The sequence below is a fragment of the Gobius niger genome, assembly GCF_951799975.1.
Source record: "Gobius niger genome assembly, contig: SCAFFOLD_108, whole genome shotgun sequence".
NCBI lineage: Eukaryota > Metazoa > Chordata > Actinopteri > Gobiiformes > Gobiidae > Gobius > Gobius niger.
Window position 1 is genome coordinate 9,966 of NW_027639093.1, and position 72,089 is coordinate 82,054.

The following is a 72,089-nucleotide window of genomic DNA, read 5'->3' on the forward strand; positions in this document are numbered from 1 at the left end:
CGCATTTAGTATTTTGTAAAAAAAAAAAAAAAAAAAGACCGTTATTTGTAACACGTCTCCTCTGATTGTAACGCATTTACAAAACTGTTTCTGGAATAAAATGTTTGCAGACGTCAGCACAGACGGCTCGGTTTCTCAGGAGCTTTGTGTCCCTGGTCGCCCACGGCAACTCGGGAGGTGAAATGATTAGTTTAAAAGGTTTGGGTTAAAATCACAGGAGGAAAAGAGTCTTCAGGCACCCCGACCTCATCTGAAGGCAGGCCCCTGGTGTCACCACTTTAACCCCTTAACTCCCACCTGAACCGAGCACATGTTCTCCAGTTTGGCTTTACCCCAGTCCAAAAGCTTCTGGAAAAAAGCTGTGAGAATAGTAACAAAACTGAGACGAAAACAATGATGGAAATGTGACGAAAGAGTGAGAAAACATTGACAAAAAAGTGACGAAAAAAAGACAAAAATTTGACAAAAAATTTATTAAAAATTGACAAAAAATTACAAAAATGCAACAAAAAAACAACAAAAATTTGATAAAAAATGTACGAAAAAGTGAAAAAAATGGACAAAAAATGACAAAAATTTTACAAAAAATGACAAAAATGTGACAAAAATTTGACAAAAAAATTACAAAAAAGTCCAGATTCAGGACTTGAGCAGTTTGGATTTAAGGCCTGGATTAGATTTGGTCCTGTTCAGTGGTGTAGTCTTCAATTTTCTAGTGGGTATACTGTATTTTTTAGCAGGCGTGGGGGAGAGCCAATTATATGCGCTGAAAAAAATAGCCCGTCACATACTATTACTAATATCAAATGTATCAGAGAATTAAATAGATTATAAACCAAACTGTGAATATAAATGTTATTGAAATAAGAAGCAATAGACCTATAGGAATGTTCTAGGAATTCAAAGGCTGTAGCTATAGGCTATAAGGCTGTGGGACTGAGGCCAAAATGAAAACTTCAATGAATAAAGCCCAGTCTGCTTTTACCAACTCCACCAGTCAACCACCGGGCTCTCGCACCTGCAAACTCCCCCACACACAAAACCATGCGCGCTGCTTCTGGAGAACGACTCTTCAAGGACATTTTTTTTTTTATGAACAGGAGCGCGCGTGGCTCGGTCAGGGGGGCGGGGCACATCCACTTTTCAGTCTCTGTCAAGGGACAGCTTCAGTGTCTGAGAGTAAAACGCACACTTGGAACACTCTACGCGGTCTTTCCCGTGGACTTCAGCGCTTTGTAATACAGATTGTTTCCCGCCTGCACCTGTCACTGCCTTTGCCCAAAACCGCTCTCACGCGCTGCTGCGGGGGGGGGGGGACAAAAAAGTGACGAAAAATTGATGAAAAAGTGGCAAAAATGTCACAAAAAATTGACAAAAAATTGACAAAAAAAAGCCAAAAATGTGACAAAAATGTGATATAAATTTGACAAAAAAATTACAAAAATGCAACAAAAAAACAACAAAAATTTGATAAAGAATTGACGAAAAAATTGAAAAAAATGTGACAAAAAAGGACAAAAAATTACAAAAAAAAATGTGACAAAAAAGTGACGAAAAATTGATTAAAAAGTGGCAAAAATGTGACAAAAAATGACAAAAAAATGACAAAAATGTGACAAAAAATGACAAAAAATGACAAAAAAGTTACAAAAATTAGTTCAATACCCGACAATAAAATGATGACGTGAGGAAAAAGATCCTCTCGGTTCAGGTTAAGAGGTTAAAGCAGAACTAAGTACCTCCTGCCCCTAGAGGCCATCAGCGCCACTGCAGGTGTCGTAGCATGTTGTGTTTTTTACTCATTAATTGTCCGTGAGAGTAAATCCCACACTGACAGAAAAGACAAAGGGACAGAGGGATATTGTTCATCCAATTACACGATGGAGATCATTTTTTTCACTCAGACTTGGCTGTAAATACTGTTTAAGTGGTGCTAGCCCGCAGTTAGCTCTGCCCGTTAGCGACATTTTTTTTCTAGGATGGGAAAGGCCACATTTGAGAACAACACTAGTTTAAACGGATCCAAACTACCCGTAGACCTAAACCTTAAAAACACTAAAATCAATGGAAAAAGCCCTTTCTCATCCTAAGAAAAAAAAAAAATAGCTGCCCGTTAGCCTGTTAGCTTCTTCGTTTTATTTATTTTTTATTAAATGTATTTATTTTAAAATAATCAGGTGACGTAAGGCAAGAGGTTTTTCAACTCAAACATGTTCAGTACAATACTGTAGCAAACAAAACTCCCTTTGCTTTGAGACCGTATTGATTTGGAATAAAGTCTTTAACTCTTGGGCTGAATCCAACTCTGTGGTTCTAAAGCGACCGCAAAGTCAGACGCAGGAGTAAAAAGCACGTCTGAGATCCATCTAGTTTAACTGCGAGCCTTCGTCCTAGAACTACATTACCCAGGATGCTCGGGAGTCCCATGATCTACTACGAGGCTTTTGATTGGTGGAGTGTTTATTTATTGTAATGTAGAAAACATATTATAAACAATGTATTCAAACATAATGCAGGCAGAGAGTGGACGTTTTATCCAGATCTAACACTGAGAGTAAGAAAAACGTCAGAAAAATGTTCCCAACGATCTAATTAAACGAACCACCATCATTTTTATTCACATTAGCAGGATTCAGATTGTTTAATAGTGAAATAATATAGAACTTTTGTCTGCAAAGTAGAAGAAACAGGCCTTGTTTGCTGAAAACCTGGTTGCCTTGACCAGCGGGCGCGATGTCGCAATGGTTCTTGGGATACGGAGTTTCTACAGTCAGGAAGTGAAGCTGATTAGCTTTTGCGCTGACGTTAAACTCTTAATATTTTAATTTTTGGAAAATCGACGGTCGTGTGGACGGGGATTTTTTGCTTCCGGAGCAACAGGACTGCAAGGGGCGGGACAGTGGAGCTTTATTCACCTTATTCCGCCCACTTTTGCCATTTTTGCGTTGTCTCGGTACTTCCGTTGTCCAGACACTTCCGGTCGAGCGCGAAGCCCGTTCATTTTAACGGAGGACGAGGGAAAATGTTCTCTCTGATGTTTAGTCGATTGATATGTGTAAAATGTCTGATGTTCATTTGCACCGACATGTCGACACTGCAGCGTTTCTCAGCGCGGCCTGAAAACGGCTTTGTTTTCGTGGAGTGACTGATTTTAAGTGGACTTCTCCAACCCCATGTTAACACATAGGAGAAAAGGGGCGGGCACTGTTCATGGCGGCGCCCACGCGAGCCTTCGGAATAAGGTGAATAGAGCGCGCCCACTCCCGGTCACGTGTCGGGCCCAACATAAAAAATCCCATGTATTTTTAGCATTTACTTTTCAAAAAAGTCAACTATTAAGACCTTAACATCACGGCGATGGCTAATCAGCTCTGTGCTAACTCACGGACATGAAACATACAAGGTCAAAGCGAAGATTTGTCTAAAACGTTATTAACTGCAAAATTCTAGAAGTAATTTTGTCGTATTTTTAAGTATTCTTTGCTTCTTTCTTGTAAAATACCCACGCAAGTGTCGGCAGTTAGCACATAGCTGAGTGGTGACGTCACAGCTCTACTTCACAGATGTGCGAGAAACGACAAAAAACTCTTTAATCCCACAATCAATATTTGTGAAACTCCACAGAGAGTTACTGAACAGACTTATTTATCAGAACCATGAGCCAAACATGAACGCCTGGTTTCAATTTTTTCAACACTAGACTAGGCTGATCTTCCTCCTGAGATAACGCTGGGTTAATCACAATTTAAGAAACCAGGCTGGTTTTCGTAAGAAGAATTTTAGAAATCTCGAACTTAAAGGGACTATAAGGAGTTTAAAAATGTTAAAATTAAGTATTTTCCTCCCCCTACATGTTCCTCCATGTCCTAATGTGTAGAATGAGCTCAGACCTGTTCACCACAACTGTCTCTGAAATCCTGTACGGTCACTCAAAAATGTGTCACTTCGGCCCGAATTGCCGTCATGCACGAGCTTAATATAGAAGGTGCAGTTACACATATGGCCTGAGGTGGCAGTAGTGAGTATAAAATGGCGAACTTGCATCCAGCCCCTTTAATGAGGCTCGGACTGTTAGCATTGGAGCAGCGCGAGCTACACGTCACACAAGGGCGGAGTCTACGGTGAAGATCCCGCCCTTATGCCCTTTTTAGGAACATGCTTCGTCAGAGCTGGGGAGGAGGAGCCTGTGAATCCGCCATGACTTCCCCCTCGACCGCGGTCATTATGGTAAACGGGGAGGAGTGAGCAGAAGACGTCCATTATTTTTTACAGTCTATGGCACCGACTTTAGTAAATATGACTTTTTTAGCAGTAGGTTCAGCATTTTTGGCTCATGAGTCTGAGAAATAAGTCGGTTCAATAACTCTCCGCTGAGTTTCACAAATATTGATGGATGTTTTTAAGAGGTTTTTTTTATGTTTTTCACTTCGCTTGTCACTTTCTCTTCAGTGTTTTTTTGTTGTTGTTTTTTTTGTACTTTCATTGCTCTTTTGTGACTTTTTCATCCTTGACTGTGTAGTATCTTCATTGATCCGGTTTGGTCTAAAAACAGTAAGTTCTTAAAAAGAGCAGATCTTCATTTCAGATGATCAGGATAAAAGTCTAAATATAAACGAGTCAGATCAGAGCAAACTAAAGATAAAAAAAAACACATCACTTAAAGACCGAGACTGTGGCGCCCTCTGCCGGAGCACAGAGACACTACACTCATAGGTCAAAAGGGAAGGAGTTTTTTTTTTTTTTTTTACTCCTTCCGTATAAATTGAAAGTAGTTTAGACCTGGTTTAATCCGGTTTGCTCCTCGTTGGATCATGGCTTATTCTTAGTCTAGTCCTGGTTTAAACCCACTTTAGGCTTTGCTTAGACCGAGTTTAGTCTTTTGGACCTGGTTTAGTCCTGGTTAAGGCCGATCTACACCTGGTTTGGATTGATCCTGATTTGAAAAGGGCGCTGCCTGGGGGAGCGCGGGGTAAGTTGAACTTTTATCTGTAAGAGAATAGATAAACGTGCAAGTTTGGCAAGTGAGTGAGTGAGTGTGTGAAGGTAGTGAGTAACTTTCCATGGCTTATAGTTCTTATGGTAATTCAAGGCATACAAAGTTGACTTCTGTTGTGATATTGGGCTATACAAAACCATTAAACTTGAAACTTGACATGTGATGCAATATTTATAGCTATATGCCTTTATGTTATTACCAATAGCAACATGTTCACATTTCAAATGTCAAATCAGTGTCATTTTCTTCATCATCACAATATCTCTGAAAACGGTCAATGATTTTTCTTTTTTCTCCTTAATAGTAATAATAATAATATTAAAAATAATAATAATAATAATAAAAATAATGATAATAATAATAATAATAATAAAAATAATAATAAAAACAATAATAATAATAAAATAATAATAAAAATAATAATAATAATAATAATAAAAATAATGATAATAATAATAATAATAATAATAATAATAATAAAAAATAATAATAAAAATAATAATAATAAAAATAATAATAAAAACAATAATAATAATAAAATAATAATAATAATAATAATAATAATAATAAATGATTATAAAAATAATTATAAATGAAAAAGAAAAAAAATATATATATATATATTTTTTTAATAACCACTTTGAGCCCCAGGCTACAATTCGGTGTGGCTTGATCATTAACATGCACTGTCCCTACCAAATAAATCAAATAAACATCTGTTCAGATTGTGAAAAGTTAGAGGGGTATATTCTGGCCCAGGGGGGTATAGTCTAGCCTGGGCTATTTTAAACCCCCGGGTATAGTTTGGCCTAGGCCAAACTATACCCGGGGGTTTAATATGGGCGGGGGTTAATTAGGCCTGTTACACCGGCTGCTCATGGGACACATGGAAAACTCACTTCTTCTCAAAGAGCGCACTCTTTTACACACACTCACAGCGCCCCCTGGTAGCATAACAGGTAAACAACACAACACGTAATACACAGCTATCACAATATAATAAGACTTTTCATTTGACAATAGTACAAAGTAAAAAAGGAACTAAAGAAGCAAATAAAGAAACAACCGCAACGTTTATCTTATCTTAACATGGTTTATATGCACAATCTCATAGTAAAATTATCAAGATTGCATCTACATTAAGGAAGATTAATGACTGAAACTCATATAGGGGAGGCCGGGTATGGTTGTGACACTTTTTGCTTCAGCGCCTGTTACTCACTGAATTTTTGAAATAGAATAGAATTTTTCTTAAACTATACAAAGAATTTTGTATAGTTTAAATGTTACGCAGTTACGACCGACCCCACGACCGGGGTAAATTGTAACAGATAAACAAAAGAAGCAAAAACAGAGGCCACGTCATGTGATCTGCTTCAAATTAAAGAACAATGCAGAACAATCTCTCTCTCTCTTACCTGCTGTGTTTTACAGGATCTGCTCAGTTTTACACAGCAGATCCCATGAGCCTTTGCAACGAGGAGTATCTGTCTGCAGCCTGCAAGACAAAGGCGTGTCGTGAAGTGATGTCACTGCACCAATTTCTCTTATGGATTATTCGAGCCTTAACCTGTCCTTGGCCCTAATATTAAAATACTTTGATTTCTAAAGCCTAATGATCACAGTTTCCAGCCTCATTGTCTGAGGGGACATTTTGAGCATAAACCTCTTGTAGACAGCAGTTACTCGTGGCGCGTGCGTTGCTTTGCGGTGTCGGGTAACGCGACGTCACGCGACTCACGCCTACAACTTAATGACAGGCCTCTGTCTTGCAGGCTGCAGCAATAATGTTTAGCTGCAGACCCGGAGCCGAGACAGATCTACCGTGAAAAGCGAATCCACCGTGATAGTGCGCCCTCTGCTGGTAAAGACAGATATACGAGGGTATTTAGCTCATGTTTTACAGTTGTATCGTTAGGATTATTTTGTGTAATTTAGAATGTGTTGACATGTAGCTTAGTTTAGGCAACATGTACTATTGTTTGGGTTATTTTATGAAATTAAAACTGTATGTTTTACTCCTTGTATTTTGTAGGATAGAGCCTTCGTTTGTTCAATAAGGGACAGAGACAATATTTTGGAACAAAATCAAATTTTTATTGTGGTAACGGCCATTGCTGTAATCAGTAAAGAAAGGAGAGAAATCATAGGTTAATAATGTTAGTTTGCAGATGCAAAAACAAAGTAAATTCAGTTTCAGTTTCAGTTTCAGTTTATTCGGTCAAAATTATGACAAAAGATTTACATTCAGTTAAGTATACTTCTTCATAACATAACATACAAAAATGACCGAAAAGGTATAGGCTGAAGCTAATGCTTATTTTGCCTACCCTTGTCTTTTTAAACTTACAGCACGTGTTTTTGTTAACTTTCCAACATAACATCAAACATTCAAAAGGATTTTATTATATATATACATATATATATGTATATATATACACATACACACATACATACATATATACATATACACATTTTAAAGTAAGTTGACAGTCTTAAACAGACTAGTAAACAGAATTAAGGTATTTTTCAAGTATAATACTTTTATACATTCTCTTTAGGTGGAAGAGAGAGGGACATGATTTGAGATCCTCTGTACAGTTATTCCAGAGATCGACCCCTTTAATGGAAACACAAAATCTCATGGTGTTTGTTTGAAATGTTTTCTTTACAAACATCTCCTCTGAGCTCATACCGGCTCTGTCTGACGGTGAACATATTTTGTAGTGTTTGTGACACAAGTTTATTTTTTACTTTGAACATCATTTTTATTGTATACAAATCTACTAAATCATAGAATTTCAATGTTTGCAGGTTTATGAATAGGGGATGGGTTGGTTGATTGTAGGTTGAGAATGTGATGGGGCGACAGTGGCACAGATGGTAGAGAGGGTCGTCTCGTGATCGGAAGGTCAGGGGTTCGAATCCCACCTCCTGAAAGTGCACATTGTTGTTGTCTCCTTGGGCAAGACACTTCACCCACATTGCCCCCAGTGTCTGCGTACATTGGTGTATGAATGAGAGTATGAATGGGTGAGTGGATCCTTGCTGTAAAGCGCTTTGAGTGCCTAATGTAGGTGGAAAAGCGCTATATAAGTTGAGACCATTTACCATTTATTGCCTTTTTTTGTAGGGTGAAAATTTTTTTTGTGTTTGATTTATAGGTATTTCCCCAAATTTCTAAACAGTAAGTGATATATGGCATGATTAATGAGTTATATATAAGAATTAAGCTTTCTTTGTTTAAAATATATCTGGATTTATATAATATCGCTATTGCTTTTGATAATTTCATTCTGATATTATTAATCTGTGACTTCCAATTTAGATCATGATCTATTATAACTCCAAGAAATGTGTTTTCATAAACTCGTTCTAAAGGCAGATTGTTGAGCATTAGGTTTACTTGGCTGTCAATTTTTCGGTTCGAGAAAATCATAAATTTTGTTTTCTTTATATTTAGAGACAATTTATTAATATCAAACCAGACTTTGAGGTTGTGTAACTCTCTCTCCACCATTTCTAGGAGCTGGTTTAGATCGTCACCAGAACTGTACAAGGTGGTGTCATCAGCAAACAAAACAGATCTTATCCTTTTTGAGACATTACATAGATCATTTATATAGAGAATAAATAATTTAGGTCCAAGAATGGATCCCTGTGGAATTCCACAGCTTACTTTCAACATTTTAGATTGTATATCATTTATTTGAACATATTGATACCGATTTTCTAAATAACTGTGCAACCATGTATAAGCTGATCCTCGAAATCCATATTTCTCTAATTTTTGTAAAAGGATATCATGATCTAAGGTATCGAAAGCCTTCTTCAGATCAATAAAAATACCTACAGTGTATTGTTTTGCATCAATTGCAGCGGATATATTCTCTATTAAGTCCATTACAGCCATTGAGGTGGAACGATTTTTTCTGAATCCATATTGATGGTCACTCAGAAGTTTATTTTTTTCTATATATTTATCTAGTCTCAGAACAAACACTTTTTCAATTATTTTGGAGAATTGGGGAAGTATTGAAATGGGTCTATAGTTTGCAAATGAGTGCTTGTCACCGTTTTTGAATATTGGAATAACTCTTGCAATTTTCATGCCATCTGGAAATATCCCAGTTTTAAATGACTGATTACATATAAATGCTAAAGGCTGTGCTATAGATGCAATTGTATTTTTGATTAATTTCATGTCTATTTCATTTACATCTTTGGATGTTTTCGATGTAAATTTACTAGCCAGTTTTACAATTTCTTCTTCGTCTGTAGGATTCAGATAAAACGAGTTCATATTTCTGTAAACAGCACTACCTGGATTTATATTGTCCCCGTGTTGGTCAATGGCTTTTGCCAGGTTATAACCCACATTCACAAAGTATTTATTAAACCCATTAACAATTTCGTGGATGGTTTCAAGTTTGGTGTTCTCATTTACAAAATATTTTGAAATTTCAGATTTTTTATGCCCTTCTTTTATGATTGTATTAATCACCGTCCATGTCCCTTTTATGTTTTGCTTTTGTTGTTCTAATAATTGATGAAAGTACTCTTTTTTTCTGTTCCTCATAATACTTACTAATTTATTTTTATACTTTTTATATTTGTTCTCTGCTTCTTCTGTTCTGACATTTATAAACTTTTTATACAGTTTTTTTTTGTCTTACAGGCATTTTCTAATCCTTTCGTTATCCATGGATTCTTCTTATGTTTATTACTTAATTTTGCTCTTTGCATGGGACAATTTTGGTTAAATAAATCAATGTATCTGCGCAAAAACATTTCATATGCCTGATTGGGATCAGACATAGAGTAAACGAGGTTCCAGTCTTCTTTGCTGAGGTCCCGTTTAAAATTTTGCAATGATTGTGGTGTCATATTTCGTTATATATTTCATATTTTGGCTCAGTTTCATTTCTTGAATTCAATTGGTTATGGAAGACAGCAAAAACAGGAAGATGATCACTTATGTGGCTTATCAGTAGACCTCCAACTATTTTACCCTCAATTTTATTTGAGAAAATATTATCTATCAAAGTAGTGGTGTCTATGGTAATCCTGCTAGGTTTACTGATAATTGGAAACAGAAACAGCATGTTACTATACATCATGTCAATGAAATCTGTGGTTTTGCTGTGAATTGAGGCATTGAGTAAATTTATATTAAAGTCCCCACACACTATTTGATCTTTTGCTGTAGTTGAATTGACCAGTTCATTAATTTTTTCATTGAAGATGTCAATAGAGGATCCTGGAGTTCTATATACACACGTGACTTGTACATTTTTAGATTTTTTTTTCACAATTTCCACCGTTATACATTCAAATGTGTTATCCAATGCTATTGATTTGTTTTCAACACATCGACATTGTAAAGCTGAGTCAACATATAAGGCAACTCCACCACCCCTCTTGCCCTTCCTATTTGTTGTAAATAATTCATAGCCATCTATTTGCACCTCAGTCATTTTATCATCGTCCAACCACGTTTCTGATACTGCTATGATGCTAAATTTGGAAAATAATTGCAGTAATTCTTTTATTTTATCTATATTTTTCCAAATACTCCTACTATTAAAATGAATAATGGAAAGATGTCCATCCATGTCCACTCCTTGGAACTGTTCCTCTGTATAATAATCACAGCTCGTATCTAGATCATTATAAAATTGTATTTCAGGGTCCAAGTCATGTTCCATGCGACTCATTTTATATGTTGTTTCGTCAAAGGTGTTTTAATGTAGTTTATACTGTTCGTGTGTTCACCTGTTCTCTTCTCCGCGGTGCGTAATCTGTGCGTCACAGGCGTTTTTCTCCCGTTGCACTCTCTGTTTAAAGTTACAGTGTTCATTTTCATCTGTCGGTCGTATCCAGAAAATAAATCCAAACGAAATTTCCCAAAACGAGTAAGAAATCCGATGGGTATCTCCACTGTCGTCCATATAATCCAACTCGAATGCGTTTTCTTGGCCTCGCACAGTTCAAACGTTAAGGTCCTTGATATTATCCGAAACATCCAAACAAAATCTTCATTTTTCATCCACATAAAGTCTTGGGTCATTTTCCACATGTAAGAATTGTTCATTTATACGGGTCCAAGTCTTTCAGATCTCTTATAGTAACGACTTTTGAGTCGAGTTGAGTGAAATTAAAGCCGCAAGCGGCATCGAACGGCCCTCGCGGGCCGTGCCTCCTTTAGCGCCTCCATTTTTAGCCTCTCCATGTGAACAATGGCTCCAGCCTGCAGAGGGCGTTAGCGCGCTCGTAATCTTTTTAATTTCACAAGCAGCATCAGACGGCCCTAACGGGCCGTACTTCCATGACCACTGTCCACAAGCTCCTGACAGGGGGCGCTAACGCGCTGTAATGTTGTATAACGTGAAATGTATGTGTCAGCCCCATTAGGATTACATGGGGGGCCCCGGGCGTCACCATGGCAACACCGTAAAAAAATACGGTATGGGTCCCATTGGCTTTTTGGATCGGGACGCCATTACCTACTTTTGTACAGAATTTCATCCATTTCCGACAAACACATTTTTTTCCCATAATGCAATTTTTATTCTGCACCTGAAGGGGGCGCTATCGTGCCCAATGTCACTTTTTCACATTTGTTGTGTCCAGGGGTGAAAGGTTAATAAAATGTATATTTCCGATTTTTAATCGGAGTTTGTTTGTGCAAATGGGAGCAATTTTTAGTTTACGATGAATTGCAAAATTCTACGCAAAGATAAAACCATAAAACATGGCAAAAAAATGTGGGTACCTTTTGATGCCCCACATCTCGAGATGAGCTGGAGCGATTTTGAGCTCATTTGGTCAAACGTCCTAGGAGAGTTCGTTAAAATGCGACGTCAGCGAAAACGCTGACTCAGCATTTTCCAGACTTCCTGTCAAAAGTGCGGACTTCCGGTTTGTCAGGGGGCGTGGCCACAATAATATTTTTTTTGTTTGTCGTCACATGAGGAATGTCTGTACCGAATCTCGTCGCTCTACAACAAAGTTGACGTTGGCCCCTCCCCCATTGGCGCAATGTATTTGGACTTTTGTAGGTGGCGCTGTTGCGCCATTCCCCCAATATGAAACATGCATTTAAATAAATTTTTCACCGGACCTGAATTTTGGGCAAAGTTTGGTGAGTTTTCAACAATGTTCAAGGGGTCAAACTCCTGCTCAAAGAGCAGAAGAAGAAGAAAGAAAGAAAAATAATAATATTTTTTACAAAAACAATATCGTCGCAAAAGCAACGATATCATATTATACATTTTTGGAAAGCTCTCAACGATCCGCACGCAACCGTGGGGCTCTGAGGTGGATGATGAGTGCGAAGCTCACTATACAGTATACCCCCATTCACACTATAAACCCCCATTCATTTTAATGCAATAGTATAGTATAAAGGGCCCACACCTCCGGTGTGGACTGTCACTCTTTTACACGGTGGACATTAATGTGTAAAATGTGTAAAAATCAAATGTTGTAATTCTGGGCTAAAAATGATAATAATAATAAAAATGATAATAATAATAACTAGAAATGCAATGGCTGCGCCATTGCGATTGACTGCGGAAATGCGGGAAGCGAATGCAGAAATTGCATAATCAAATTTGCATAAACTGTATAAACTGCATAAAGTGGTAAAATACATGAATGGGTTAATTTGCATAAATCCTAAATGGCATAAACTCTTTAAAATGCATAAATCCTAAATGGCATAAACTCTTAAGTTGCAAAAACGCTTTAAAATGCATAAAGTGGTTAAATCCCACAAAGTGGTTAATTTGCATAAATTATTAATATTGCATAAACTTTTTATATTCCATAAACTGGTCAAACTGTTGAAATGGCCTCAGTGCTTGATTGGCAGAAGCACAAATGGCTGAAAGGCCTGGAGTCGCCCCATTGGCTGGATTCCCACATACACACTAATGCAAAAATTTCAAACCCCCGTATAAAAAAACTGGAAAACTGCAGAAGGCCAATTTTTTCTCAAAACCCACAAGTTGCAGAAGCTGAACATGCACAAAGTGCAGAAATTGCATAAAATGCAGAAAAAAGTGCAGAAAAGCATGGATTTGCGGCAGCCCCATTATAAGTCAATGGGAAAAATCTCCGACATTTCGGCCGATTGCGGAAAAACCGTAAGTTGCAGAAGTCCCGAAAGTAATAGCACCTTCTCCTCAACATGCGGAACATTTTGATGCATAACTTGCATAAATTGCACAAAGCATGAAGGTGCTGAAAGCTCTAGAAAATCGGGAAAAAGATGGAAGAGGAATAATAACTAGAAATGCAATGGTAGCGCCATTGCGATTGACTGCGGAATTGCAGGAAGCGAATGCAGAAATTGCATAAACTGTTCAAATTGCATAAAATGTCATGTTGCATAAACTGCATAAAGTGGTAAAATGCATGAATGGGTTATTTTGCATAAATTATGTAAATTGCATAAACTCTTTAAAATTCATAAATCCTAAATGGCATAAACTCTTAAGTTGCATAAACGGTTTAAAATGCATTAACTGGTTAAATCCCATAAAGTGGTTAATTTGCATAAATTGTTAATATTGCATACACTTTTATATTCCATAAACTGGTCAAACTGTTGAAATGGCCTCAGTGCTTGATTGGCAGAAGCACAAATGGCTGAAAGGCCTGGAGTCACCCCATTGGCTGGATTCCCCCATACACACCAATGCAAAAATTTCAAACTCTCATATAAAAAAACTGGAAAACTGCAGAAGGACAATTTTTTCTCAAAACCCACAAGTTGCAGAAGCTGAACATGCACAAAGTGCAGAAATTGCATAAAATGCAGAAAAAAGTGCAGAAAAGCATGGATTTGCGGCAGCCCCATTATAAGTCGATGGGAAAAATCTCCGACATTTTGGTCGATTGCGGAAAAACCATAAGTTGCAGAAGTCCCAAAAGTAATAGCACCTTCTCCTCAACATGCGGAACGTTTTGATGCATAACTTGCATAAATTGCACAAAGCATGAAGGTGCTGAAAGCTCTAGAAAATCGGGAAAAAGATGGAAGAGGAATAATAATAAAGAACATGAAAACCAATAATTGACTGCGGAAGAATTCCGCAGTCAATCAATAAAGAACATGAAAACCAATAATTGACTGCGGAAGAATTCCGCAGTCAATCAATAATAATAATAATACGGTCAAAACTAGTCTGGAATGACATATACATGTAACAATGTGCCATTAATAATGGTGCCATAACTTTTTGTCCAGGCCAAGATTCTTTAAAATTAAAATATGCAATAATTTGCCACAGAAAGTAAAAGGAACCCGTAATACATCATTATGAATAAATTATATATTTACTTTACAGCCTGCAATTGCATTTTTGGGTAGCATGTGATTGGGATTATTTATTGTTTTTACTCATTTACAACTAGCATAAACGCCATCTTAAGCAGAAAATGAATGTGTCATGTTATCTTTATCAAACAACATTAATGTGTCATGTTAGCTTTAAAACAACATTAATGTGTCATGTTAGCTTTATCAAACAACATTAATGTGTCATGTTAGCTTTAAAACAACATTAATGTGTCATGTTAGCTTCAAAACAACATTAATGTGTCATGTTAGCTTTAAAACAACATTAATGTGTCATGTTAGCTTTATCAAACAACATTAATGTGTCATGTTAGCTTTAAAACAACATTAATGTGTCATGTTAGCTTTATCAAACAACATTAATGTGTCATGTTAGCTTTAAAACAACATTAATGTGTCATGTTAGCTTTAAAACAACATTAATGTGTCATGTTAGCTTTAAAACAACATTAATGTGTCATGTTATCTTTATCAAACAACATTAATGTGTCATGTTAGCTTAAAACAACATTAATGTGTCATGTTAGCTTTAAAACAACATTAATGTGTCATGTTATCTTTAAAACAACATTAATGTGTCATGTTAGCTTTAAAACAACATTAATGTGTCATGTTAGCTTTAAAACAACATTAATGTGTCATGTTATCTTTATCAAACAACATTAATGTGTCATGTTAGCTTAAAACAACATTAATGTGTCATGTTAGCTTTAAAACAACATTAATGTGTCATGTTATCTTTAAAACAACATTAATGTGTCATGTTAGCTTCAAAACAACATTAATGTGTCATGTTAGCTTAAAACAACATTAATGTGTCATGTTAGCTTTAAAACAACATTAATGTGTCATGTTAGCTTTAAAACAACATTAATGTGTCATGTTAGCTTTAAAACAACATTAATGTGTCATGTTAGCTTTAAAACAACATTAATGTGTCATGTTAGCTTTAAAACAACATTAATGTGTCATGTTAGCTTTAAAACAACATTAATGTGTCATGTTATCTTTAAAACAACATTAATGTGTCATGTTAGCTTCAAAACAACATTAATGTGTCATGTTAGCTTTAAAACAACATTAATGTGTCATGTTAGCTTTAAAACAACATTAATGTGTCATGTTAGCTTTAAAACAACATTAATGTGTCATGTTAGCTTTAAAACAACATTAATGTGTCATGTTATCTTTAAAACAACATTAATGTGTCATGTTAGCTTTAAAACAACATTAATGTGTCATGTTAGCTTTAAAACAACATTAATGTGTCATGTTATCTTTAAAACAACATTAATGTGTCATGTTAGCTTTAAAACAACATTAATGTGTCATGTTAGCTTTAAAACAACATTAATGTGTCATGTTATCTTCATCAAACAACATTAATGTGTCATGTTAGCTTTAAAACAACATTAATGTGTCATGTTAGCTTTAAAACAACATTAATGTGTCATGTTAGCTTTAAAACAACATTAATGTGTCATGTTATCTTCATCAAACAACATTAATGTGTCATGTTAGCTTTAAAACAACATTAATGTGTCATGTTAGCTTTATCAAACAACATTAATGTGTCATGTTAGCTTTAAAACAACATTAATGTGTCATGTTAGCTTTATCAAACAACATTAATGTGTCATGTTAGCTTTAAAACAACATTAATGTGTCATGTTAGCTTTAAAACAACATTAATGTGTCATGTTAGCTTTAAAACAACATTAATGTGTCATGTTATCTTTATCAAACAACATTAATGTGTCATGTTAGCTTAAAACAACATTAATGTGTCATGTTAGCTTTAAAACAACATTAATGTGTCATGTTATCTTTAAAACAACATTAATGTGTCATGTTAGCTTTAAAACAACATTAATGTGTCATGTTAGCTTTAAAACAACATTAATGTGTCATGTTATCTTTATCAAACAACATTAATGTGTCATGTTAGCTTAAAACAACATTAATGTGTCATGTTAGCTTTAAAACAACATTAATGTGTCATGTTATCTTTAAAACAACATTAATGTGTCATGTTAGCTTCAAAACAACATTAATGTGTCATGTTAGCTTAAAACAACATTAATGTGTCATGTTAGCTTTAAAACAACATTAATGTGTCATGTTAGCTTTAAAACAACATTAATGTGTCATGTTAGCTTTAAAACAACATTAATGTGTCATGTTAGCTTTAAAACAACATTAATGTGTCATGTTAGCTTTAAAACAACATTAATGTGTCATGTTAGCTTTAAAACAACATTAATGTGTCATGTTATCTTTAAAACAACATTAATGTGTCATGTTAGCTTCAAAACAACATTAATGTGTCATGTTAGCTTTAAAACAACATTAATGTGTCATGTTAGCTTTAAAACAACATTAATGTGTCATGTTAGCTTTAAAACAACATTAATGTGTCATGTTAGCTTTAAAACAACATTAATGTGTCATGTTATCTTTAAAACAACATTAATGTGTCATGTTAGCTTTAAAACAACATTAATGTGTCATGTTAGCTTTAAAACAACATTAATGTGTCATGTTATCTTTAAAACAACATTAATGTGTCATGTTAGCTTTAAAACAACATTAATGTGTCATGTTAGCTTTAAAACAACATTAATGTGTCATGTTATCTTCATCAAACAACATTAATGTGTCATGTTAGCTTTAAAACAACATTAATGTGTCATGTTAGCTTTAAAACAACATTAATGTGTCATGTTAGCTTTAAAACAACATTAATGTGTCATGTTATCTTCATCAAACAACATTAATGTGTCATGTTAGCTTTAAAACAACATTAATGTGTCATGTTAGCTTTATCAAACAACAGAAGCATCTACGATTTCAAAATTGGTTCATAAGAAATCAAAAAATGAAATAACTCGGTTAAAGTCTCACATTCTCACATAATGTTTTGAGATTATCAGGGGAAATATGCATCACATTTTACTGGATGCACTTCTAACAGCACTGATTCCTAACAGCTACAACATGGACCCACGTGGACCTGGCCCTGGGTCTAAACCCAGACCTGAACCTGCTCCCAGCTCTGTGTCTCTGAGAAGTGACCGCTCTATAGAAAACCCTCCTGTCTTCAGAGAACTTCCTCCTGAAGACCAGAGGTAAGTCACATTGATAAGACATTGTTGGGCTGTTTCTGTTGTTGATCGATGCGTTTACTTTATGACTCCTCTATAATCATGCTCTCTCACCTTGATTGTTTGTAATGGTCATGTGCACCAAAGACACGTACATGAGCTTTACCAGTTTCACTCCTCTCATTGATCCTGGCCTGTTTGGGGAAAAATACTGCTCTCAAATTGTTCAGACACACCTTTATTGTGAGTTTCTGGACTGTTTACCCTCTTTGTTATCAGTCCATTGATCTGTGCTGGGCTGAACCGAGCCTAAGTCAAGAAGCAAGAAACCTCTAACTTTACACAATTATTATACAAGCAAAAGTGTCTGAATTTGTTATACCAAAATTGAAATCAAACAGCAATAAGAGAACATTGACATACAGAGCAATGGAACATACGACATGAAGGAATAACTCTGGAGGAAAAAACAAACAAATAAAATGAATTAGCAGTGACACTATTTTTATCAACGACTCAAATACACTGAAGTGAAAAAGTCTGGAGGTATTGTGAAGGTTGTAGATACAGTGCCTCTCGTAGGTATTCATACACCTTGAACTTTTGCACATTTTGTCATGTTTACAACCCTAAACATAAAGATTTTATTTTGATTTTTTTACTGAACGTTCACACACAAGTAACAGACAACTGTGAAGTGAAAGCAAAATGATACATGATTCTGTTAATTTTCAAAAAATAGAAAAGTGAAAAGTGGGGAGTGCATAAGTATTCATACAGCATTTTCTGAGTGCATTAAATTGCCTTTAAAACATTCCTCATGACTCCAGAATGTTCACACCCTGTGTGTAATCTACTCTCAGTGTAATTTCAGTTGTTCTTTTAGGCCCTCAGAGCTGTGGTCGGAGTGTGTTGGTCACTGAACAGCATAATGAAGGTCCAGGAGCACCAGAGAGGTCAGGGATAAAGCTGTGGAGAAGTTTAAAGCAGCCTTAAGTTATACAAAGATTTCCCAAGATTTAAACATCTCCCGGAGCAACTGTTTAATCCATCATTCAGAAATGGAAAGAGTAAAGCACCACTGCCAACTTACCAAGGCGTGGTCCTCCACCTAAAATATCAGAGCAAACAAGGAGAGCACTGGTCAGAAAGGCAACCAAGTGCCCCATGATAACTCTGGAGGAGCTGTGAAGTCCTGCCGCTGAGCTGGGGGAATCTGGACATGGGACAACTATAAGTCGTATCTACACAAATCTGGCCTTCATGGACGAGTGGAAGAAGAAAGCCATTATTGAAAGGAGGCCATAAAAAAATCCAGTTTGAAGTTTGCTAGAAGTCATATGGAGGACACAGCTCCATGTGGAAGAAGGAGCTTTGGTCAGATGAGACAAACGTTATGTATGGAGCAAATCTGACACTGCTCATGGTCCTGAGTGCACCATCCCCAGTGTCAAATATACGGGGGGGAGCATCATGCTGTGGGGCTGCTTTTCCTCAGCGGGGACTGGGGAGATTGTAAGAATAGTTTGGAAGATGGATGGAGCCAAATACAGAGACATTTTGGAGGAAAACCTGCTGGAGTCAGCAAGAGAACTGAGGCTGGGGCGGAGATTCACCTTCAGCAGGACAATGACCCTAAACACAAAGATAAATCTACAAAAAAAAAACATATTAATGTGTTAGAATGGCCCAGTCAAAGTCCTGACCTAAATCCTATTGAAAATCTGTGGAATAATCTGAAAACTGCTGTTCACAAACGCTCTCCTTCTAATCTGACAGAGCTGGAGTTGTTTTGTAAATAGAAATGGGCTAAAATGTCAGTCTCTACATGTGCAAATCTTGTAGAGTCAAACCTCAAGAGACTTGCTGCTGTTATTACAGCAAAAGGGGGTTCCACAAAGTACTCATTCATGCTGTATGAATACTTATGCACGCCCCACTTTTCACTTTTCTATTTTTTGAAAAATAACAGAATTATGTATCATTTTGCTTTCACTTCACAGTTGTCTGTTACTTGTGTGTGAACGTTCAGTAAAAAAAAATCAAAATAAAATCTTTATGTTTAGGGTTGTAAACATGAAAAATGTGCAAAAGTTCAAGGTGTATGAATACTTTCGAGAGGCTCTGTATTTACTATTTAATTGTGTTTTGTTTGTTTTATAGACTGTTCTCCTTTTTCTTTTCTCAACAGCTTCACCATGGACCCACGTGGACCTGGCCCCGGGTCTAAACCCAGACCTGAACCTGCTCCCAGCTCTGTGTCTCTGAAAAGTGACCGCTCTATAGAAAACCCTCCTGTCTTTAAAGAACCTCCTCCTGAAGACCAGAGGTGAGTCACATTGAGAAGACGTTTTTGGGCTGTTTCTGTCGTTGGTCGATGTGTTTACTTCTGGTCAGGTGCTCCAAAGAAATATACATGAGCTTTACCAGGTTCTCTCCTCTCATTGATCCTGGCCTGTTGAACATTTTTAGTGATTTGGGAATAAAAGTAAAAACTGCTTTCAAATTACCTTTACTGTGAGTTTCAGTATCAACAACCCTGTTTACCCTCCTTTTTGTTCCACCATAAGTAAAATCAAACAGCATTAAGAGAACAAGAGCAATGTGTGCATGGAACACACTACATGAAGGAATAACTCTGGAGGAAACAACAAACAAATAAATGATAAATGTATCTTATTGTGTTTTCTAATAAATGGGTTTTTATCAGAGCCAAACTGTAGAATAACTACAGCTCGGCTGTCAATAGAATCCCTGTAATGAAGCATGTCCATAAACGAGGAATGAAAGGTGATTTCAAATGCTTTAAAAGGGCCTATTTACAGTTATTAAAACCTTCCTATATTGTCTCTGATATTGTTCCAGTAACAACAGCTTAAGTATATGACTAGCTCAGCATCAAAGCCCCTCATTCAGCTGCTGTAAAGTTCACTTCTGAAGAGCAGAGCCAATCAGTCAACAACACAGTCTGTTCTGCTCAAAGTGACTTTTGATTCCCAGAACCTACAAAATGGACCCACATGGACCTGGATCTAAATCCAGACCTAAACCTGCTCCCAGCGGTGACTCTCTGAAAAGTGACCGCTCCAAAAGCTTGATTATGCACTTCAAAGGAGCTCCTGATGATCAGAGGTGAGTCACATAGATGAGATAGACTAAAATGGATAGGACTGGTTGTATCATTGGATGATCCAGTAGATATATGATTGCCTCCTCAATCACTGTGTTACAGTATCTCACCTTGATTATTGACCCCTCTTTGGTTTGTAGTCTGCAGTGAACTGGGCATTTACACTGAAAGAAACAAGTTAAACTCAATGAGCAGACTGTGAGTTTGTCAGAACAACCACAGTCCAACCTCTCACTTTGTACAAGAGCTGTCGCTCTATTTTACCTCAGGGCTCAAGCAAGAACACCAGGTGACATCACCCTCACCCCTTTCTTATAGAGCGCAATTTATCACCGACTTCAACTCACAACAAGAAAGAAACATAAAAATAATAATGAGGTCAGCGAACTCAAACCACACATTTAGGGCTTGTTTCACTGTGCCAGGTTTTAAACTGTGAGAAGTTCAAACGTTTCGTAGATCAGGCCCCACAAACCAAATATATCTTTATAAAGTTACACACACTTCAGTTTTTTAAAATATGATAGTTTAATATTGCTTTGATCTGTGCGTTTCGTCACACCTTCATATGCTTTGATTGCACTTCGCCACATACTCAGACAATAGATTGATTGTGGAAAGTATTTCATGCATCAGTGGAAACTAATCAAATGCAACGTGAAGCTTCACAAAGAGAAAAATCTGTTTAGTAAAACATGACCTTCTGTTCAAATGGACTCTTCTTCTCGTTCTATATGGACCCACCTTCTCCCAACTCCGAAAGTGATCACTCCAAAGACTGGTATCCTGACTTTAGAGAGCCTCTTCCTGATGAACAGAGGTAAGACCTGGTTTAGTCCTGGTTCAGAGTCAGACCTGGTTTAATAATAATAATAATACATTTTATTTATAATGCACTTTACATTTGACACCAAATCTCAAAGTGCTACAATGGACAGCATAGTTAAAAACAAAACATTCTAAAATACAACACAACATATATTAAAAGACAGGACTAAAAAACGAAAGCATTAGCTGTTAAAATAAGCTTTAGTAAAAAGGTGGGTTTTTAGTCCTTTTTTAAATGTGTCCACTGTCTGTGGGGCCCTGAGGTGATCTGGGAGGGCGTTCCACAGGCAGGGAGCAGCGGCTTCAAAGGCCCTGTCGCCCATGGTTTTGAGCCGTGTCCTGGGCATGACCAGACGGTGCTGTTGGCCTGACCGGGTCCTGGTTGAGGTGTGTGGTGTGAGCAGTTCGGTGAGGTAAGTGGGGGCCACACCGTGCAGACAGTGATGGGTGTGCAGGAGGACCTTGTATTGTATGCGGGACTGAATGGGGAGCCAGTGCAGTGTACGGAGGATGGGGGTGATGTGCTCGTGTTTTCGCACCCTCATCAGGATCCTGGCAGCGCTGTTCTGAACATACTGGAGCTTTTGGAGGCTCCTGCCAGGGATCCCGATGAGGAGTGCATTACAGTAGTCCAGCCTGGAGGAGACAAAAGCATGAATGAGCTTCTCTGCAGCAGGAAGGGAGAGGGTGGGGCGCAGTTTGGAAATATTACGGAGGTGAAAGAAGGCAGTTTTGCAGATGGAGGTGACATGATTGTCAAAAGAAAGGTGGGGGTCAAATTTAACCCCTAGGTTAGTGACAGAGGGAGAGAGGGGAATGGTGTGTCCAAAGAGTGAAACAGTGGTAATTGGAGAGGAGCAGAGTTGATGAGAGGTTCCAGTTTGAATGGCTTCTGTTTTAGAGCTGTTGAGCTGCAGGAAGTTTTGACTCATCCACGCCTCTATCTCCTCCAGGCAGGAGCTGAGGCGTGCAGCCGTGGCAGACGGGGAGCTAGAGGGAGTGACTCGGAGGTAGAGTTGTGTGTCGTCAGCATAGCAGTGGAAATTAATTCCATGCTTGCTGACGATCACGACCCAGGGGAAGCATGTAAATGGTGAAGAGGGTTGGACCGAGTACGGAGCCCTGGGGGACCCCACAGGTGACAGTGTGGGGTCTGGATTTTGCGTCCCCCAGAGCTACATACTCGGTTCTGTCAGTGAGGTAGGAGTGAAACCATTGAAGGGCGGTACCAGAAAGACCAGTGTAGTGTTGGAGCCGGTGCAGGAGGATGTGGTGGTCTACAGTGTCAAACGCAGCAGAGAGGTCGAGAAGAATGAGGAGGGATGTGGAACCGGAGTCAGAAGCCATCAGCAGGTCGCTGGTGACTCTGATGAGAGCTGTTTCTGTGCTGTGGGAGGGACGGAAGCCAGATTGAAATTTCTCATATAGACTGTTAGTTTTGAGATGATTATGGAGCTGGGTGGAAACAACTTTTTCGAGGAGTTTGGAAATGAATGGGAGATTTGAAATTGGTCTGTAATTTGACAGGGGTATAGGGTCCAAGGTGGGTTTTTGAGGAGGGGTTTGATGAGAGCAGTTTTGAGGGAGGTGGGAACATGGCCTGTTTCTACGGACAGGTTTATTATTTTGGTTATGAGGGGACTGATGGAGTTGTTGTGAGTTTTAAGCAGAGGAGGTGGGAGGGGGTCAAGGCGGCAGGTGGATGGTTTGGATTTACGGATGACGTTCTCGACCTCCTGCTGCGTTGTGAGGTAGAATTGTGATAGAGGTTGTGCGATGGTTTAGTCCTGGTTCAGAGTCAGACCTGGTTTAGTCCTGGTTCAGAGTCAGACCTGGTTTAGTCCTGGTTCAGGGTCAGACCTGGTTTAGTCCTGGTTCAGAGTCAGACCTGGTTTTGTCCTGGTTCAGTCAGACCTGGTTCAGTCCTTGTGTGAGCTGTAGATAGTGAGTCCTCAGGAGGTCTGTGGAGGACTTTCTTGTGAGTCTAAATGAGTCCAGAGGCTGCAGTGGTCTCTGCTCAGTCTCTTATGTTCCTGTTTGTTGGTTCACAGGGAGCCAGGCCCAAAGGAGCAGCTGGACGCCATATTCACAGTGAGTAACCACGACTGCAGCATGTGTGGGGTTCTCTGTGGGGCTCCTCAGGTCCTCTCTTTGACTGAAACTCTACTAAATCTGATTCTATCCCAGCGTCTGGAGGAGGACATCCTGACGTTTGTCAAAGAGCAGCTGCAGAGGCTCCACAGGCTCCTGGTCTCAGAGTACCCAGAGAGTAGCTCAGAGAGTGAGGAGGAGCAGAGCAGCAGAGAGGCTGTGCTGAACATCACCCTGGACTTCCTGAGGAGGATGAAGCAGGAGCATCTGGCCGAGCGTCTGAGCTCCAGTAAGAACTCTTCCACATCTACATAACTTTAATAAGTTATATTTGGTGTTACTGCCCAGTGAAGAGTTTAATCACAGATGAGAAAGTGGATCCACTGAAGGAGCTTGAGTTCACTGTTGTCTCTGTCTTTATTCAGGGAGTCCTGTTGGAGTTTGCAGAGATAAACTGAAGAGTCATCTGCAGCAGAGGTTCAGCTCTGTGTTTGAGGGCGTGGCTAAAGCAGGAAACTCCGCCCCCCTGAACCAGATCTACACAGAGCTCTACATCACAGAGGGAGGGGCCTCAGAGGTCAACCAGGAACATGAGGTCAGACACATCGAGACGGCGTCCAGGAAACCAGCTGCTACAGAGACCAGCATCACATGTGAAGACCTGTTTAAAGGCCCCGCCCACAGACAGCAGCCAATCAGAGAAGAGCTGACAGAGGAGGGACCAATCAGAGCAGAGCTGATAGAGGAGGGACCAATCAGAGCAGAGCTGACAGAGGAGGGACCAATCAGAGCGGAGCTGACAGTGGAGGGACCAATCACTCCGGAAACTACAAAAAGAAAGAGGCCAATGAGAACAGAGTCTACAAAGCCAAAGAAACTAAAGACAATAGACCAGAGAATGGAACCAATCAGGACGGTGCTGACGAAGGGCGTGGCCGGCGTGGGGAAAACAGTGCTGACTCAGAAGTTGAGTCTGGACTGGGCTGAAGGCAGATCCCACCAGGACGTCCAGCTGCTGTTCCCCTTCACTTTCAGAGAGCTCAATGTGCTCAGAGACACAGAGTACAGCCTGCTGGAGCTGCTGCACCACTTCTTCAGTCAAACCAAAGGTCTCTGCAGCTTTCAGCAGCTCCAGGTGCTCTTCATCTTTGACGGTCTGGACGAGTGCAGACTTCCTCTGGACTTCAGCCGGACCCGGGTCCTGACGGAGCCCACAGAGAGCGCCTCAGTGGAGGAGCTGCTGGTGAACCTCATCAGGGGGAGCCTTCTTCCCTCCGCTCGCCTCTGGATAACCACACGCCCGGCGGCGGCCAATCAGATCCCTGCTGAGTGCGTCTCCATGGTGACAGAGGTGCGAGGGTTCACCGACCCTCAGAAGGAGCAGTACTTCAGGAAGAGGTTCACAGACGAGCAGCAGGCCACAACCGTCATCTCCCACATCAAGAGCATCCGCAGCCTGTACATCATGGGCCACATCCCAGTCTTCTGCTGGATCCTCTCCACAGTCCTGCTCCATCTGATGGAGACCAGAGAGAGAGGAGAGCTGCCCCGCACCCTCACCCAGATGTACATCCACTTCCTGGTGGTCCAGGCCAAAGTCAAGAACGTCAAGTATCATGAGGGATCTGGGACAGATCCACACTGGACTCCAGAGACCTGGGAGATGGTGCAGTCTCTGGGAAAACTGGCCTTTGAGCAGCTGCAGAAAGGAAACCTGATCTTCTACGAGAGTGACCTGAGCGAGTGTGGGCTGGACGCTGCAGCCGCCTCAGTGTACTCCGGAGTCTTCACACAGGTCTTTAGAGAGGAGCCAGGCCTGTACCAGGACAAGGTCTACTGCTTCATCCATCTGACTGTGCAGGAGTTTCTGGCTGCTCTTCACGTCCATGAGACCTTCTTCAGCTGTGGGGAGAACCTGCTGTCACCACCACACTCCTCTGAGAGCCCTGACCCCGAGGAGAACCTGCTGTCCACACCACACTCCTCTGAGAGCCCTGACCCCGAGGAGAACCTGCTGTCCACACCACACTCCTCTGAGAGCCCTGACCCTGAGGAGAACCTGCTGTCCTCACCTCACTCCTCTGAGAGCCCTGAGTCCTTCTACCGCTCTGCTGTGGACCAGGCCTTAAAGAGTCCAAATGGACACCTGGACCTGTTCCTGCGCTTCCTCCTGGGGCTGTCTCTGCCGACCAATCAGAGCCTGCTGCCAGGTCAGCTGACTCACACAGGAAGTGACTCGACCAATCAGGAGACAGTAGAGTACATCAGACAGAAGCTGGATGAAGAGGGTCTGTCTGCAGAGAGGAGCCTGAACCTGCTCCACTGTCTGAACGAACTGAACGACCACAGTCTGATGGAGCTGATACAGTGGAACATGAGACAAGGAAGTCTCTTCTTGTTACGTTCTCCTGCTGAGTGGTCTGCTCTGTCCTTCCTCTTACTGTCTTCAGACTCAGACCTGGAGGAGTTTGACCTCAGGAAATACCAAGGCTCAGAGACAGCTCTCCTGAAGCTGCTGCCGGTCGTCAAAGTCTCCACCAAAGCCATGTGAGTCCAGACTGTATTTAAACACTTGTGTCTTGGCTCTCGTCTCTAATCGTCCTCTCTGTCCTCAGTCTGAGCGGCTGTGGCCTGTCTCCTCTCAGCTGTGCTCCTCTGGCCTCAGTCCTCAGCTCCTCCAGTCTGACTCATCTGGATCTCAGTAACAACGATCTCCAGGACTCAGGAGTGGAGCTGCTGTGTTCTGGACTGAAGAGCGCCCCCTGCAGACTGCACACCCTCAGGTGAGACGCTCCCATGATGCACTCTGTCTCTGTGTCCACATTAGAGGCTAATGTTGTGTGTCTTTAGTCTGTCTGGATGTCTGGTCTCAGAGAGGGGCGGGGCTTCTCTGGCCTCAGCTCTGAGCTCCGCCCCCTCCCACCTGAGAGAGTTAGACCTGAGTTACAACAATCCAGGACCCTCCACCGAGCTCCTGACCGCTCTACGGGCCCCTCAGGGGCCCCTGCACTCTCTCAGGTGAGGCCCCCCTGGACTCTCTCAGGGTCTTGTCTCTGGTCCATGGTTGGTCCAGGTCTGGTCTGGTCTACAGTAAACTGGACTTGTGTGTTTCAGGCTGGATCCTGCTGGAGAAGAGTGGATGGTCCCAGGTCTGAGGAAATGTGAGTCTGTGTTTGATTCATTCTTTGGAAATAACTTGAACTTCATCAGGCTTACGTTTTCTGTTTTTAGAGGAAAAATCTGCAAAGTGATAGATTTAATTTACAAATTATGCACCAAATCCATGCTCTTCTGAATATATGTGTCAGACTTATTACAGCTTATTACACATGAAAGAACTCTTCAGACACAGGAACAGGAAGTGATGTCATGAGTTTGTTTCCTCAGATTCCTGTGAGTTTTCTCTGGATCCAAACACAGCTCAGAGGAACCTCCTTCTGTCTGAGGACAAACAGACGGTGACCAGAGTGAGAGAGGAGCAGCAGTATCCAGATCATGAGGACAGGTTCATGGACCAGCCTCAGGTCCTGAGCTCCACTGGCCTGAGGGGGCGCTGTTACTGGGAGGTGCAGTGGAGCGGGAGGAGGAGGATTGATATAGCAGTGAGTTACAGAGGAATCAGACGGAGAGGATACAGAGGGGAGAATGTGTTTGGAAACAATGATCAGTCCTGGAGGCTGAGGGTCAGTGGTGGATGGTACTCTGTCTGTCACAACAAGAGAGACACACACCTCCTCTCCTCCTCCTCCGCCTCCTCTCTCTCTCCCTCAGGTGTAGTGGGCGTGTTCCTGGACTCTGAGGCTGGAGTTCTGTCCTTCTATGACGTCCGCTCTGGTGGAGAACTGTTCCACATTAACACCTTCACCTCCTCCTTCACCGAGCCTCTGTTTCCTGGGTTTGGGCTGTGGGTTGAAGGTTCCTCTGTGTCTGTGTTGGATCTGAGGAGAGCGCCCCCTGGTGGACCTCTGTGACTGAACTCTTTTATGACAGTAATCACTGTTTAAGTAATAAAACACGTATTTACGACTTTTTAAATTTTCACTGTTTCCTTTTCAATCAAAGAACCTCAAACCAAACAAAATCACTGATGAAGGAACAAATCTGGTCCTTTCTACATTCACGAAAAGGTCCATGAAGCCACACAATGTGAATAATACAATAAAACATCTGCAAAAGGAACTCGTATCAATGATCTGAACGATGATCCAGAAGCTCAGGTTTGATCAGAGTCTGACTTCACAACATCCAACAGCAGATTCTACACAAACATGACACATCAGATGTTTCATTATGAACCTTATGTTACTGTAGATTATGTATTTGTAAAAGTCATGGATAAGATATGATCAAAACCTCCCTCTGTTTTGGGGAAACTGAAGCATGAAACATAAGAGCTGGACTCACCGCCTGACAAACTGACCAGTCGTTATCACCGCAGTGTTTCTTCAGACAGAGCCAGGTCTGAAGTCTCTGTGTAGGGCCTTCTCTGTGCTCCTCTGTTCTGCCACTGCTTTACTGCCCCCTGGAGGAAACATGGAAAAGGTTCATTCGCCTGGAGGAAGTTTCTTTACAGGGAGTGATTAAGTTGCATAAGCATTAATTAGAAACAGTTTTAAAAGCAGGTGCAGGTATTTTGTTTAATATTAGTTCCCAAATGTGTGTCGGCGTCATCCTTGAAAAGTATTAAAAGCATTAACCCAAAGCCTGATCGCAAACAGAAACGATAAGACCTATTGGGAAACTAAAACTACCTTCTGTAGCACATTCATTAAACATGCAGAACAAAGCGTTTTACACGTTTGCTGATATAACACAAATAAAATCATATTCTGTTCTTAATGTGATATAAAATCTAGCTCTGAAATGAAACTGTTAAACTTATCATTTTATAAAACCGTAAACAATAACAGCGATCGCTCGTATGGACCTGTTTGTGAAGAACAGCTGTGAAATCCTCCACAGTCACATGACCCGGACTCCCAGGTTCTGAGGCGGCGGTTCTGAGGCGGCGGTTCTGAGGCGGCGGTTCTGAGGCGGCGGTTCTGAGGCGGCGGTTCTGAGGCGGCTGTTCTGAGGCGGCTGTTCTGAGGCGGCGGTTCTGAGGCAACAAATCAAAACCACAGACCCTTCAGTCAATTCATGAGCTAAAACATAATGAATGAGATTATACAGTATTAAAACATACATTGAGTTGCCTATAGAAGTTACTCTAACCACTAGAGGGCGCCACAATACTGTTGTTGACGTTTCCCCATAAAACCTCTTTAATGAAGATCATGACCCGTGTCTTGCCCCATATCATGACAGTACTTGAGTAAACTAATAAACCACAACCTCATGTTCACTGACAGTTCCATATTTTAACCATTAACCCCTTAACTCCCACCTGAACCGAGCACATTTTCTCCAGTTTGGGTTTACCACAATCCAAAAGCTTCTGGGAAAAAGCTGTGAAAATAGCAACAAAACTGAGACGAAAACAATGATGGAAATGTGACAAAAAAGTGACGAAAAATTTATGAAAAAGTGGAAAAAATGTCACAAGAAATTGACAAAAAAATTACGAAAAAATGACAAAAATGTGATAAAAAAATTGACAAAAAATGACAAAAAATTTATTAAAATTGACAAAGATTTGATAAAAAAAAATGACAAAAAAAATGAAAGATTTGATTAAAAAAAAGTACGAAAAATGACAAAAATGTGATGAAAAATTTGACAAAAAATGTACAAAATTTGACAAAAAATGACAAAAAAAAGACAAAAAATGTATTAAAATTGACAAAAAATTGACAAAAAAATGACAAAAAATGTATTAAAATTGACAAAGACTTGATTAAAAAAAATACAAAAAAATGACAAAAATGTTACAAAAAAACGACAAAAAAAAAGACAAAAAATGTTATAAAAATTTGACAAAAAAATGACAAAAAAATGGACGAAAAAATGACAAAAAATGGACAAAAAATGACAAAAAAGTTACAAAAATGAGTTGAATACCCAACAAAAAAATGATTGAAAAAAAAATCTGATGCCGTGAGGAAAAAGATGCTCTCGGTTCAGGCGGGAGTTAAGAGGTTTAACTAGTTAGCATTAGCTTTGTTAGAAGATTAACACAAGTAGCTCAAACTTCAGAGAAGACGTTGTATAATCTGGTCCTGTTCGTCACTAAAGCGGATATTTACACGGACCTGTTTGAGACTGAGATAAAGGTGAGTTCTTCTGTTCACTCTGTGCTCCAAAACAGCTCCTTATGAACACAAGAAAACAAGAAAATCAGCGAAAACAGCAGAAAAAACGGCCGCAGATTTAAGCTAACTGTAATAACTGAAAGACGTTAGCTAGTTTTGTTTTTTTAATTAAATCACAGGAATCAAACGTTGTCTAAGAAATATGAAGAAATATGTTGCTTTTACAAACAGGGCTTTTACATTTAACATCGTTAATGTTTGAAGAAAATAGTTTTATATCGTCACCGTTTGTTCAGCTCGTGCCCGCGGCCTGAGGGAGTGACGTAAACTACGTCATGTAAACAACGTCACGTAAACTATGTCACGTAAACAACGTCACTGCACCGTGAGTTTTGTCATTTCCATTCATTTAGATTAACCTCTTAACTCCCGCCTGAACCGAGAGGATCTTTTTCCTCACGGCATCAGATTTTTTCCCATCATTTTTTTGTTGGGTTTTCAACTCATTTTTTTAACTTTTCTGTCATTTTTTTGTCACATTTTTGTAATTTTTTTATTCATTTTTTTGTCACATTTTTGTCATTTTTTTGTCCATTTTTTATAATTTTTTGTCACATTTTTGTAATTATTTGTCACATTTTTGTCATTTTTTCATCCATTTTTTTTCAATTTCTTGTGACATTTTTGTCACTTTTTTGTCACATTTCCATCATTGTTTTCGTCTCAGTTTTGTTGCTATTTTCTCACCTTTTTTCCGGAAGCTTTTGGATTGGGGTAAAGCCAAACTGGAGAAAATGTGCTCGGTTCAGGTGGGGGTTAAGGGGTTAAAGGCTCTGAACCAGATTTTTCTAGTCATTGAATAAATGTGTTCTGTCCTTCAGTAAATCGTTAAAACAGAGATTTGAGGGAAAAATGTCTCTGGTATTGTTTAAGTCTCGCTAAGACACAATTTGAATAGTGCATTTCTCCATTGTGAGATCAATAAAGGATTACCTCATTTTATTTAATTTAAAATGTACAAATGTGTGGAAAAGGGAGCAGTCTCTCCTTTAAATCACAGGATTGTACTAAGTTAGTTTTATATTATATTATTATATACTTTTTGCTTTAAAGGAGAAAAACGTGTTAAAGTTGTGACAAACCTGAACAGTGGATTGAAGCTCCATCCATCCATCCATCCATCCATCCATCCATCCATCCATCCATCCATCCATCCATCCATCCACTAAATATAAAAGAGAGACTTAAATCAAACTAAAGTTATCCATAAAGAGCACCACTGCCTCCATCGAAGAGACTGAACCAACAGACCCAGAGTGTGGCGCCCTCTGCTGGAGCTCAGAGCCACGACACCTCAGTCACAGAGGAGGCAGAGGGAGGGGCCAGAGCGGTCACGTGACTCCAGGTGAGCAAGTCCTGTCAGGTGAGAGAGGGAGAGGATTGAGAGACGGCGCTGACGCAGTGAGTTTTTGATGATTACTTTGTTTCCTTTTGTTATCGTTTCCATGGGTCAAAAAGAAATGAAGCTTTAGTCCGTGTTTAGTCCCGATTCAAGACTTGAGCAGTTTGGATTTAAGGCCTGGAATAGATTTGGTCCTGTTTGACTCGGGTGTGGTTCAAAATCAGACATGGGTACTTCCTGCTTTGTTACTGACAAAGCCCGAGTTTAGTCCTCGTTTAGTGTCTTATTTCAAATTATAAAGATGGGCCACACCCTATTTACGGATGGCTTCTCATACATGAAAAACATTTAGCCTGATGAAAGCCACTGGCAGAAACGATGCATTAAATAAAGGAACACTGGTGTTGCAAGTATACAGTGTGCGAGAGATTTTTCCTGTTCTACGTTTGGCCTCTATGCCTTTTCTTACGCACTTCAAACAAAGAGATGTGCGAAGTAAACCTTATTTAAACTAAAAACATATGAAACTGAATCTGAATTTAAGTCTTTAAAGGGGGGGTATTATGCAAAATTGACTTTTTCAAGCTTTCCATCATGTTATTATGTCGTTCCCTCATTAAAAACATGCCTGAAGTGTTGCCTTGGCACATTCACGTGTTTTTGAGTAATCTGTAAAAACTCTGATGGCGGCCATTTTAGGGATAGGTTTGCCTGAGTCCTCCTAGGAACATTTTTGTCATTTTTTTGGGTCATTTTTTGTCACATTTTGTCATTTTTTCATCCATTTTTCGTCACTTTATTGTCACATTTCCATCATTGTTTTAGTCTCAGTTTTGCTGCTATTTTCTCAACTTTTTTTCCAGAAGCTTCTGCTGTTTTCGCTGATTTTCTTGTTTTCTTGTGTTTATAAGGAGCTGTTTTGGAGCACAGAGTGAACAGAAGAACTCACCTTTATCTCAGTCTCAAACAGGTCCGTGTAAATATCCGCTTTAGTGACAGGACCAGATTATACAACGTCTTCTCTGAAGTTTCAGCTACTTGTGTTAATCTTCTAACAAAGCTAATGCTAACTAGTTAACCTCTTAACTCCCGCCTGAACCGAGAGCATCTTTTTCATCACGGCATCAGATTTTTTTCTCCATTTTTTTGTTGGGTATTTAACTCATTTTTGTAACTTTTTTGTCTTTTTTTTGTCAAATTTTTTGTCATTTTTTCGTAAATTTTTTGTCAATTTTTTTGTCAATTTTTCGTAAATTTTTTGTAATTTTTTTGTCAATTTTTTCGTATTTTTTTTTTATCAAATCTGTCCATTTTTTAATCACTTTTTTGTCATTTTTGTCAATTTTTTGTAATTTTGTTGTAAATTTTTTTTTTCAATTTTTTTTTATTTTTCGTAATATTTTGTCAATTTCTTGTGACATTTTTGCCACTTTTTCAGCATTTTTTCGTCACTTTTTTATTCTCACAGCTTTTTTCCAGAAGCTTTTGGATTGGGGTAAAGCCAAACTGGAGAAAATGTGCTCAGTTCAGGTGGGAGTTAAGGGGTTAAAGAGACAGAGGCCTATTTCAAGACATTCACTACAGCCATTTTGAGAGAGACCTTTCATACAAGGCAGTTATTCAGTTATTCTAATTTACTGCATTTACAGACCAACAGAAGGTTTGTCATCATTGTAGTGTGATATAGACTGGTGCTATGGGACTGAAAAAAGCAGAATACCCCCTCTTTAATAGAAATGAGTAAGTAATGAGTCAAGTAAATAGGCAAGTCATGTGATGCGGTGGGACATGGAGGGATTCAAATTTGGATATTTGGAAAAAATGGGCAAAATAATGTGTGAAACTGATGTACATTTTCAAAATGCATTGAAATTTTCATCCAAACATGCAGTTAAAGGTGCTTCGGAACATATGATTTGTTTATTTTTATACAAGGTGTAGATTGAAAGCCTTAATTGAATGTCTTAATTTTGGGACAATTCCTTTCATGACTCAAAAAACCAGGTGGATAATTTGTGATTCTCTGCGTAAATCTTACTATATTGAAAAAGTGGGACATTATCTGACGGTGGGACGGGGACAGTGCGACCAGAAGAGGGACAGGTGCTAACCCTAACAGTAGAACATGTTACTGTATGTCTTTAAAGTTTTTATGTAGAAGAATGATTTTGAAGATAAAATCACAAAGAACATTTCATTGCCACAGTAGCTCAATTATAATAATCTTACTAACCCATTTAACAGGAATAAGGAATACCACTAATACTAAGGATAGGTAAATGTACAATGAAGTACTGTTCTAGGTCAATAGTTTCAAAACAACAACTCTGTGACACTGATTATGTGGTATTTGTTGTATAATATTTAGCTTCGGGGGGTCTTCAAAGAAAAACGTGAGCTCTGCTGTAGAGAATAATTAGTAAAGTCACAAATGGAGGACAGATTTGATCAACTGTAAGCGTTTATGCTTGTTCACATAGACTCTTCTGATTCTCAGCAGCTACAACATGGACCCACCTGGACCTGGCCCCGGGTCTAAACCCAGACCTGAACCTGCTCCCAGCTCTGTGTCTCTGAAAAGTGACCGCTCTATAGAAAACCCTCCTGTCTTTAAAGAACCTCCTCCTGAAGACCAGAGGTAAGTCACATCTGGAGGACAGATATGATCAGCTGTAAGTGAAGCCAAGTGGGCATTGAGGGTCAGATAATTATATCTGATTAAAATTAAAGCCAGACAACGCCAGCTTAGTTTAACTTAGGACCAAACTTAACTGTATTTATTTTGTTGATCATGAATGAGCTTAGTCTTCAGACGGTACAACAAGACTGTAAAGCAACATGTGCAATAATCCCTGTATTTAAATCACTTCCCTTCACTTTATCAACTATGATGTAAACCTGCACTGCTCACACCGACTATCACGTGTTTTGTTATAGTCTGTTTACTTAATTATTCACTGTTTACACTTCTGTCCCCACAAAGTCCTTGGGAGTCATTGTACATAAGAAACTAATACAGTGCCTCTCGAAAGTATTCATACACCTTGAACTTTTGCACATTTTGTCATGTTTACCCTAAACACAAAGATTTTATTTTGATTTTTTTACTGAACGTTCACACACAAGTAACAGACAACTGTGAAGTGAAAGCAAAATGATACATGATTCTGTTATTTTTCAAAAAATAGAAAAGTGAAAAGTGGGGCTTGCATAAGTATTCATACAGCATTTTCTGAGTGCATTAAATTGCCTTTATAACATTCCTCATGACTCCAGAAAGTTCACACCTTGGCCGGTTAAATAGAGGCACCTGTGTGTAATCTACTCTCAGTATAATTACAGCTGTTCTTTTAGGCCCTCAGAGCTGTGGTCGGAGTGTGTTGGTCACTGAACAGCATCATGAAGGTCAAGCAGCACCAGAGAGGTCAGGGATAAAGCTGTGGAGAAGTTTAAAGCAGCGTTAAGTTATACAAAGATTTCCCAAGATTTAAACATCTCCCGTAAACAGCTCCATGTGGAAGAAGGAGCTTTGGTCAGATGAGACAAAAATGTAACTTTTTGGCCCAAATGTAAAACGTTATGTATGGGGCAAACCTGACACTGCTCATCGTCCTGAGTGCACCATCCCCAGTGTCAAATATACGGGGGGGAGCATCATGCTGTGGGGCTGCTTTTCCTCTGCGGGGACTGGGGAGATTGTGAGAATAGTTGGGAAGATGGATGGAGCCAAATATAGAGACATTTTGGAGGAAAACCTGCTGGAGTCACAAGAGAACTGAGGCTGGGGCGGAGATTCACCTTCAGCAGGACAATGACCCTAAACACAAAGATAAATCTACAAAATAAAAACATATTAATGTGTTAGAATGGCCCAGTCAAAGTCCTGACCTAAATCCTATTGAAAATCTGTGGAAAGAATTGAAAACTGCTGTTCACAAACGCTCTCCTTCAAATCTGACAGAGCTGGAGTTGATTTGTAAAGAGGAATGGGCAAAATTTTCAGTCTCTACATGTGCAAATCTTGTACAGTCAAACCTCAAGAGACTTGCTGCTGTTTTTGCAGCAAAAGGGGTTTCCACAAAGTATTCTTTCATGCTGTATGAATACTTATGCACGCCCCACTTTTCGGTTTTCTATTTTTTGAAAAATAACAGAATTATGTATCATTTTGCTTTCACTTCACAGTCGTCTGTTACTTGTGTGTGAACGTTCAGTAAAAAAATCAAAATAAAATCTTTGTGTTTAGGGTTGTAAACATGACAAAATGTGCAAAAGTTCAAGGTGTATGAATACTTTCGAGAGGCTCTGTATTTACTATTTAATTGTGTTTTGTTTGTTTTATAGACTGTTCTCCTTTTTCTTTTCTCAACAGCTTCACCATGGACCCACCTGGACCTGGCCCCGGGTCTAAACCCAGACCTGAACCTGCTCCCAGCTCTGTGTCTCTGAAAAGTGACCGCTCTATAGAAAACCCTCCTGTCTTTAAAGAACCTCCTCCTGAAGACCAGAGGTGAGTCACATTGAGAAGACGTTGTTGGGCTGTTTCTGTCGTTGGTCGATGTGTTTACTTCTGGTCAGGTGCTCCAAAGAAACATACATGAGCTTTACCAGGTTCTCTCCTCTCATTGATCCTGGCCTATTGAACATTTTTAGTGATTTGGGAATAAAAGTAAAAAGTGCTCTCAACTTACCTTTACTGTGAGTTTCAGTATCAACAACCCTGTTTACCCTCCTTTTTGTTCCACCATAAGTAAAATCAAACAGCATTAAGAGAACAAGAGCAATGTGTGCATGAAACACACTACATGAAGGAATAACTCTGGAGGAAACAACAAACAAATAAATGATAAATGTATCTTATTGTGTTTTCTAATAAATGGGTTTTTATCAGAGCCAAACTGTAGAATAACTACAGCTCGGCTGTCAATAGAATCCCTGTAATGAAGCATGTCCATCAACGAGGAATGAAAGGTGATTTCAAATGCTTCAAAAGGGCCTATTTACAGTTATTAAAACCTTCCTATATTGTCTCTGATATTGTTCCAGTAACAACAGCTTAAGTATATGACTAGCTCAGCATCAAATCCCCTCATTCAGCTGCTGTAAAGTTCACTTCTGAAGAGCAGAGCCAATCAGTCAACAACACAGTCTGTTCTGCTCAAAGTGACTTTTGATTCCCAGAACCTACAAAATGGACCCACATGGACCTGGATCTAAATCCAGACCTAAACCTGCTCCCAGCGGTGACTCTCTGAAAAGTGACCGCTCCAAAAGCTTGATTATGCACTTCAAAGGAGCTCCTGATGATCAGAGGTGAGTCACATAAATGAGATAGACTAAAATGGATAGGACTGGTTGTATCATTGGATGATCCAGTAGATATATGATTGCCTCCTCGATCACTGTGTTACAGTATCTCACCTTGATTATTGACCCCTCTTTGGTTTGTAGTCTGCAGTGAACTGGGCATTTACACTGAAAGAAACAAGTTAAACTCAATGAGCAGACTGTGAGTTTGTCAGAACAACCACAGTCCAACCTCTCACTTTGTACAAGAGCTGTCGCTCTATTTTACCTCAGGGCTCAAGCAAGAACACCAGGTGACATCACCCTCACCCCTTTCTTATAGAGCGCAATTTATCACCGACTTCATCTCACAACAAGAAAGAAACATAAAAATAATAATGAGGTCAGCGAACTCAAACCACACATTTAGGGCCTGTTTCACTGTTCCAGGTTTTAGACTGTGAGAAGTTCAAACGTTTCGTAGATCAGGCCCCACAAACCAAACATATATTTATAAAGTTACACACACTTCAGTTTTTTAAAATATGATAGTTTAATATTGCTTTGATCTGTGCGTTTCGTCACACCTTCACATGCTTTGATTGCACTTCGCCACTTACTCAGACAATAGATTGATTGTGGAAAGTATTTCATGCATCAGTGGAAACTAATCAAATGCAGCGTGAAACACTTCACAAAGAGAAAAATCTGTTTAGTAAAACATGACCTTCTGTTCAAATGGACTCTTCTTCTCGTTCTATATGGACCCACCTTCTCCCAACTCCGAAAGTGATCACTCCAAAGACTGGTATCCTGACTTTAGAGAGCCTCTTCCTGATGACCAGAGGTAAGACCTGGTTTAGTCCTGGTTCAGAGTCAGACCTGGTTTAGTCCTGGTTCAGAGTCAGACCTGGTTCAGTCCTGGTTCAGAGTCAGACCTGGTTCAGTCCTGGTTCAGAGTCAGACCTGGTTCAGTCCTTGTGTGAGCTGTAGATAGTGAGTCCTCAGGAGGTCTGTGGAGGACTTTCTTGTGAGTCTAAATGAGTCCAGAGGCTGCAGTGGTCTCTGCTCAGTCTCTTATGTTCCTGTTTGTTGGTTCACAGGGAGCCAGGCCCAAAGGAGCAGCTGGACGCCATATTCACAGTGAGTATCCCACGACTGCAGCATGTGGGGGGTTCTCTGTGGGGCTCCTCAGGTCCTCTCTTTGACTGAAACTCTACTAAATCTGATTCTATTCAGCGTCTGGAGGAGGACATCCTGACGTTTGTCAAAGAGCAGCTGCAGAGGCTCCACAGGCTCCTGGTCTCAGAGTACCCAGAGAGTAGCTCAGAGAGTGAGGAGGAGCAGAGCAGCAGAGAGGCTGTGCTGAACATCACCCAGGACTTCCTGAGGAGGATGAAGCAGGAGCAGCTGGCCGAGCGTCTGAGCTCCAGTAAGAACTCTTCCACATCTACATAACTTTAATAAGTTATATTTGGTGTTACTGCCCAGTGAAGAGTTTAATCACAGATGAGAAAGTGGATCCACTGAAGGAGCTGGAGTTCACTGATGTCTCTGTCTTTATTCAGGGAGTTCTGTTGGAGTTTGCAGAGATAAACTGAAGAGTCATCTGCAGCAGAGGTTCAGCCGTGTGTTTGAGGGCGTGGCTAAAGCAGGAAACTCCGCCCCCCTGCACCAGATCTACACAGAGCTCTACATCACAGAGGGAGGGGCCTCAGAGGTCAACCAGGAACATGAGGTCAGACACATCGAGACGGCGTCCAGGAAACCAGCTGCTACAGAGACCAGCATCACATGTGAAGACCTGTTTAAAGGCCCCGCCCACAGACAGCAGCCAATCAGAGCAGAGCAGACAGAGGAGGAACCAATCAGAGCAGAGCTGACAGAGGAGGGACCAATCAGAGCGGAAACTACAAAAAGAAAGAGGCCAATGAGAACAGAGCTTAGAAAACCAAAGAAACTAAAGACAATAGACCAGACATTGGAACCAATCAGAGCAGAGCTGACAGAGGAGGGACCAATCAGGACGGTGCTGACGAAGGGCGTGGCCGGCGTGGGGAAAACAGTGCTGACTCAGAAGGTGAGTCTGGACTGGGCTGAAGGCAGAGCCCACCAGGACGTCCAGCTGCTGTTCCCCTTCACTTTCAGAGAGCTCAATGTGCTCAGAGACACAGAGTACAGCCTGGTGGAGCTGCTGCACCACTTCTTCAGTCAAACCAAAGGTCTCTGCAGCTTTCAGCAGCTCCAGGTGCTCTTCATCTTTGACGGTCTGGACGAGTGCAGACTTCCTCTGGACTTCAGCCGGACCCGGGTCCTGACGGAGCCCACAGAGAGCGCCTCAGTGGAGGAGCTGCTGGTGAACCTCATCAGGGGGAGCCTGCTTCCCTCCGCTCGCCTCTGGATAACCACACGCCCCGCGGCGGCCAATCAGATCCCTGGATGGTGCGTCTCCATGGTGACAGAGGTGCGAGGGTTCACCGACCCACAGAAGGAGCAGTACTTCAGGAAGAGGTTCACAGACGAGCAGCAGGCCACAGCCGTCATCTCCCACATCAAGAGCATCCGCAGCCTGTACATCATGGGCCACATCCCAGTCTTCTGCTGGATCCTCTCCACAGTCCTGCTCCATCTGATGGAGACCAGAGAGAGAGGAGAGCTGCCCCGCACCCTCACCCAGATGTACATCCACTTCCTGGTGGTCCAGGCCAAAGTCAAGAACATCAAGTATCATGAGGGATCTGGGACAGACCTTCACTGGACTCCAGAGACCTGGGAGATGATGCGGTCTCTGGGAAAACTGGCCTTTGAGCAGCTGCAGAAAGGAAACCTGATCTTCTACGAGAGTGACCTGAGCGAGTGTGGGCTGGACGCTGCAGCCGCCTCAGTGTACTCCGGAGTCTTCACACAGGTCTTTAGAGAGGAGCCAGGCCTGTACCAGGACAAGGTCTACTGCTTCATCCATCTGACTGTGCAGGAGTTTCTGGCTGCTCTTCACGTCCATCAGACCTTCTTCAGCTCTGGGGAGAACCTGCTGTCCACACCACACTCCTCTGAGAGCCCTGACCCCGAGGAGAACCTGCTGTCCACACCACACTCCTCTGAGAGCCCTGACCCTGAGGAGAACCTGCTGTCCACACCACACTCCTCTGAGAGCCCTGAGACCTTCTACCGCTCTGCTGTGGACCAGGCCTTACAGAGTCCAAATGGACACCTGGACCTGTTCCTGCGCTTCCTCCTGGGGATGTCTCTGCCGACCAATCAGAGCCTGCTGCCAGGTCAGCTGACTCACACAGGAAGTGACTCGAACAATCAGGAGACAGTAAAATACATCAAAGAGAAGCTGAATGAAGAGGGTCTGTCTGCAGAGAGGAGCCTGAACCTGCTCCACTGTCTGAACGAACTGAACGACCACAGTCTGATGGAGACAATACAGAAGATCATGAGAGAAGGACGTCTCTCCTTTTTAAGTTCTCCTGCTCAGTGGTCTGCTCTGTCCTTCCTCTTACTGTCCTCAGACTCAGATCTGGAGGAGTTTGACCTCAGGAAATACCAGGGCTCAGACACAGTTCTCCTGAAGCTCCTGCCGGTCGTCAAAGTCTCCACCAAAGCCATGTGAGTCCAGACTGTATTTAAACACTTGTGTCTTGGCTCTCGTCTCTAATCGTCCTCTCTGTCCTCAGTCTGAGCGGCTGTGGCCTGTCTCCTCTCAGCTGTGCTCGTCTGGCCTCAGTCCTCAGCTCCTCCAGTCTGACTCACCTGGATCTCAGTAACAACGACCTCCAGGACTCAGGAGTGGAGCTGCTGTGTTCTGGACTGAAGAGCGCCCCCTGCAGACTGCACACCCTCAGGTGAGACGCTCCCATGATGCACTCTGTCTCTGTGTCCACATTAGAGGCTAATGCTGTGTGTCTTTAGTCTGTCTGGATGTCTGGTCTCAGAGAGGGGCGGGGCTTCTCTGGCCTCAGCTCTGAGCTCCGCCCCCTCCCACCTGAGAGAGTTAGACCTGAGCTACAACCATCCAGGACCCTCGGCCGAGCTCCTGACCGCTCTACGGGCCCCTCAGGGGCCCCTGCTCTCTCTCAGGTGAGTCCCCCCTGGACTCTCTCAGGGTCTTGTCTCTGGTCCATGGTTGGTCCAGGTCTGGTCTGGTCTACAGTAAACTGGACTTGTGTGTTTCAGGCTGGATCCTGCTGGAGAACAGTGGATGGTCCCAGGTCTGAGGAAATGTGAGTCTGTGTTTGATTTATTCTTTGGAAATAACTTGAACTTCATCAGGTTTACGTTTTCTGTTTTTAGAGGAAAAATCTTCAAAGTGATAGATTTAATTTACAAATTATGCACCAAATCCATGCTTTTCTGAATATATGTGTCAGACTTATTACAGCTTATTACACATGAAAGAACTCTTCAGACACAGGAACAGGAAGTGATGTCATGAGTTTGTTTCCTCAGATTCCTGTGAGTTTTCTCTGGATCCAAACACAGCTCAGAGGAACCTCCTTCTGTCTGAGAACAAACGGACTGTGACCAGAGTGACAGAGGAGCAGCAGTATCCAGATCATGAGGACAGGTTCATGGACCGGCCTCAGGTCCTGAGCTCCACTGGCCTGAGGGGGCGCTGTTACTGGGAGGTGAAGTGGAGGGGATGGGGGGGGTTTGATATAGCAGTGAGTTACAGAGGAATCAGACGGAGAGGAGACAGAGAGGAGAGTGTGTTTGGAGACAATGATCAGTCCTGGAGGCTGAGGGTCAGTAGTGGTGGATGGTACTCTGTCTGTCACAACAAGAGACAAACAAACCTCCTCTCCTGTCGCTCTGACACAACTGTAGTGGGCGTGTTCCTGGACTCTGAGGCTGGAGTTCTGTCCTTCTATGAGGTCCACTCTGATGGAAAACTGTCCCACATTTACACCTTCACCTCCTCCTTCACTGAGCCTCTGTTTCCTGGATTTGGGCTGTGGTCTGAATATTCCTCTGTGTCTGTGTTGGATCTGAGGAGAGCGCCCCCTGGTGGACCTCTGTGACTGAACTCTTTTATGACAGTAATCACTGTTTAAGTAATAAAACACGTCTTTACGACATTTTAAATTTTCACTGTTTCCTTTTCAATCAAAGAACCTCAAACCAAACAAAATCACTGATGAAGGAACAAATCTGGTCCTTTCTACATTCACGAAAAGGTCCATGAAGCCACACAATGTGAATAATACAATAAAACATCTGCAACAGGAACTCGTATCAATGATCTGAACGATGATCCAGAAGCTCAGGTTTGATCAGAGTCTGACTTCACAACATCCAACAGCAGATTCTACACAAACATGACACATCAGATGTTTCATTATGAACCTTATGTTACTGTAGATTATGTATTTGTAAAAGTCATGGATAAGACATGATCAAAACCTCCCTCTGTTTTGGGGAAACTGAAGCATGAAACATAAGAGCTGGACTCACCGCCTGACAAACTGACCAGTCGTTATCACAGCAGTGTTTCTTCAGACAGAGCCAGGTCTGAAGTCTCCGTGTAGGGCCTTCTCTCTGCTCCTCTGTTCTGCCACTGCTTTACTGCCCCCTGGAGGAAATATGGAAAAGGTTCATTCACCTGGAGGAAGTTTCTTTACAGGGAGTGATTAAGTTGCATAAGTATTAATTACAAACAGTTTTAAAAGCAGGTGCAGGTATTTTGTTTAATATTAGTTCCCAAATGTGTGTCGGCGTCATCCTTGAAAAGTATTAAAAGCATTAACCCAAAGCCTGATCGAAAACAGAAACAATAAGACCTATTGGGAAACTAAAACTACCTTCTGTAGCACATTCATTAAACATGCAGAACAAAGCGTTTTACACGTTTGCTGATATAACAAAAATCAAATCATATTCTGTTCTTAAAGTGATATAAAATCTAGCTCTAAAATGAAACTGTTAAACTTATCATTTTATAAAACCGTAAACAATAACAGCGATCGCTCGTATGGACCTGTTTGTGAAGAACAGCTGTGAAATCCTCCACAGTCACATGACCCGGACTCCCAGGTTCTGAGGCGGAGGTTCTGAGGCAACAAATCAAAACCACAGACCCTTCAGTCAATTCATGAGCAAAAACATAATGAATGACATTATATTATAACATACATTAAGTTGCCTATAGAAGTTACTCTAACCACTAGAGGGCGCCACAATACTGTTGTTGACGTTTCCCCATAAAACCTCTTTAATGAAGATCACGACCCGTGTCTTGCCTCATATCATGACAGTACTTGAGTAAACGCAACTAATAAACCACAACCTCATGTTCACTGACAGTTCCATATTTTAACCATTAACCCCTTAACTCCCACCTGAACCGAGCACATTTTCTCCAGTTTGGCTTTACCCCAGTCCAAAAGCTTCTGGAAAAAAGCTGTGAAAATAGCAACAAAACTGAGACGAAAACAATGATGGAAATGTGACAAAAAAGTGACGAAAAATGTATGAAAAAGTGGCAAAAATGTCACAAGAAATTGACAAAAAAAATTGACAAAAAATGACAAAAATGTGATAAAAAAAATTGACAAAAAATGACAAAAAATTTATTAAAATTGACAAAGATTTGATTAAAAAAATGACAAAAAAAATGACAGATTTGATAAAAAAAATTACGAAAAATGACAAAAATGTGATGAAAAATTTGACAAAAAATGTACAAAATTTGACAAAAAATACAAAAAAATGACAAAAATGTTACAAAAAAACGACCAAAAAAATGACAAAAAATGTTATAAAAATTTGACCAAAAAATTTGACCAAAAAATTACAAAAAATTGACGAAAAAATGACAAAAAATGGACAAAAAATGACAAAAAAAAAATACAGAAAAGTTACCAAAATGAGTTGAATACCCAACAAAAAAATGATTGAAAAAAAAATCTGATGCCGTGAGGAAAAAGCTCCTCACGGTTCAGGTGGGAGTTAAGAGGTTAACTAGTTAGCATTAGCTTTGTTAGAAGATTAACACAAGTAGCTGAAACTTCAGAGAAGACGTTGTATAATCTGGTCCTGTTCGTCACTAAAGCGGATATTTACACGGACCTGTTTGAGACTGAGATAAAGGTGAGTTCTTCTGTTCACTCTGTGCTCCAAAACAGCTCCTTATGAACACAAGAAAACAAGAAAATCAGCGAAAACAGCAGCTAACTGTAATAACTGAAAGACGTTAGCTACTTTTGTTTTTTAAATTAAATCACAGGAATCAAACGTTCTCTAAGAATTATGAAGAAATATGTTGCTTTTACAAACAGGGCCTTTACATTTAACATCGTTAATCTTTGAATAAAATGGTTTTATATCGTCACCGTTTGTTCAGCTCGTGCCCGCGGCCTCGGGGAGTGACGTAAACTACGTCACGTAAACTATGTCACGTAAACTACGTCACTGCACCGTGAGTTTTGTCATTTCCATTCATTTAGATTAAGCTCTTAACTCCCGCCTGAACCGAGAGGATCTTTTTCCTCACGGCATCAGATTTTTTTTCCATCATTTTTTTGTTGTGTTTTCAACTCATTTCTGTAACTTTTCTGTCATTTTTTTTTATCAAATTTTTGTCACATTTTTTGTCACATTTGTCATTTTTTCGTCATTTTTTAATCACATTATTTCATTTTTTTGTCACATTTTTATCATTTTGTGTCACATTTTTGTCTTTTTTTAGTCACATTTTTGTCATTTTTTTTGCCCTTTTTTGTCATTTTTTTGCAATTTTTTCATCCATTTTTTATCATTTTTTGTCACTTTTTTGTAATTTTTTCGTCCATTTTTTTTCCATTTCTTGTAACATTTTTGCCAATTTTTCATCAATTTTTCGTCACTTTTTTGTCACTTTTTTGTCAAATTTCCATCTTTGTTTTCGTCTCAGTTTTGTTGCCATTTTCTCACCTTTTTTCCACAAGCTTTTGGATTGGGGTAAAGCCAAACTGGGGAAAATGTGCTCGGTTCAGGTGGGGGTTAAGGGGTTAAAGGCTCTGAACCTGATTTTTCTCGTCGTTGAATAAATGTGTTCTGTTCTTCAGTAAATCGTTAAAGGTGAGATTTGAGGGAAAAATGTCTCTGGTATTGTTTAAGTCTCGCTAAGACACAATTTGAATAGTGAATTCCTCCATTGTGAGATCAATAAAGGATTACCTCAGTCGACACCTCAGTCACCGAGGAGGCAGAGGGAGGGGCCAGAGCGGTCACGTGACTCCAGGTGAGCAAGTCCTGACAGGCGAGAGAAGGAGAGGATTGAGAGACGACGCTGACGCAGTGAGTTTTTGATGATTACTTTGTTTCCTTTTGTTATCGTTTCCATGGGTCAAAAAGAAATGAAGCTTTAGTCTGTGTTTAGTCCCGATTCAAGACTTGAGCAGTTTGGATTTAAGGCCTGGAATAGATTTGGTCCTGTTTGACTCAGGTGTGGTTCAAAATCAGACATGGGTACTTCCTGCTTTGTTACTGACAAAACCCGAGTTTAGTCCTCGTTTAGTGTCTTATTTCAAATTATAAAGATGGGCCACGCCCTATTTACGGATGGCTTCTCATACATGAAAAACATTTAGCCTGATGAAAGCCACTGGCAGAAACGATGCATTAAATAAAGGAACACTGGTGTGGCAAGTATACAGTGTGCAAGAGATTTTTCCTGTTCTACGTTTGGCCTCTGTGCCTTTTCTTACGCACTTCAAACAAAGAGATGTGCGAAGTAAACCTTCTTTAAACTAAAAAGATATGAAACTGAATCTGAATTTAAGTCTTTAAAGGGGGGGTATTATGCAAAATGGACTTTTTCAAGCTTTCCATCATGTTATTATGTCGTTCCCTCATTAAAAACATGGCTGAAGTGTTGCCTTGGCACATTCACGTGTTTTTGAGTAATCTGTAAAAACTCTGATGGCGGCCATTTTAGGGATAGGTTTGCCCGAGTCCTCCTAGGAACGCCCCCACCTCCTGGAGACGCCTCCGAGCTTTCGTCACCAGCCGAGTAACCAACCACTGCTCCTCAACAGAACCCCCTCCCCACTGATGCCACAGACAGCGTGTGGAGGGGGCGTGTCTAAAGGCTCAGAGGTTCTAAAAGAGACAGAGGCCTATTTCAAGACATTCACTACAGCCATTTTGAGAGAGACATTTTATACAAGGCAGTTATTCAGTTATTCTAATTTACTGCATTTACAGACCAACAGATGGTTTGTCATCATTGTAGTGTGATATAGACTGGTGCTATGGGACTGAAAAAAGCAGAATACCCCCTCTTTAATAGAAATGAGTAAGTAATGAGTCAAGTAAATAGTCAAGTCATGTGATGCGGTGGGACATGGAGGGATTCAAATTGGGATATTTGGAAAAAATGGGCAAAATAATGTGTGAAACTGATTTTTATCCAAACATGCAGTTAAAGGTGCTTTGGAACATACGTTTTGTTTATTTTTATACAAGGTGTAGATTGAACGCCTTAATTGAATGTCTTAATTCCTTTCATGACTTAAAAAACAGGTGGATAATTTGTGATTCTCTGCGTAAATCTTACTATATTGAAAAAGTGGGACATTATCTGACGGTGGGACGGGGACAGTGCGACCAGAAGAGGGACAGGTGCTCACCCTAACAGTAGAACATGTTACTGTATGTCTTTAAAGTTTTTATGTAGAAGAATGATTTTGAAGATAAAATCACAAAGAACATTTCATTGCCACAGTAGCTCAATTATAATAATCTAACTAACCCATTTAACAGGAACAAGGAATACCACTAATACTAAGGATAGGTAAATGTACAATGAAGTACTGTTCTAGGTCAATAGTTTCAAAACAACAACTCTGTGACACTGATTATGTGGTATTTGTTGTATAATATTTAGCTTCGGGGGGTCTTCAAAGAAAAAAGTGAGCTCTGCTGTAGAGAATAATTAGTAAAGTCACAAATGGAGGACAGATTTGATCAACTGTGAGCATTCATGCTTGTTCATATAGACTCTTCTGATTCTCAGCAGCTACAACATGGACCCACCTGGACCTGGCCCCGGGTCTAAACCCAGACCTGAACCTGCTCCCAGCTCTGTGTCTGTGAAAAGTGACCGCTCTATAGAAAACCCTCCTGTCTTTAAAGAACCTCCTCCTGAAGACCAGAGGTAAGTCACATCTGGAGGACAGATTTGATCAACTGTAAGTGAAGCCAAGTGGGCATTGAGGGTCGGATAATTATATCTGATTAAAATTAAAGCCAGACAACGCCACCTTAGTTTAACTTAGGACCAAACTTAACTGTATTTATTTTGTGGATCATGAATGAGCTTAGTCTTCAGACGGTACAACAAGACTGTAAAGCAACATGTGCAATAATCCCTGTATTTAAATCACTTCCCTTCACTTTATCAACCACGTGCACTATGATGTAAACCTGCACTGCTCACACCGACTATCACGTGTTTTGTTATAGTCTGTTTACTTAATGATTTACTGTTTACACTTCTGTCCCCACAAAGTCCTTGGGAGTCATTGTACATAAGAAACTACTACAGTGCCACTTGAAAGTATTCATACACCTTGAACTTTTGCACATGTTGTCATGTTTACAACCCTAAACATAAAGATTTTATTTTTATCTTTTTACTGAACGTTCACACACAAGTAACAGACAACTGTGAAGTGAAAGCAAAATGATACATGATTGTTATTTTTCAAAAAATAGAAAAGTGAAAAGTGGGGCTTGCATAAGTATTCATACAGCATTTTCTGAGTGCATTAAATTGCCTTTAAAACATTCCTCATGACTCCAGAATGTTCACACCTTGGCCTAACGGTTAAATAGAGGCACCTGTGTGTAATCTACTCTCAGTATAATTTCAGCTGTTCTTTCAGGCCCTCAGAGCTGTGGTCGGAGTGTGTTGGTCACTAAACAACATCATGAAGGTCAAGGAGCACCAGAGAGGTCAGGGATAAAGCTGTGGAGAAGTTTAAAGCAGCGTTAAGTTATACAAAGATTTCCCAAGATTTAAACATCTCCCGGAGCAACTGTTCAATCCATTGTTCGGAAATGGAAAGAGTAAAGCACCACTGCAGACTTACAAAGACACAGTCGCCCATCTAAAATATTAGATCAAACAAGGAGAGCACTGGTAAGAAATGCAACCAAGTGCCCCAAGATAACTCTGGAGGAGCTGTGAAGTCCTGCCGCTGAGCTGGGGGAATCTGTACATGGGACAACTATAAGTCGTATCTACACAAATCTGGCCTTCATGGACGAGTGGAAGAAGAAAACCATTATTGAAAGGAGGCCATAAGAAATCCCGTTTGAAGTTTGCTAGAAGTCATATGGAGGACACAGCTCCATGTGGAAGAAGGAGCTTTGGTCAGATGAGAGAAAAATTGAACTTTTTGGCCCAAATGCAAAACGTTATGTATGGAGCAAATCTGACACTGCTCATGGTCCTGAGTGCACCATCCCCAGTGTCAAATATACGGGGGGGGGAGCATCATGCTGTGGGGCTGCTTTTCCTCAGCGGGGACTGGGGAGACTGTAAGAATAGTTGGGAACATGGATGGAGCCAAATACAGAGACATTTTGGAGGAAAACCTGCTGGAGTCACAAGAGAACTGAGGCTGGGGCGGAGATTCACCTTCAGCAGGACAATGACCCTAAACACAAAGATAAATCTGCAATGGAATGGTTCAATAAAAACATATTAATGTGTTAGAATGGCCCAGTCAAAGTCCTGACCTAAATCCTATTGAAAATCTGTGGAAAGAATTGAAAACTGCTGTTCACAAACGCTCTCCTTCTAATGTGACAGAGCTGGAGTTGTTTTGTAAAGATGAATGGGCTAAAATGTCAGTCTCTACATGTGCTAATCTTGTACAGTCATACCTCAAGAGACTTGCTGCTGTTATTACAGCAAAAGGGGGTTCCACAAAGTATTCATTCATCTGTATGAATACTTATGCAAGCCCCACTTTTCACTTTTCTATTTTTTGAAAAATAACAGAATCATGTATCATTTAGCTCTCACTTCACAGTTGTCTGTTACTTGTGTGTGAACATTCAGTAAAAAACTCAAAATAAAATCTTTATGTTTAGGGTTGTAAACATGACAAAATGTGCAAAAGTTCAAGGTGTATGAATACTTTCGAGAGGCTCTGTATTTACTATTTAATTGTGTTTTGTTTGTTTTATAGACAGTTCTCCTTTTTCTTTTCTCAACAGCTTCACCATGGACCCACGTGGACCTGGCCCCGAGTCTAAACCCAGACCTGAACCTGCTCCCAGCTCTGTGTCTGTGAAAAGTGACCGCTCTATAGAAAACCCTCCTGTCTTTGAAGAACCTCCTCCTGAAGACCAGAGGTGAGTCACATTGAGAAGACGTTGTTGGGCTGTTTCTGTCGTTGGTCGATGTGTTTACTTCTGGTCAGGTGCTCCAAAGAAACACACATGAGCTTTACCAGGTTCTCTCCTCTCATTGATCCTGGCCTGTTGAACATTTTTAGTGATTTGGGAATAAAAGTAAAAACTGCTCTAAACTTACCTTTACTGTGAGTTTCAGCATCAACAACCCTGTTTACCCTCCTTTTTGTTCCACCATAAGTAAAATCAAACAGCATTAAGAGAACAAGAGCAATGTGTGCATGGAACATACGACATGAAGGAATAACTCTGGAGGAAACAACAAACAAATAAATGATAAATGTATCTTATTGTGTTTTCTAGTAAATGGGTTTTTATCAGAGCCAAACTGTAGAATAACTACAGCTCAGCTGTCAATAGAATCCCTGTAATGAAGCATGTCCATAAACGAGGAATGAAAGGTGATTTCAAATGCTTTAAAAGGGCCGATTTACAGTTATTAAAACATTCCTATATTGTCTCTGATATTGTTCCAGTAACAACAGCTTAAGTATATGACTAGCTCAGCATCAAAGCCCCTCATTCAGCTGCTGTAAAGTTCACTTCTGAAGAGCAGAGCCAATCAGTCAACAACACAGTCTGTTCTGCTCAAAGTGACTTTTGATTCCCAGAACCTACAAAATGGACCCACATGGACCTGGATCTAAATCCAGACCTAAACCTGCTCCCAGCGGTGACTCTCTGAAAAGTGACCGCTCCAAAAGCTTGATTATGCACTTCAAAGGAGCTCCTGATGATCAGAGGTGAGTCACATAGATGAGATAGACTAAAATGGATAGGACTGGTTGTATCATTGGATGATCCAGTAGATATATGATTGCCTCCTCAATCACTGTGTTACAGTATCTCACCTTGATTATTGACCCCTCTTTGGTTTGTAGTCTGCAGTGAACTGGGCATTTACACTGAAAGAAACAAGTTAAACTCAGACTGTGAGTTTGTCAGAACAACCACAGTCCAACCTCTCACTTTGTACAAGAGCTGTCGCTCTATTTTACCTCAGGGCTCAAGCAAGAACACCAGGTGACATCATCCTCACTCCTTTCTTATAGAGCGCGATTTATCACCGACTTCATCCCACAACAAGAAACATACATAAAAATAATAATGAGGTCAGCGAACTCAAACCACACATTTAGGGCCTGTTTCACTGTTCCAGGTTTTAAACTGTGAGAAGTTCAAACGTTTCGTAGATCAGGCCCCACAAACCAAACATATATTTATAAAGTTACACACACTTCAGTTTTTTAAAATATGATAGTTTAATATTGCTTTGATCTGTGTGTTTCGTCACACCTTCACATGCTTTGATTGCACTTCGCCACTTACTCAGACAATAGATTGATTGTGGAAAGTATTTCATGCATCAGTGGAATCTAATCAAATGCAGCGTGAAGCTTCAAAAAGAGAAAAATCTGTTTAGTAAAACATGACCTTCTGTTCAAATGGACTCTTCTTCTCGTTCTATATGGACCCACCTTCTCCCAACTCCGAAAGTGATCACTCCAAAGACTGGTATCCTGACTTTAGAGAGCCTCTTCCTGATGACCAGAGGTAAGACCTGGTTTAGTCCTGGTTCAGAGTCAGACCTGGTTTAGTCCTGGTTCAGAGTCAGACCTGGTTTAGTCCTGGTTCAGAATCAGACCTGGTTTAGTCCTGGTTCAGAGTCAGACCTGGTTTAGTCCTGGTTCAGAGTCAGACCTGGTTTAGTCCTGGTTCAGAGTCAGACCTGGTTTAGTCCTGGTTCAGAGTCAGACCTGGTTTAGTCCTGGTTCAGAATCAGACCTGGTTTAGTCCGGATTCAGAGTCAGACCTGGTTTAGTCCTTGTGTGAGCTGTAGATAGTGAGTCCTCAGGAGGTCTGTGGAGGAGTTTCTTGTGAGTCTAAATGAGTCCAGAGGTTGCAGTGGTCTCTGCTCAGTCTCTTATGTTCCTGTTTGTTGGTTCACAGGGAGCCAGGCCCAAAGGAGCAGCTGGACGCCATATTCACAGTGAGTATCCCACGACTGCAGCATGTGGGGGGTTCTCTGTGGGGCTCCTCAGGTCCTCTCTTTGACTGAAACTCTTTAAATCTGATTCTGTTCAGCGTCTGGAGGAGGACATCCTGACGTTTGTCAAAGAGCAGCTGCGGAGGCTCCACAGGCTCCTGGTCTCAGAGTACCCAGAGAGTAGCTCAGAGAGTGAGGAGGAGCAGAGCAGCAGAGAGGCTGTGCTAAACATCACCCAGGACTTCCTGAGGAGGATGAAGCAGGAGCATCTGGCCGAGCGTCTGAGCTCCAGTAAGAACTCTTCCACATCTACATAACTTTAATAAGTTATATTTGGGGTTAGTGTCCAGTGAAGAGTTTAATCACAGATGAGAAAGTGGATCCACTGAAGGAGCTGGAGTTCACTGTTGTCTCTGTCTTTATTCAGGGAGTCCTGTTGGAGTTTGCAGAGATAAACTGAAGAGTCATCTGCAGCAGAGGTTCAGCCATGTGTTTGAGGGCGTGGCTAAAACAGGAAACTCCGCCCCCCTGAACCAGATCTACACAGAGCTCTACATCACAGAGGGAGGGGCCTCAGAGGTCAACCAGGAACATGAGGTCAGACACATCGAGACGGCATCAAGGAAACCAGCCGCTACAGAGACCAGCATCACATGTGAAGACCTGTTTAAAGGCCCCGCCCACAGACAGCAGCCAATCAGAGCAGAGCTGACAGAGGAGGGACCAATCAGAGCAGAGCTGACAGAGGAGGGACCAATAAAAGCGGAAACTACAAAAAGAAAGAGGCCAAGGAGAACAGAGTTCACAAAACCAAAGAAACTAAAGACATTAGACCAGACATTGGAACCAATCAGAGCAGAGCTGACAGAGGAGGGACCAATCAGGACGGTGCTGACGAAGGGCGTGGCCGGCGTGGGGAAAACAGTGCTGACTCAGAAGGTGAGTCTGGACTGGGCTGAAGGCAGAGCCCACCAGGACGTCCAGCTGCTGTTCCCCTTCACTTTCAGAGAGCTCAATGTGCTCAGAGACACAGAGTACAGCCTGCTGGAGCTGCTGCACCACTTCTTCAGTCAAACCAAAGGTCTCTGCAGCTTTCAGCAGCTCCAGGTGCTCTTCATCTTTGACGGTCTGGACGAGTGCAGACTTCCTCTGGACTTCAGTCGGACCCGGGTCCTGACGGAGCCCACAGAGAGCGCCTCAGTGGAGGAGCTGCTGGTGAACCTCATCAGGGGGAACCTGCTTCCCTCCGCTCGCCTCTGGATAACCACACGCCCCGCGGCGGCCAATCAGATCCCTGCTGAGTGCGTCTCCATGGTGACAGAGGTGCGAGGGTTCAGCGACCAACAGAAGGAGCAGTACTTCAGGAAGAGGTTCACAGACGAGCAGCAGGCCACAGCCGTCATCTCCCACATCAAGAGCATCCGCAGCCTGTACATCATGGGCCACATCCCAGTCTTCTGCTGGATCCTCTCCACAGTCCTGCTCCATCTGATGGAGACCAGAGAGAGAGGAGAGCTGCCCCGCACCCTCACCCAGATGTACATCCACTTCCTGGTGGTCCAGGCCAAAGTCAAGAACATCAAGTATCATGACAGATCTGGGACAGACCTTCACTGGACTCCAGAGACCTGGGAGATGGTGCGGTCTCTGGGAAAACTGGCCTTTGAGCAGCTGCAGAAAGGAAACCTGATCTTCTACGAGAGTGACCTGAGCGAGTGTGGGCTGGACGCTGCAGCCGCCTCAGTGTACTCCGGAGTCTTCACACAGGTGTTTAGAGAGGAGCCAGGCCTGTACCAGGACAAGGTCTACTGCTTCATCCATCTGACTGTGCAGGAGTTTCTGGCTGCTCTTCACGTCCATGAGACCTTCTTCAGCTCTGGGGAGAATCTGCTGTCACCACCACAGTCCTCTGAGAGCCCTGACCCCGAGGAGAACCTGCTGTCACCACCACACTCCTCTGAGAGCCCTGACCCCGAGGAGAACCTGCTGTCCACACCACACTCCTCTGAGAGCCCTGAGACCTTCTACCGCTCTGCTGTGGACCAGGCCTTACAGAGTCCAAACGGACACCTGGACCTGTTCCTGCGCTTCCTCCTGGGGCTGTCTCTGCCGACCAATCAGAGCCTGCTGACAGGTCAGCTGAGTCAGACAGGAAGTGACTCGACCAATCAGGAGACAGTAGAATACATCAGTCAGAAGCTGAATGAAGAGGGTCTGTCTGCAGAGAGGAGCCTGAACCTGCTCCACTGTCTGAACGAACTGAACGACCGCAGTCTGATGGACCACATACAGAGACGCATGAGAAAAGGAAGTCTCTTCTTGTTAGATTCTCCTGCTCTGTGGTCTGCTGTGTCCTTCTTCTTACTGTCCTCAGACTCAGACCTGGAGGAGTTTGACCTCAGGAAATACTGTTCCTCAGAGACAGTTCTCCTGAAGCTGCTGCCGGTCGTCAAAGTCTCCACCAAAGCCATGTGAGTCCAGACTGTATTTAAACACTTGTGTCTTGGCTCTCGTCTCTAATCGTCCTCTCTGTCCTCAGTCTGAGCGGCTGTGGCCTGTCTCCTCTCAGCTGTGCTCCTCTGGCCTCAGTCCTCAGCTCCTCCAGTCTGACTCACCTGGATCTCAGTAACAACGACCTCCAGGACTCAGGAGTGGAGCTGCTGTGTTCTGGACTGAAGAGCGCCCCCTGCAGACTGCACACCCTCAGGTGAGACGCTCCCATGATGCACTCTGTCTCTGTGTCCACATTAGAGGCTAATGCTGTGTGTCTTTAGTCTGTCTGGATGTCTGGTCTCAGAGAGGGGCGGGGCTTCTCTGGCCTCAGCTCTGAGCTCCGCCCCCTCCCACCTGAGAGAGTTAGACCTGAGCTACAACCATCCAGGACCCTCGGCCGAGCTCCTGACCGCTCTACGGGCCCCTCAGGGGCCCCTGCACTCTCTCAGGTGAGCCCCCCCTGGACTCTCTCAGGGTCTTGTCTCTGGTCCATGGTTGGTCCAGGTCTGGTCTGGTCTACAGTAAACTGGACTTGTGTGTTTCAGGCTGGATCCTGCTGGAGAACAGTGGATGGTCCCAGGTCTGAGGAAATGTGAGTCTGTGTTTTATTTATTCTTTGGAAATAACTTGAACTTCATCAGTTTTACATTTTCTGTTTTTAGAGGAAAAATCTGCAAAGTGATAGATTTAATTTACAAAATATGCACCAAATCCATGCTCTTCTGAATATCTGTGTCAGACTTATTACAGCTTATTACACATGAAAGAACTCTTCAGACACAGGAACAGGAAGTGATGTCATGAGTTTGTTTCCTCAGATTCCTGTGAGTTTTCTCTGGATCCAAACACAGCTCAGAGGAACCTCCTTCTGTCTGAGGACAAACAGACTGTGACCAGAGTGACAGAGGAGCAGCAGTATCCAGATCATGAGGACAGGTTCATGGACCAGCCTCAGGTCCTGAGCTCCACTGGCCTGAGGGGGCGCTGTTACTGGGAGGTGCAGTGGAGCGGGAGGTGGAGGATTGATATAGCAGTGAGTTACAGAGGAATCAGACGGAGAGGAGACAGAGAGGAGAGTGAGTTTGGAAACAATGATCAGTCCTGGAGGCTGAGGATCTGTGGTGGATGGTACTGTGTCTTTCACAACAAGAGAGAAACAGAGTTCCTCCCCTCCTCCTCCTCTCGCTCTGACTCAGCTGTAGTGGGCGTGTTCCTGGACTCTGAGGCTGGAGCTCTGTCCTTCTATGAGGTCAGCTCTGGTGGAGAACTGTACCACCTCCACACCTTCACCTCCTCCTTCACTGAGCCTCTGTTTCCTGGGTTTGGGCTGTGGGACGAAGGTGACTCTGTGTCCGTGGTGGATCTGAGGAGAGCGCCCCCTGGTGGACCTCTGTTGCTGAACTCTTTCATGACGTAAACATTTGATTGACAGCTGTAAGGACCAATCACAGCCGGCTCTGTCTGTAATCCCTGATTTACTGTTTTAAATAAAACCCGTCTTCATGAAATCATCCCTCGTGTGTTTGAGGCTCTGACAGACACACGGCGCTCATCCCTGTTACTGTGAGGTCGACGGTTCAAATCCAAGTCTCACGAGTTCTTAATGTCTCTGTGTTATTGGGCAACGCACTTTCTCACACAATTGCACCAGTCGCTCATTTGTGCAACTTTTTTTTCCGAAAAAATGGCTGTTCTTGCCCATCACCCGTCAGGCAGATAAAGATGAGTTTATTGAATCTATAATAATGTAGTTTTAACCTGTTAACCTCCACCTGAACCAACCACATTTTGTCAAGTTTGAGATGATCCAAATCTAATGCTGTGATGTGCGTCAGCGTCCGCCATGGCAAGATGCTTCCGAATTGGTCAGTTAGGAAGTAGTTAGGAAAAGGAGCCTCGATGCTAACTATCATAGCCACTTTAGCATAGGGACCTCTGGTGCTAACTATCATGGCCACTTTAGCATAGGGACCTCTGATGCTAACTATCATAGCCACTTTAGCATAGGGACCTCTGGTGCTAACTATCATGGCCACTTTAGCATAGGGACCTCTGATGCTAACTATCATAGCCACTTTAGCATAGGGACCTCTGGTGCTAACTATCATAGCCACTTTAGCATAGGGACCTCTGGTGCTAACTATCATAGCCACTTTAGCATAGAGACCTCTGGTGCTAACTATCATAGCCACTTTAGCATAGGGACCTCTGGTGCTAACTATCATAGCCACTTTAGCATAGAGACCTCTGATGCTAACTATCATAGCCACTTTAGCATAGGGACCTCTGGTGCTAACTATCATAGCCACTTTAGCATAGGGACCTCTGGTGCTAACTATCATAGCCACTTTAGCATAGGGACCTCTGGTGCTAACTATCATAGCCACTTTAGCATAGGGACCTCTGGTGCTAACTATCATAGCCACTTTAGCATAGGGACCTCTGGTGCTAACTATCATAGCCACTTTAGCATAGGGACCTCTGGTGCTAACTATCATAGCCACTTTAGCATAGGGACCTCTGGTGCTAACTATTATAGCCACTTTAGCATAGAGACCTCTGGTGCTAACTATCATAGCCACTTTAGCATAGAGACCTCTGGTGCTAACTATCATAGCCACTTTAGCATAGAGACCTCTGGTGCTAACTATCATAGCCACTTTAGCATAGGGACCTCTGGTGCTAACTATCATAGCCACTTTAGCATAGGGACCTCTGGTGCTAACTATCATAGCCACTTTAGCATAGAGACCTCTGGTGCTAACTATCATAGCCACTTTAGCATAGGGACCTCTGGTGCTAACTATCATAGCCACTTTAGCATAGAGACCTCTGATGCTAACTATCATAGCCACTTTAGCATAGGGACCTCTGGTGCTAACTATCATAGCCACTTTAGCATAGGGACCTCTGGTGCTAACTATCATAGCCACTTTAGCATAGAGACCTCTGGTGCTAACTATCATAGCCACTTTAGCATAGGGACCTCTGGTGCTAACTATCATAGCCACTTTAGCATAGAGACCTCTGGTGCTAACTATCATAGCCACTTTAGCATAGAGACCTCTGATGCTAACTATCATAGCCACTTTAGCATAGGGACCTCTGGTGCTAACTATCATAGCCACTTTAGCATAGAGACCTCTGATGCTAACTATCATAGCCACTTTAGCATAGAGACCTCTGATGCTAACTATCATAGCCACTTTAGCATAGGGACCTCTGGTGCTAACTATCATAGCCACTTTAGCATAGAGACCTCTGATGCTAACTATCATAGCCACTTTAGCATAGAGACCTCTGATGCTAACTATCATAGCCACTTTAGCATAGGGACCTCTGGTGCTAACTATCATAGCCACTTTAGCATAGAGACCTCTGGTGCTAACTATCATAGCCACTTTAGCATAGAGACCTCTGATGCTAACTATCATAGCCACTTTAGCATAGAGACCTCTGATGCTAACTATCATAGCCACTTTAGCATAGAGACCTCTGGTGCTAACTATCATAGCCACTTTAGCATAGAGACCTCTGGTGCTAACTATCATAGCCACTTTAGCATAGAGACCTCTGGTGCTAACTATCATAGCCACTTTAGCATAGGGACCTCTGGTGCTAACTATCATAGCCACTTTAGCATAGGGACCTCTGGTGCTAACTATCATAGCCACTTTAGCATAGGGACCTCTGGTGCTAACTATCATAGCCACTTTAGCATAGGGACCTCTGGTGCTAACTATCATAGCCACTTTAGCATAGGGACCTCTGGTGCTAACTATCATAGCCACTTTAGCATAGGGACCTCTGGTGCTAACTATCATAGCCACTTTAGCATAGGGACCTCTGGTGCTAACTATCATAGCCACTTTAGCATAGGGACCTCTGGTGCTAACTATCATAGCCACTTTAGCATAGGGACCTCTGATGCTAACTATCATAGCCACTTTAGCATAGGGACCTCTGGTGCTAACTATCATAGCCACTTTAGCATAGGGACCTCTGATGCTAACTATCATAGCCACTTTAGCATAGGGACCTCTGGTGCTAACTATCATAGCCACTTTAGCATAGGGACCTCTGGTGCTAATTATCATAGCCACTTTAGCATAGGGACCTCTGATGCTAACTATCATAGCCACTTTAGCATAGGGACCTCTGGTGGTAACTATCATAGCCACTTTAGCATAGGGACCTCTGATGCTAACTATCATAGCCACTTTAGCATAGGGACCTCTGATGCTAACTATCATAGCCACTTTAGCATAGGGACCTCTGGTGCTAACTATCATAGCCACTTTAGCATAGAGACCTCTGGTGCTAACTATCATAGCCACTTTAGCATAGAGACCTCTGGTGCTAACTAACCGGTGATTAGGAACTTTGTGCCATCCCATAATTGTCAAAAAGTTGACGAAAAATGTGACAAAAAAATGACAAAAATGTGACTAAATGTGACAATGTTTTTTGTTGCAAAAATGTGATTAATATTTGACCAAAAAAATGACAAAAAATGACCAAAAAAAAGAAAAAAATGTGAAAAAACAATGACTGAAAAATGACAAAAAAGTTACAAAAATGAGTTGAATACCCAACAAAAAAATGCTGGAAAAAAAATCTGATGACGTGAGGAAAAAGATCCTCTCGGTTCAGGCGGGAGTTAAGAGGTTAAGAAAGAACTTTTAATAATATCACATGTTATTTTATTGTTTGATTTGTGGCCTATTTATTTTTTATTTATCTCCAAACATGTACAATAGTTGAAAGGCAGATCTGATGTTAAAGGCAGTGTCGATGCGTAAACCCGCTCCATGAAACGCCTGTGAACATGTGGTCGGCGCGCCCTCTGCTGGTCTCCACCTTCTACTACAAACAGAGAAGTCATTTTATTTTGTAAACTCACAAATGATTAAATATTATTGTTAAATGATTATATATTATTATAAAACAGCTAAACAAAAGTGTCTTCCTCCCGCGTCTGCGCTCTAAGCCGAGTCCACGTGACCCCGGACGCGCTGTGCTCCTGAATAATTGACCGCATCCGCGTGACCCCTCTCTCCGAGCGCGTGCTGGTGAACCGGAAACGCTCGTGAGGATGAGCCCGTGTCCGCGAGCCGCTCATCCTCCGTCTCCCCGCCTCTCCATCCCTCCATCCCGGCGCGTAACGATGCTGTCCCGGCTGTGAGAGCCCCTGCGCGTGTCCCCGGGTCTGGGGTCTCCGCGGCGCCGGCTGAAGGCGCTCCATGGGCGGGCAGGAGCTGCGGGGGACAGCGGCCTGAGCGCAGAGGCGAGGGCCGAGCACCAGGGCCGTGTCTGGGGCCTCGGAGGATGAGCCACAGCGCGCGGGGAGGATATTTGTTGATGTTTCCCGTGACGCTGCGGCGGAGCTCATGATGTAGCCCCTTCAGGACTGAGGTAGGGGTGCGGGAGGTGCAGGAGGGGCAGGAGGTGCAGGAGGTATAGGAGGTATAGGCTCATAACTGTTTCTCTCTTAGCCAGTGCCTGTGTTTTGATGCTCACTGTGTCTCATTATGAGGCGCAGACAAACCATCTGACAGATCCTGATACTTTAACCTCTTAACTCCCGCCTGAACATGTTCTCTCCTGTTCTCCAAGTTCTCCAAATCTAAAAGCTTCTTCAAAACAGAAGAAAAAAAGAAAGTGAGGATGTGAACGCAACAAAAAAGCGCTAAAAAGTGACCAATAAAGCGACAAAAATGACAAAAACTCATCAAAAAGGTGACAAAAGAGCAGCAGGAAAATGACAAAAGTCGGGCCAAAAAGTGACAAAAATCCAGCAGAAAAATGACAAAAATCCATCAGAAAAATGACAAAAATCCAGCAAAAAAAGTGACAATAATCCATCAGAAAAAAGTGACAATAATCCATCAGAAAAATGACAAAAATCGGTCAAGAATATGACAAAAATCGGGCAAAAAGTGACAAAAATCTAGCAGACAAAAGTGACAATAATCCATCAGAAAAATGACAATAATCCATCAGAAAAATGACAATAATCCATCAGAAAAATGACAAAAATCGGGCAAAAAAGTGACAATAATCCAGCAGAAAAAAGTGACAATAATCCATCAGAAAAGTGACAAAAATCCATCAGAAAAGTGACAAAAATCCATCAGAAAAATGACAAAAATCGGGCAAAAAAAAAGACAAAAATTGGGCAAAAAAGTGACAATGATCCAGCAGAAAAATGACAAAAATCCATCAGAAAAATGACAAAAATCCAGCAAAAAAGTGACAAAAATCCAGCAGAAAAATGGCAAAAATCGGGCAAAAAAAAAGACAAAAATTGGGCAAAAAAGTGACAATAATCCAGCCGAAAAAAGTGACAATAATCCATCAGAAAAATGACAAAAAATCGGGCAAAAAAGTGACAATAATCCATAAGAAAAATGACAAAAATCCATCAGAAAAATGACAAAAATCCATAAGAAAAATGACAAAAATCCATAAGAAAAATGACAAAAATCCATCAGAAAAATGACAAAAATCCATAAGAAAAATGACAAAAATCGGGCAAAAAAAAAGACAAAAATTGGGCAAAAAAGTGACAATAATCCATCAGAAAAATGACAAAAAATCGGGCAAAAAAGTGACAATAATCCATCAGAAAAATGACAAAAATCCATCAGAAAAATGACAAAAATCCATCAGAAAAATGACAAAAATCCATCAGAAAAATGACAAAAATCGGGCAAAAAAAAAGACAAAAATCGGGCAAAAAAGTGACAATAATCCATCAGAAAAGTGGCAAAAATCGGGCAAAAAAAAAGTCAAAAATCGGGCAAAAAATTGACAATAATCCATCAGAAAAGTGACAAAAATCGGGCAAAAAAAAAAGTCAAAAATCGGGCAAAAAAGTGACAATAATCCATCAGAAAAGTGACAAAAATCGGGCAAAAAAAAAGTCAAAAATCGGGCAAAAAAGTGACAATAATCCATCAGAAAAGTGACAAAAATCGGGCAAAAAAAAAGTCAAAAATCGGGCAAAAAAATGACAAAAGAGCAGCAAAAAAAGTAATAAAAAAGTGACAAAAACACAAAAGGGAAATAAAAAGTGACGACAATGGCAAAGAGGAGAGAAGCATTTGGTTTTGGCGGGTGGTAAGAGGTGAATATCCCAGTAATCACTTCATGATACGTGTTATATCAGTTTTCATGCAGTGAATAGTGTTTATCTCTGTGGACAGAGCAGAGGGAGTTCTTGCAGATCCCTCCAGGAGCAACATTATAAACTCCTCTGTTCTGGGGTTTGTTTTTCTGCAGCTCATGAGATTCTGCTCAAATCCATTGTCATTTTCCAAAGTCTCCCAAACCACTTATTTCAAAAGTAGAAACAAACATACTACATTAGTGTTATCGAAACTATGAGGCAAGTGCACATTTCAGACACAAGGCACTTCTCTTCCAGCCCACGATGCACCGGTTTATTTCTGTTTTGTGAATATTAATCAGCGTTTATTATTTGCAAAATCATCATATTTATTTATTTATTTTGCACTTTAGCATAAGTAGTTAAAAAGAACATATATAAGAATAATAATAATAGCCTGTGCATGGGAGAGGCAACAACACCACTCCCAAGTAAACATTAAATAAGAATCAGAATAATGTAAACCCACGCTAAGTCACTACATAGTACAAAAACATAGAGTCAAATACAAATACAATGTGTCAAATATACAATACACATACAATCCTTTCCTTTATGAGTCTCTGCTCTGTTTTAGTGTGTTTTTCTACATGTATAATGAGGTGAAGATGGATGTGTTTGTTCCAGACTTTAACTCCATCATATCTGACTGTTTTATATAACGGCAGATGAAGGGGCCGTTTTATAGCACAACGATGAACCTGATGGTTATGCGTAAAATAATGTTTTATATACGAAGGCCAGTCCTCATCATACAGTGATCGAAATACAAAGGTACAAGTCATTAAAGTTTTTATATCAAACATGTTCAAGAGTTTCATTTAAAAAAACAAAGGTGCATTCGGAGCCTCAGCTTTACGGACAAACTTCTTTTGTAGAATGAACATTGTGTTTAGGTAAGTGGTGAAAGTATTTCCCCAAACAATATTACCATCATTAAAATATGGATAAATAAGACTGTAGTAAAGTGTTACCGGACATTTACGATTTACTAGGTTTCTGATTTTACTTATGATTCCAATAGAATTAGTTTTCTTTTTGCAAACTTTTTCGACCTGTTCCTTCCAGCAGCTTATCGTCAATCTGAAAAAACATGTCGATGACACTGTTTATTTCTTCACTATTCATATGAATTTTGATTTGATCTCTGTCATATGTTTTATTACCAGCAAACAACATAACATTAGATTTATTAACATTTATTTCATAGATGTTAATTAAGTCTCAGGAACCTTCCTTCTCTTGAGCCACTTATAACTTTCCAGGTCGCGATCCCCAAACTCACTCGACCAATCACACGGCAGGTCTATTTAAATCAAACTCACTCGGCCAATCACACGGCAGGTCTATTTAAATCAAACTCACTCGGCCAATCACACGGCAGGTCTATTTAAATCAAACTCACTCGGCCAATCACACGGCAGGTCTATTTAAATCAAACTCGCTCGGCCAATCACACGGCAGGTCTATTTAAATCAAACTCACTCGGCCAATCACACGGCAGGTCTATTTAAATCAAACTCACTCGGCCAATCACACGGCAGGTCTATTTAAATCAAACTCACTCGGCCAATCACACGGCAGGTCTATTTAAATCAAACTCACTCGTCCAATCACACGGCAGGTCTATTTAAATCAAACTCACTCGGCCAATCACACAGCAGGTCTATTTAAATCAAACTCACTCGTCCAATCACACGGCAGGTCTATTTAAATCAAACTCACTCGTCCAATCACACGGCAGGTCTATTTAAATCAAACTCACTCGTCCAATCACACGGCAGGTCTATTTAAATCAAACTCACTCGGCCAATCACACGGCAGGTCTATTTAAATAATGTCACACTTTTTTAAATGTTGCCAATAAAGTTCTTTAAATGTAGTAAACGTCTCCTGTGTCTCCTGTTAGAGGCGCTGACCCGAACACGCCGCGGTTACCGTGACGATGGGCGGATCTCTGTCGTCCTGCTGCGTCTCGTCCAGCCCCAAACTGAGGAGGAAGAACCACTCCCGCCTGGAGCCGTACCTGCCCGAGTCCGACCTGAGCCGCGAGGACACGGTCTGCAGCAACCTGCAGCACATCAGCGACCGCGAGAACCTGGACGGTACGGGGGCGGGGTCAGGGGCGGGGACAGGGGCGGGGACAGGGGTCAGGGACGGGGGCGGGGACGGGGGCGGGGACGGGGCGGGGACAGGGGAGGAGACAGGGGAGGACACGGTCTGCAGCAACCTGCAGCACATCAGCGACCGCGAGAACCTGGACGGTACGGGGGCGGGGACGGGGGAGGAGACAGGGGCGGGGACAGGGGCAGGCATAAAATGACAAAAAAAATGACAAAAACTCAACAAAAAAGAGACAAAAATCCAGCATAAAAAAGAAAAAAATTCAGAAAAAAAGGGACAAAAATCCAGCGAAAAAAGAGACAAAAATCCAGCAAAAAAAAAGAATTTTTTTTTGAAAAAAAGGGACAAAAATCCAGCGAAAAAAAGATAAAAATCCAGCAAAAAAAGAGACAAAAATCCAGAAAAACAAGACAAAAATCCAGCAAAAAAAAAGAAAAAAAATCAGAAAAAAAGGGACAAAAATCCAGCGAAAAAAGAGACAAAAATCCAGAAAAACAAGACAAAAATCCAGCAAAAAAAGACAAAAATTCAGAAAAAAAGCGACAAAAATCCAGCGAAAAAAAGACAAAAATCCAGAAAAAAAAAAGATGAAAGTCCAGCACGGGGGCGGGGACAGGGGCTGGTAAATGGCTCACTGTGGGGCAGGTAAAGGACTCACAGTGGGGCGGGTAAAGGGGCTCACAGTGGGGTGGGTAAAGGGCTCACAGTGGGGTGGGTAAAGGGCTCACAGTGGGACAGGTAAAGGGCTCACAGTGGGGCAGGTAAAGGGCCTCACAGCGGGGCAGGTAAAGGGGCTCACAGCGGGTAAAGGATTTGCGTCTGTGCTTTGTGTCACTGTTGCATCAGCTCCGTCCTCTTTGTCTGCACTTTTACACAGTGACATTATCAGTATTTTCAGTTTATATTTTGCCTAAAGTAACACCTCCTCATGAAGTGTTACGAACCATCACTGTGCTCGCCTGGTCCCGCCTCCTTCTCTCTGCTGTTGGGGCTGTGGCTCCTCCTCCTCCTCCTCATCACCCCCTTCACAATCAGACCATTCTCTCTGCACTGGGTCATAATAAATGGCTCCATTATTCCATTTACCCAACACTAAATGCACAGTGTAACGATCTGCTGACGAGAGCGAAAGAGCGAGATCATCTGACGGCCTGAAGAGACGAGTCCAGATCTTCACCCCAGTGAGGATCTTTAGGATGTGCTTCAGGCTCTCACGAGATCTCACACTGTGGAAGAAGTTTATTAAATTCAAATCTAAAAGCTTCTTCAAAACAGAGGCAAAAAACGAGACGAAAATGAGGATGTAAAAGCAAAAAAAGAGAAAAAGTGACCCAAAAAAACGACAAAAATGACAAAAACTCAACAAAAAAGTGACAAAAATCTAGCAAAAAAAAAGACAAAAATCCAGCAAAAAAAATACAAAAATCCAGCAAAAAATAAAATAAAAATCCAGCCAAAAAAAGACAAAAATCCAGCGAAAAAGTGACAAAAATCCAGCAAAAAAAGACAAAAATCCAGCAAAAAAAGACAAAAATCCAGCAAAAAATAAAATAAAAATCCAGCCAAAAAAAGACAAAAATCCAGCCAAAAAAAGACAAAAATCCAGCGAAAAAGTGACAAAAATCCAGCAAAAAAAGACAAAAATCCAGCAAAAAAAGACAAAAATCCAGCAAAAAATAAAATAAAAATCCAGCCAAAAAAAGACAAAAATCCAGCAAAAAAAGACAAAAATCCAGCAAAAAATAAAATAAAAATCCAGCAAAAAAAGACAAAAATCCAGCAAAAAATAAAATAAAAATCCAGCCAAAAAAAGACAAAAATCCAGCAAAAAAAGACCAAAATCCAGCAAAAAATAAAATAAAAATCCAGCCAAAAAAAGACAAAAATCCAGCAAAAAAAGACAAAAATCCAGCAAAAAAAGACAAAAATCCAGCAAAAAATAAAATAAAAATCCAGCAAAAAAAGACAAAAATCCAGCAAAAAATAAAAGAAAAATCCAGCCAAAAAAAGACAAAAATCCAGCAAAAAAGTGACAAAAATCGAGCCAAAAAAAGACAAAAATCCAGCAAAAAAAGACAAAAATCCAGCAAAAAATAAAATAAAAATCCAGCCAAAAAAAGACAAAAATCCAGCACAAAATAAAATAAAAATCCAGCAAAAAAAGACAAAAATCCAGCAAAAAATAAAATAAAAATCCAGCAAAAAAAGACAAAAATCCAGCAAAAAATAAAATAAAAATCCAGCAAAAAAAGACAAAAATCCAGCAAAAAATAAAATAAAAATCCAGCAAAAAAAAGACAAAAATCCAGAAAAAAAGAGACAAAAATCCAGCAAAAAAAGATAAAAATCCAGCAAAAAAAAGACAAAAATCCAGCAAAAAAAGATAAAAATCCAGCAAAAAAAAGACAAAAATCCAGCAAAAAAGACAAAAATCCAGCAAAAAAAGACAAAAATCCAGCAAAAAAGTGTCAAAAATCCAGCAAAAAAGTGACAAAAATCCAGCAAAAAAGTGTCAAAAATCCAGCAAAAAAGAGACAAAAATCCAGCAAAAAATAAAATAAAAATCCAGCGAAAAAGTGACAAAAATCCAGCAAAAAAAGACAAAAATCCAGCAAAAAATAAAATAAAAATCCAGCCAAAAAAAGACAAAAATCCAGCAAAAAAAGACAAAAATCCAGCAAAAAATAAAATAAAAATCCAGCCAAAAAAAGACAAAAATCCAGCAAAAAAAGACAAAAATCCAGCAAAAAAAGACAAAAATCCTGAAAAAAAGACAAAAATCCTGAAAAAAAGACAAAAATCCAGCAAAAAATAAAATAAAAATCCAGCAAAAAAAAGACAAAAATCCACCAAAAAAAGATAAAAATCCAGCAGAAAAATCGACAAAAATCTAGCAAAAAAGTGACAAAAATTCAGAAGAAAAAGATAAAAATCCAGCAAAAAAAGACAAAAATCCACCAAAAAAAAGATAAAAATCCAGCAAAAAAAAGATAAAAATCCAGCAAAAAAGAGACAAAAATCCACCAAAAAAAGACAAAAATCCAGCAAAAAATAAAATAAAAATCCAGACAAAAAAAAGACAAAAATCCAGCAAAAAAAGATAAAAATCCAGCAAAAAAATGACAAAAATCCACCAAAAAAAGATAAAAATCCAGCAGAAAAATCGACAAAAATCTAGCAAAAAAGTGACAAAAATTCAGAAGAAAAAGATAAAAATCCAGCAAAAAAAGACAAAAATCCACCAAAAAAAAGATAAAAATCCAGCAAAAAAAAGATAAAAATCCAGCAAAAAAGAGACAAAAATCCACCAAAAAAAGACAAAAATCCAGCAAAAAATAAAATAAAAATCCAGACAAAAAAAAGACAAAAATCCAGCAAAAAAAGATAAAAATCCAGCAAAAAAATGACAAAAATCCACCAAAAAAAGATAAAAATCCAGCAGAAAAATCGACAAAAATCTAGCAAAAAAGTGACAAAAATTCAGAAGAAAAAGATAAAAATCCAGCAAAAAAAGACAAAAATCCAGCAAAAAAGTGAGCAGAAAGAGCAGAAAAAAAGTAATAATAAAGTGACAAAAACGCATAAGGGAAATAAAAAGTGACGACAATGGCAAAGAGGAGGGATTTGGTTTTGGCGGGTGAAAAGAGGTTAAACAACGTCCCAGAGAATGAGCTGGAATCAAACTAAAGGCAGAACAAACAGATACTTTTTATCTGTGGCAACATACTTTATTATTCAGGAAGTGTAGGTCTGCCTGATAACAACAGTTTTGAATGTCTAAAACAGCGGCCCTGGCTCCACAGCACGTTATTGGATTGACCTGAATCAGACAGGACTTGACTGAAGCATCAGTGGAATGACGCTGGAGTGTGAGCCCCTCCGTCAGTGGAGGCAGCAGCTCGTCTGGGCCGGCTCCGTCATGTGTTTACAGTTATCACAGATATCCGTGTCATGCGGACGCTCCACATGTCCACGGGCCTCTCTGAGCGGCTGCGCTTCGGCTCCAAACCGGGTCGAGTTTTACCAACAATCACAAGCACACATGCAAAATAACTGCAGGGCTTTGAGCTTTCGTGAAGTAACTGAAGGAGGGAAAGACGAGGACGACACCGACTCAAATACAACAAACCCACAGAAAAGATTAGTTAAAAGTCAAAGCCTTGTTGTTTATATTTACGTCTTTCAATAAAACTTCAGAACATTCCTCCTCTGGGTTAAAACAATATACTTTAATTGCTTTAATTTGGTTAAGAACATTTTATTATTATTATTTTTTAGGTTTTTGTGCTAAATTGGACACATTTTTTCATAGTTTTCATTTGAAATAAGATTTTACACTGCAAAAAGTGCCCGACTAAAAACAAGGAAAACAATCTTAAAATAAGACGTTTTGTCTTGTTTTAAGGAAAAAATTCTGCCAATGGGGTCAGCATGTTTTTCTGGCTAAGAATTCTTATTTCTAGAATATTTTTCTCATCATAAAACAAGAAAGAAACACTAAATTTAAGCAAATAAAGCTAGAATTAAGCAAAATGTGCTCAGAAAATGGAATAATTTAAGGAAAACATTCTTATTTAGTGAAAAATTGGGGGATGTTTTACTTAAATGTTGCTTGATTTAAGCAAAATGTTCTTATTAAATACTAATATTTAAGGAAAATATTGCCGCACCCGGGGACCCGTCTCCATGATGTGGAGCCAGGCTGATGGTCAGAATCACCTGCTGGAGGATTCACCTATTGTACATGCAAAAAAAAAGATAAAGATTTAGCAAAAAAAGATAAAAATTTAGCAAAAAAAAGAAAAAAAAATCAGCAAAAAAAAGATAAAAATTCAGAAAAAAAAAGAAAAAAATTCAGAAAAAAAAGAAAAAAATTCAGAAAAAAAAAGATAAAGATCCAGCAAAAAAGTGACAGAAGAGCAGAAAAAAAGTAATAAAAAAGTGACAAAAACGCATGAGGGAAATAAAAAGTGACGACAATGGCAAAGAGGAGAGAATGGATTTGGTTTTAACGGGTGGTAAGAGGTTAGACAACGTCTTGTTTTAAGGAAAACATTCTGCCAATGGGGTCAGCATTTTTTTCTGGCTAAGAATTCTTATTTCTAGAATATTTTTCTGATCATAAAACAAGAAAGAAGCACTAAATTTAAGCAAATAAAGCTAGAATTAAGCAAAATGTGCTCAGAAAATGGAATCATTTAAGGAAAACATTCTTATTTAGTGAAAAATTGTGGGATATGTTACGTAAATGTTGCTTGATTTAAGCAAAATGTTCTTATTAAATACTAATATTTAAGGTATATTTAAGGGACCCACCTCCATGATGTGGAGCCAGGCTGATGGTCAAAATCACCTGCTGGAGGATTCACTTGTTGTACATGCAAAAAAAAGATAAAAATTCAGCAAAAAAAAGATAAAAATTCAGCAAAAAAAAAGATAAAAAATCAGCAAAAAAATAAAATAAAATCAGAAAAAAAAGATAAAAATTCAGAAAAAATAAGAAAAAATCACACACACAAAAAGATAAAAATTCAGAAAAAAAAAGATAAAAATTCAGACAAAAAAAGACACAAATTCAGCGAAAAAAAGACAAAGATCCAGCAAAAAAGTGACAGAAGAGCAGAAAAAAAGTAATAAAAAAGTGCCAAAAACGCATAAGGGAAATAAAAAGTGACTGGATGAAAGTGAATGGATTTGGTTCTGGCGGGTGGTAAGAGGTTAGACAACGTCTTGTTTTAAGGAAAAACTTCTGCCAATGGGGTCAGCATGTTTTTCTTGCTAAGAATTCTTATTTCTAGAATATTTTTCTCATCATAAAACAAGAAAGAAACAGTAAATTTAAGCAAATAAAGCTAGAATTAAGCAAAATGTCCTCAGAAAATTGAATAATTTAAGGAAAACATTCTTATTTAGTGAAAAATTGGGGGATATTTTACTTAAATGTTGCTTGATTTAAGCAAAAATGTTCTTATTAAATACTAATATTTAAGGTATATTTAAAGGACCCACCTCCATGATGTGGAGCCAGGCTGATGGTCAAAATCACCTGCTGGAGGATTCACCTATTGCACATGCAAAAAAAAGATAAAAATTCAGCAAAAAAAATATAAAAATTCTGCAAAAAAAATATAAAAAATCTGCGAAAAAAAGATAAAAATTCAGAAAAAAAAGATAAAAATTCAGGAAAAAAAAGATAAAAATTCAGCAAAAAAAAGATAAAAAATCAGCAAAAAAAAGATACAAATTCAGCAAAAAAAAAGATAAAAATTCAGCAAAAAAAGACAAAAATCCAGCAAAAAAGTGACAGAAGAGCAGAAAAAAAGTAATAAAGTGCCAAAAACGCATAAGGGAAATAAAAAGTGACGACAATGGCAAAGAGGAGAGAATGGATTAGGTTTTAGCGGGTGGTAAGAGGTTAAACAATGTCTTGTTTCAAGGAAAACATTCTGCCAATGGGGTCAGCATGTTTTTCTGGCTAAGAATTCTTATTTCTAGAATATTTTTCTCATCATAAAACAAGAAAGAAACAGTAAATTTAAGCAAATAAAGCTAGAATTAAGCAAAATGTCCCCAGAAAATGGAATAATTTAAGGAAAACATTCTTATTTAGTGAAAAATTGGGGGATATTTTACTTAAATGTTGCTTGATTTAAGCAAAATGTTCTTATTAAATACTAATATTTAAGGAAAATATTGCCGCACCCGGAGACCCGTCTCCATGATGTGGAGCCAGGCTGATGGTCAGAATCACCTGCTGGAGGATTCACCTATTGCACATGCAAAAAAAAGATAAAAATTTAGCAAAAAAAAGATAAAAATTCAGCAAAAAAAAGATAAAAATTCAGCAAAAAAATAAATAAAAATCCAGCAAAAAAAGACAAAAATCCAGCAAAAAAGTGACAGAAGAGCAGAAAAAAAGTAATAAAAAAGTGACAAAAACGCATAAGGGAAATAAAAAGTGACGACAATGGCAAAGAGGAGGGATGGATTTGGTTCTGGCGGGTGGTAAGAGGTTAAACAACGTCTTGTTTTAAGGAAACAATTCTGCCAATGGGGTCAGCATTTTTTTCTAGCTAAGAATTCTTATTTCTAGAATATTTTTCTCATCATAAAACAAGAAAGAAACAGTAAATTTAAGCAAATAAAGCTAGAATTAAGAAAAATGTCCTCAGAAAATTGAATAATTTAAGGAAAACATTCTTATTTAGTGAAAAATTGTGGGATATTTGACTTAAATGTTGCTTGATTTAAGCAAAATGTTCTAAATTACTCAAATTTTTCAGCAAAATGTTCTTAATAAATACTAATATTTATGGGACTCAGAATCACCTGCTGGAGGATTCACCTACTGTACATGTTTTTAGTGGTCGGGGAAACGTACGCAGACACGGGGAGAACATGCTCCACACAGAAAGGCCCCGTCCTGGTGGGAATCGAACCCGGGACCTTCGAGCTGTGAAGCTGAGGCTCTAACCGCTGTGCCACCGAGCCGCCCACTGTTAGATGTTCTTACCGGCAGTGACTCAGCAGCTAACGGAGTCGTTCCACGGCTTTTTTCTCCACTTTTTATACTGTTTCTAGCTAATGTCAGTCAATGGAAATGTATGCTAACAGCTGCAAAGATGGCGGATCTCCATGGTAACTGTAGAAAACACGTGCCTCAGCAGCCACAGACCTGGTGAGGAGCATGTTGGGTTCACACTTCCTCTTGAACCACGTGGAAATAAAGGCGTTAAAGCTCCGCAGTGTGGCTTTAAGTTTCCCGTTGGTGTGAAGGAGGGATCTTTACGGCCGCCCTGCGTCTGTACCGTGGCGTCTGAGCCGTGGCGTCTGAGCCGTGCATGTATTATGTAAGAGAGAGGATCCGGTTTCTCCGCTCGGATCTGGGTCAGTGAGCGGTGAAAACGTGTTTACCACCAACACCAGCCTGACAGGGAAACGCCCAGATGCCCTCCCATCCCCCAGCACACACCACAACTCAGAAACGTATATGACACAATATCAATTTGATACGTTTTTGCCTAAAATTGCACTGAAATGTATTTTTTTTTTAATTCAGTTTAACCTCTTAACTCCCGCCTGAACCGAGAGCATTTTCTCCAGTTCAGCTTTACCCAAATCCTGTAGGCCAGTGCAACGCCTCAAGATCGACAAAACTCATCTAAATGGATCTTTTTCCTCAGGTCATCAGATTTTTTTCCATAATTTTTTGGGGGGGATTCTATGGAAGCCCAACGGGAAGAGTTTAAATCTCGAAATTACGAGATTTAAACTCTAAATTTTGTGTTTTAAACACAAAATTATGACTTTAAATCTCGTAATTTCGACTTCCCGTTGGGCTTTTATTTTTTAACATGGCGGAAACGGGCTTCCATAGTATTCAACTAATTTTGTAGCTTTTTTGTCATTTTTTTTTTTGTCTTTTTTTGGGTCAATTTTTTGACTTTTTTGTCACATTTTTTGTCACATTTTTGTCAATTTTTTTGTCGCTTTTTTGTCACTTTTTTGTCACATTTTTGTCACATTTTTTGTCAATTTTTTTGTCTTTTTTTGTCACATTTTTTGTCATTTTTTTGTCACATTTTTTGTCACATTTTTTGTCACATTTTTTGTCAATTTTTTTGTCTTTTTTTCCACATTTTTTGTCCTTTTTTTGGTCTTTTTTTTGGTCATTTTTTGTCATTCTTTCGTCACATTTCCATCATTGTTTTCGTCTCAGTTCTGTCGCTATTTTCTCACCTTTTTTCCAGAAGCTTTTGGACTGGGGTAAAGCCAAACTGGAGAAAATGTGCTCGGTTCAGGGTTAACACTTGGAAAATGATGCATTTGTGGATTTTTTCCTTTCTGTCACTCACGAGCGTCGTCTTTTGTTCCAGAGCTGAATCTGACGTCGAACCCGTCGGACCATCCCCGGGACAACACCCTGTTCCTCAGCAAATCACACAACGACGGTCAGTCTGGCTTTGTACATTTACTACACACAAATCTGCAGAGTTTGGTCTGTTTTTTATGGTTTTATTTTGCCAAACACAAATGAGACTCTTTGGCTTTGTATCGTTTCAGTCTCAGTCTCAGTTGTGCCCGTTCGACCCGGTGAGTGCTCACTGCGCTCTGGCGCCCCCTGCTGTTCCTCTCAGCTCTGCTTCGATCTCAGTTTCCGACTTTGTGTGCCGTAAACTCTGATAAGCAAAGTCAGACAAATCGAGACGTCCAGACACTTTAGCCACAAACAGTGACTTCATCAGCTCCACATGCAGTGACTGGATTTACCAAAAACGTCCGAGTGTCCAGTATCGGTCGATCTGACTTTGATTGAAATATCTTTGGAAACATTTCGGGATCTATCCATAAAATATAGTGTACGTTTTCAGCCATTTTCAGCGACGAAATCTAAGGAGGGAGTTGACATGTGAGTGTGAAATCTTTAGTCTCCAACACAGAAGACCCCAAGGGCCCAATCGAGTGCATCAAAACGGAGACGTTAGCGTGACATGTTGCCTCAGTAGCA

The 72,089-nt window shown here is 40.6% G+C and overlaps 1 protein-coding gene and 1 pseudogene across 2 annotated transcripts in view; both read left to right on the plus strand.

Moving 5' to 3' along the window:
* Positions 1 to 17,360: 17,360 nt before the first annotated feature.
* LOC306982900 lies at positions 17,361 to 54,703 on the plus strand (annotated as a pseudogene). The gene is made up of 29 exons: positions 17,361 to 17,491; positions 19,659 to 19,796; positions 23,477 to 23,516; positions 23,613 to 23,805; positions 23,942 to 24,187; positions 24,407 to 25,581; positions 25,627 to 25,804; positions 25,967 to 26,063; positions 26,132 to 26,534; positions 26,631 to 26,677; positions 26,904 to 27,441; positions 33,607 to 33,747; positions 35,482 to 35,619; positions 37,499 to 37,538; positions 37,635 to 37,827; positions 37,964 to 38,221; positions 38,405 to 40,243; positions 40,311 to 40,478; positions 40,575 to 40,621; positions 40,848 to 41,373; positions 46,396 to 46,536; positions 48,609 to 48,746; positions 50,757 to 50,796; positions 50,892 to 51,084; positions 51,221 to 51,478; positions 51,662 to 53,500; positions 53,568 to 53,735; positions 53,832 to 53,878; positions 54,105 to 54,703. The product of its transcript is annotated as an uncharacterized misc_RNA (transcript).
* Positions 54,704 to 62,393: 7,690 nt separating this feature from the next.
* The window catches only part of LOC306982899 (cyclin-Y-like), a 16,367-nt gene continuing 6,671 nt past the window's right edge, over positions 62,394 to 72,089 (plus strand). Inside the window, exons 1-2 of the mRNA XM_079583343.1 lie at positions 62,394 to 62,562; positions 71,458 to 71,532. Coding sequence (XP_079439469.1) covers positions 62,403 to 62,562; positions 71,458 to 71,532 — 235 coding nt within the window. The 5' untranslated portion in view covers positions 62,394 to 62,402. The remainder of the gene's footprint in view (positions 62,563 to 71,457; positions 71,533 to 72,089) is intronic.